At 40.8% G+C, this 72,089-nt stretch overlaps 1 protein-coding gene and 1 pseudogene across 2 annotated transcripts; both read left to right on the forward strand.

Moving 5' to 3' along the window:
• The first annotated feature begins 6,083 nt into the window (after positions 1-6,083).
• On the forward strand, positions 6,084-31,150 carry LOC109071354 (neural cell adhesion molecule L1.1-like). 2 transcript variants are annotated; one of them, XM_042755610.1, is made up of 21 exons: positions 6,093-6,398; positions 10,110-10,241; positions 11,278-11,421; positions 11,677-11,788; positions 12,319-12,479; positions 13,086-13,245; positions 13,549-13,676; positions 13,770-13,871; positions 14,136-14,336; positions 16,824-16,894; positions 17,129-17,354; positions 17,478-17,593; positions 17,677-17,902; positions 21,332-21,454; positions 21,793-21,969; positions 22,056-22,169; positions 22,864-23,004; positions 23,077-23,208; positions 24,260-24,335; positions 28,796-28,807; positions 28,901-31,150. In XM_042755610.1, the coding sequence occupies exons 1-21, from the start codon at positions 6,197-6,199 to the stop codon at positions 29,154-29,156; spliced, it is 3,012 nt and encodes a 1,003-aa protein (XP_042611544.1). In that variant the 5' UTR covers positions 6,093-6,196; the 3' UTR covers positions 29,157-31,150. The 2 variants fall into 2 exon arrangements, with proteins under 2 accessions (XP_042611545.1, XP_042611544.1); XM_042755611.1 differs by lacking the exon at positions 28,796-28,807 and having other exon boundaries at positions 6,084-6,398.
• Positions 31,151-31,434: 284 nt separating this feature from the next.
• On the forward strand, positions 31,435-34,259 carry LOC122144587 (annotated as a pseudogene).
• Positions 34,260-72,089: the final 37,830 nt, after the last annotated feature.

Genomic DNA, 72,089 nt, shown 5'->3' on the forward strand with positions numbered 1-72,089 from the left:
CTTGTGCTAGTGGTTCAAGGCAGTGGTTTTTAAACCAGTCCTGCAAGCACCCCTAGCACCTCACATTTTGTATGTCTCCCTATATCTGACACACCCATTTCAGGTCTTGCAGTCTCTACTTTTTATTTATTTATTTATTTATTTGAAAGGGGACAATGTACATTAATAAACATTAAAACAATGTAAATGTACCCGAGTTAGCTCAAAAGTGCTAATTTTCATCGGTAGTCCCCCAGCCAGATTTAAACAAGGCAACCTTTAAAAATAATCACAAGTACAAAATCACAAAAAAAAAAACAATTGCATACAACACATTATGGTTAATAAATACAATTCATATAAAAATGATATAATATTTAAATACACACATAAAAGCATTAGTGCCCACAAGTTTGACTCTCTACAAGCCATTTTTTTGCATTCTTTTTGAATGAAAAGAATGACAAGGACTCTCTAATGGTTGCCTGCACTGTGTTCCATTGCTGAACTGCTCTTAGGGAGAAGACGGCCTGACCAGGTGTGATAGATGAGCTGATGAGCTGAATCAGGTGTGATAGATGAGGGAGACACAGAAAATGTGCAGTGCTGGGGGTGCTCAGTAATGATGTATTAAGACGCCATCTAGGGGCCTTGATCTTAATGTTGGAAAGATGAACATTACACAACACTTCAGAGTGATCAGACAATAAAATTGGTAATATAGAGATGGATGAGTTAGATGAAGTTATAGATGGGCTGAGAAATATGTAATCTATCCTAGAGAAAGTCTTATGTCTATTAGAAAAAAAAAAGTGAAGTCCTTAGATGTAGCATTCTGGATTGTCCAAAGATCGATTACATTAAGTTCTGCAAAAAATTTATTCAATAACTTAGAGGATGGGTTAGCTGTAGTATCAGGGTGAGATTTACCCAGTGCAGGATTTAAGACAGCATTAAAATCACCACCCATCACTAAATGACAATCAATCTGCTCAAGTTATATATTTAAAATATCATTCGGGCAGTAAATGGAGATCAGTCATTATGTATTTTATAGCATATGAAAACAGATCTACCCTCATCATCATTCCCGGTATGTTCAATAGTTAAATGTAATCTCCTATGGACTAAGATAAGCACCCCCTTAGTGTTATTATGAGCACAAGAGAAGGCTGCCAGTTTGTAATACTTGTTTTGAAAACGTGCCACATCACATTGTTTAAATAGGTTTCTTGTATCAGGGCACAGGAAAATGATTAATGGTGCAAATATTCTAATATACGTATTAGAATTATTAGTTGTATTAGTTGTGGCTGGATTAACGTTGGGGAAAAATAGTAGCGTGACATTGTCCTGCATATATTTCACCGGATAAGCCTGCCGAACACCTTTCAGGATCGCTGACCTGTCCTGCCATCTTAGTACATGGAAGATAATAATAACCTTTATTTAACCAGAAAAGACTCTTTAACCAGAAAAGATGAGGGTACGCGGCCGATCTGAGTTTTTCCTTCTGTCATACACGCGATGTGCCCGGTCAATCTCGATGTCACGGGCTTTCAGTGAGGGGATCCATTTAGAAAGATTAACTCTGAGGGAGCCAGCTGCATCGGAGCCCTCCACCCCTTCATTTTTTCGGTGAGTTGTTCCAGCTGATTTCTTAAGTTTGTGTCTGTCCTCCTATCCTCATGTGCAGCTGCTTGAACGGAATCGACCCAGTCCCGTGTCTGCTTTGCTGCGTTGGCTAGCTTTTCAACTTCTGCTTTTCGTTCTCTTACAGAATTGTTGGTCGTTTGTATATCCAAATGTAGATTGTGGAGTGCTGGAGTCAGTACAGAGTCTATTGCTTCTCTTACAGTCGAAGCCACAACCGAATCGAGAGCACTTTGTTGATCTTTGAGCACTAGCTTGATACTGTTAGCTATAGCAGCATCCAGATCCTCTCTGGAGATGGTGGAATCTTTGAATTTTTTCTTTATTGGTGATTGTTTAGTCTCTCTTTTCCGAACGTCCTTGACTGCTGGGGTACTCATAGTGGGCTAGGTAAAGAGTGGTTCACAATTTACTGACAGGATATATACAATTTCTGACAAAGTGAATCAGAGCGAAGGACTATGCGTGCATTGCTGCCGAAGGGTCACGTGATCTCCCGATTATTAATACATTCTTAAGGTCTATTCTCTTAAATTGTTGACATTTTAAGTCCAGTCAAGTCACCCTTATTTGTGTAGTGCTTTATACAATACTGATTGTGTCAAAGCAGCTTTACAGTGTCAAAAAGGAAAATAGTCAATAACGCAAGAAGACAATAACAAAGAGTCATTTTTCCAGCTAAATTCAGTGATGTCCTCATCCAGTTCAGCTCTCTTCCAACAGTGTCTCCAACTAAGCAGGCCAAAGTTTGACAGTGTCAAGGAACCAAATCTCCATCGGTGACAGAAATGGAGAAAAAACCAGGCTCAAGCAAATTGCCTGACTTGAATTGCATCTTCTGTTTCCCTGTGTCCTCTGAGGGGAATATCCAGCTTAGCACACGACATAATGTCTAAAACAACTTTAACGTGTTGCTGGTTCAGCTCTGATTTAACATGGTCCCACGGCTTTGCACTCCATGGTTTGCCTTGTGTACATCAAACTTAAAAAGCACAATGAAATGCGGTTGGCTAGACTCGTCTTTGTTACAGGCCAGTCAGAAACGTTTCCAATCTTTATATCCATCTTTTTTGAAAGGAACTGTCTGCATACTTTACAAAAAATAGTTGTTTTGCTATATTCGATCCACTTAAACTTGTCACAGCAATTACAATTGAAGGAGCGTGATTTTCCATCAGAGATGTTCAATCCTGTCATTTTTCAGTTTCCTTAGCTTCAGACCAAACTTTGTCTAAAGGTGTTTTTTTAAGTATCATAGATAGCTGTTTACATTTTTAGGCATTTTTAATTAAAATGAGCTGCTAGCGCAAATCCAGACAGACTGCGTTATAGGCGTGAAGAAGTATGTAACTTACTACTAGCATAGTGTACAAACCCAATTCCAAAAAAGTTGGGACACTGTACAAATTGTGTATAAAAACAGAATGCAATGATGTGGAAGTTTCAAATTTCAATATTTTATTCAGAATAAATTGCTCAATAGCGGTGTAAATCGGATGGTTCGTCACGATACGATTCGATATCGATTCTCTTACCCAGCGATACGATATTTTCCAATCCTCAAAAAATTCTACGATACGATTCGATTCGATACATGAGTATATCGATCGATATATTGATATTTTGATATTTTATATCTATTTTAAACAACCATCTACATTTTTATTAACTCACAAATGCAACCAAAATATATAACAAGAACATTTATCTGAAAATTTTACATTCTGTACCTCAATTCACAACAAAAAAATAGGCCTACACTTTTTTTAAATAATAAAGAAAATAAACAATTGGAAATACAATTCTGGCCTCTACTATGGGCTCAGTGATAATCTTTTCTACAGATAACCAAATTACAAGCAATAGCAGAAAATAACTACAATACAACAAAGACACAAGTTCAATAAACAGTGCTTTTCAGGTTTATCAGCTCAGTCAAAAATAAATGTTCAGGTACGCTACAGAAATGTAATAGGCTAATCAAATGTAAAATAACTGCACAGTCTTCACTGTATAAATTAAATATAGATTAATCATTTCTGATGTTATAACGGTTATTTAGTCAGGAGCAGTGAGCACCTGTATTGACAACATTATTTATTATTAGTTTGCTTTCACTTTAAGAATGAAGCACGGATTTAATATACTGATACACATGCCTTTTCTTTCTCAACTGTTTACGTTAAGACATACTGTATGCCTAACTACTGTGTTTACTAGGATATTCGTCAAAATGCGCATTTTGATTTAATTTTGTCTGTATTTATTCATCCATGCACAAAAAAGCGGAAGAGAGCTCGATTTAGTATTCACGCGGTCTAGACACAGCTGTCTGTGTGAGTGCGCGCGCTTCAGATGTGTGCGCTGAAAACTTCTCACACAGCGCTCGACTGTTCCACCAACAATCCTGAGCGTCTTTTATGGCTCACCTTGTGCCTTCGGGCAAGGGCAACTCCTTATATTGAGTCCTGATACGCGAGTTTGAGCGAGAATGCATGCGTTGGCGGTAATGCATAGATGGACATTATGTGAAAATGTGGACAGTGCCAAATAAGGTGCCTATTTATACTACAGATATCGATATTTTACGTGTGGCATCGATGCGTCGTATCGTCAGACATTGTATCGATGTATCGATCCATATCGATGAATCGTTACACCCTTATTGCTCAACTGTCTTAGGTCTTCTTTGTCGCATCTTCCTTGTTATGATGCACCAAATGTTTTCTGTGGGTGAAAGATCTGGACTGCAGGCTGCCCATTTCAGTACCCGGATCCTTCTTCTACACAGCCATGATGTTGTAATCGATGCAGTATGTCTGGATGGGAGCATATGTTGTTCTAGAACTTGGATATATACCTTTCAGCATTGATGGTGCCTTTCCAGATGTGTAAGCTGCCCATGCCACACGCACTCATGCAACCCCATACCATCAGAGATGCAGGCTTCTGAACTGAGCGCTGATAACAACTTGGGTTGTCCTTGTCCTCTTTAGTCCGGATGACATGGTGTCCCAGTTTTCCAAAAAGAACTTCAAATTTTGATTCGTCTGACCACAGAACAGTTTTCCACTTTGACACAGTCCATTTTAAATGAGCCATGGCCCAGAGAAAACGCCTGCGCTTCTGGATCATGTTTAGATATGGCTTCTTTTTTGACCTATAGAGTTTTAGCCGGTAATGGCGAATGGCACGGTGGATTGTGTTCACCAACAATGTTTTCTGGAAGTATTCCTGAGCCCATGTTGTGATTTCCATTACAGTAGCATTCCTGTATATGATGCAGTGCCGTCTAAGGGCCTGAAGATCACGGGCATCCAGTATGGTTTTCAGGCCTTGACCCTTACGCACAGAGATTGTTCCAGATTCTCTGAATCTTTGGATGATATTATGCACTGTAGATGATGATAACAATTTTTTCTCTGAGAAACTCCTTTCTGATATTGCTCCACTATTTTTTGCCACAGCATTGGGGGAACTGGTGATCCTCTGCCCATCTTGACTTCTGAGAGACACTGCCACTCTGAGAGGCTCTTTTTATACCCAATCATGTTGCCAATTGACCTAATAAGTTGCAAATTGGTCCTCCAGCTGTTCCTTATATGTACATTTAACTTTTCTGGCCTCTTATTGCTACCTGTCCCAACTTTTTTTGAATGTGTAGCTCTCATGAAATCCAAAATGAGCCAATATTTGGCATGACATTTCAAAATGTCTCACTTTCATTTGATATGTTATCTATATTCTATTGTGAATAAAATATAAGTTTATGAGATTTGTAAATTATTCCATTCCTTTTTTACTCACAATTTGTAAAGTGTCCCAACTTTTTTGGAATTGGGTTTGTAACTGAAGACACTAATTTGCATATTATTATTATTATTATTATTATTATTATGATTATAGTTGTTATGAAACAAATTACTCAAATCATATAATTAATGCAGAATTTAAACATTTAAAATTGTATTATTAAAAATAAAATATAAAAATATTTCCATGCATCTGACTGGGTGGACAAGCTGGGCCCACCCATAGCTCCGCCCCTGTTATACATATGTAATATAGTATATAACAGCTAGCCACATTACAATAATCCCCAGCTGTAGAACCGCAGAACCCTTAGGTCACAGCAGTCTCGGGACAGCAGCATCAGGACAGCAGCATCAAGCCGGAAGTGGGCGGAGCAAAAGTTATCTTACTAAGCATAGCGCCACGTAATGTTTTGGATCATTTCAAAGTGTTAATCTACGTTGATGTTAAGTCAGCATTTTACTATAACGATTTAATCACACTGCTGATGTCATGGACACAATGGCAAGAATCAAGCTAGAGAAGAGGAGAAACATTTCAAAGTTGCATCAATGCAATGTTTTAACTATTAATGGTTCTCACATTAATTAATGGTTTTATGGTTGTTCATTTTATAATTATGAATGAGTCTCACACATCAGTTCTTTGTCTGACCACTGGAAAGGGATCAGTGGGTTGATGAATGGTGGGTGCTGAATGGGCTGATTTGACTGGACTAGCAAGCAGTCTTTAAGGTTCACTTTGCTAACAAATGCTTCCTCTGATTAAGCCAACTCCAGAAGTGCACTGGGAAAGGATGGACGGCCCTCTCTCTCCCGCCCGAGCCAAGAAGCTGAACTACGACCGCTGGCTTCAGATCGAGAACGTGTCGGAGGTGGATGATGGCGAGTACACGTGCATTGCCCAAAACAGCCAGGGTTCCATTAAACATCACTACGCTGTCACAGTGGAGGGTGAGACACTCCTTACACACGTGACACACTGTAAAAAAGAAAAAGTTAGTTCAACTCAAATTTTCAAGGCAACCGACTGCACAGAATTTTTGCGTTGAAGATCTCAACTTATTTTTTTAGGTTTTGAAGAGCTACAATTATTCAGTTGCATCAGCTAAGTTTTTCAAGTTCTGACAACTAAGTTTTTTTAATTCAAGTTACTGGAACTTTCAAGTCTGTAAAAGCTTACTATTTTGAGTTCAGATTACCAGGTATTTTACTAATAGAAAAATTCTTGTCATAGCAGCTGAAGCAACAATTACTGTCGTTGAGATAATTCATTTTTTTCTGTTTTCTGGAAACAAACAAAAAAAAACAATGTTTAAAAAGTCACCACATTATAAAAATGTATGTTTGTTTTCAAATAACAAAGCTGAAAGGTTATGATAATCCAATAAGCAGACAACATTGTCTTTGTTTGTAAAACAACTTACAAGACTATTATATCCAGAAAATACACATAACCAGTTCAACATACTCTAGGCCTAAATACCAGACACACAAACCTCAAGAACGGTGACAACCAACACATGTTAAAAAGATGAGCTCTTTACATCACAGTACAACAAATAACTAACAATAATGATAAAACAATAATAAAAAAGTTGAAATTAAGTGAGCAAACAGCAAAACATTAATGCTATAACAGTAACTGCATAATTTATTCACGCTGCAATGCATGCTGGGAACTCACAAAGCCTTAACATTTCAACAATATGAAATTCTTCGTTCAGACAACTGTGTTTGACTAGTTGGGGCAACATTTGGGGTAATTTTGTTGGTCTGACAAGGATTTTTGTGTAGTTTCAAGAAAATAGCATTTTTTTTGGTATTTGAGACTCGAGAAGTTTCATTTTTTACAGTGTTGTTGAGACCTTACAAATAATGCAACATTGCCAAAGATGACGATAAACAGTTGTATAGTGCCTAAGTATTAATTCAGAAATGTGTAAATCCCCAGCTGAAAAAGCCAAATTATCTGAACTTTCTGAATTATCTGAACTAGAATTAGAAGGAATGTTTCTCTTCGACAAAGATGTCAGGGAAAGTTACCGCTGGCATCGTGACAAGATGCCCTTTCAAACTTTCGAAGGGAAATCCTTGGAAACCCCGTCGCAGCCAGTTGCCATGACAAATTTCAAATGAGCATGCGCTGAAAAGTTGACTTCACTCAAACTGGGTGTCAACTACAACTTCAAAATAATATCAACTCAATTTATAAAATAAGATGAACTTTTCCTCAGAAACGTCTGAAAGTGAGTTCAAGTGGCTTACAACAGATAGTTCAAGTTCCAACTAGCAATTTTATTGTCAGTGAATGCAAAAATCGTAACAATTTTGAGTTGTCGTTTTTACAGTGCATGGGCTTCATGGAGTAAGAACAGCAAATTATGCACAATTGCAAGCAGCTAACCCTAATCCAAAGCCTAACCCAGCAGATGCGATCTTTTGTAACTTTGGAATGTATGCAAGGCTTCTGGTACAAAAACAGTCAGTTATGATGAAAACTGGTATTTGTTATCGTATTATGTTAACGTATCATTCTAATTAGAGGTCGATCGATGTATCGATTTGTTGTTTGATTGCTGAAACAATCGGTTATCGGCAAAAATCCATGCCGATAGTTTTCTGGGTTGCGTCCGTTGCTGGAGCGGTTGAGAAGGCTCTGTTTTCATTTTACAGTGTGAGAGCGGCCTCTAGTGGTTGAAGTCACTGACAGCACGTGCTGTTTGTTTAGACACATGATGCTGCACGCTGAACAGAGCGAGAAACTTCAGACCCGGATTTAAATGCAGCTGACAGAGAATCCTGCTGCGCCACAGAGCGCCATTCACATAGTTTTCCATTAAATTACATTATATTTGCCCCGTTTTTTAAACACTGAACTTCAAACTTATCTATGCCTCATTGTTCATTCTCGTAAACTTGTGTCCGTTTGGTGAATAATTAAACTGTTTTAGACCGCTGCTCGAGCTGAACGTGACGCGTCCGGAGTGTGTGTGATACCGGTGAGTTCTCCTACACTCAGTGCTGCTCTTTTATTTTGATTAGATAATCATCAAGTGTTCAAGGATAGAAGCAGTTAAAGTGTGACAGTATACATTGTGCTGGTATAATTGTAGTGCCCTGTGATTTCTGTGATGCGGAAAACATGGACGGAATCCAGTCATAAAAACAGAATTCACAGTTTAACGTGGAATGTCACAGAATTTGTCAAATTTTGAATGAATTAATCAAAAGTAGGTCATTACACTTAAATCAAATCGTGATATGGACTAGTATCTGTTACTATTAAGCCCCAAAAGTCGATTTTAATATGAATCCTGCATGTTCTGAGTGTTTCTGTTAATGAAGCAGACGCAAGGTTTCGTTTATTACACATATACTGAAGCATGCGTGACGCTCGCAGTGATTTCAGCTTCTGCCGTCTCACTAAATGAGGACAAAAGCACATAAACAGCATATCCAGAACTGCTCTGAGAGTCACTTCATGAGCATCTGACTGTTTGATTTGAGTAAAACTAGCATCATATTACATACACAGAACTGTAGAGGTATTCACGGAAACCTGTCAAAATAAAAGTCCGGTTTGATTTGAAGTCTATTTTTCAGTAGAATGTACACAGCCTACTACTACTACTAAAATGAAACAAACATAATTTTTTGAAGGAATAAACGCACAACATTTCTTCCATGTTTTAATTTTAATAGTAAATACCCTTTGTTTGCCAAAAAAGGTTTGCTTAATTTTCAGTAACTAAAATATAAATGAAATTAATGTTTCATTCCTTGATTTGATAACAATAAAAATTCATATACACAGAATTTTTTTTTGGGGGGGGGGGGGGATTATAAGGCTTCTTTAAGAAAAAAATTAATTAAGTTGTTTCATGCGTTCAAAGAATAAGTTTTGTTTAAGTTAAATAGTATTGTAAGAGAATAATTTATATTTTAGTTGGGTAGTAATAATGTAATTTTTGTTTTTGTTATATTAAATTGAGGTGAAAATATATAAGTTTCATGATTTTAATTAATTAGACTTGCTTTTTGATTAATAAACTTTAATTTAACTATTAAAAAGGAGTGTAGAAAAATTCACATGGAAAAAACAGAATCCAGAAAAAATTAAATGGAAATAACGGAATTTGGAAAAAAAATTTAATGGAATTTAGGAAAAAATAAAATGGATTTCATAGAGCCCTATTAGAGTGTGGTAATTTCAAGATTTACTATTATTGTTATTATTATTATTATTATTATTATTATTATTGCTACTACTACTACTACCACACACACTGCTCTTGGTCAGACCTGATAAAACATAATAGGTTGCACTCTATTTTACAGTATGTGCACTTACATTGTAAGCACTTACACGTGAGTTCAGGCTAGGTATAGGAGTAGGGTAGGTTCAGGGTTAGTACTCAGTAATCACTATAATAAGTTTTGCTGTAATGAAGTGTGCCCTGTTGGATATTGCTCACTTTGGCAAATGTAGCAGCTAATCTGACACATTTGCCTACACTCATTCATTCAGTTAAAGAGGACGAGTACTCTTTATTTGTAACTTATTGTTACAGATTGTTACTACAGAATAAACAACAAAAACAGCAGCAGTTTTACAGTTTTTCTAGAGACTTGCATGGTGTCCATTGTTTTTATGGATCGCAGCTGCTCCTTACTGGAACAAGTGGCCTGCCGACCACCTGTATGCCCCAGGAGAGACCGTGAGACTGGACTGTCAGGCTGAAGGGATACCCACCCCAAATGTCACGTGGAGCATCAACGGTGTTCCTATCACAGGTACACAATGCATCAATTTCAGTCTGCATGACTGATCAGCTGATCAGCAAATACAATGTAAAGAGCTGTCAGTAAGCTTCCAGAATACATGGGATGACATATCTCTGCATCATTCTCTTACGTACTTGTGTAAAAAACTGAAGTGTTGTTTCTGCAGTTATAGCCACTTGCAGGTTTTTCTCTTTTATAGTGCTATCTAGTGGGCATGTCTCACTAGTTTATGTGTCCAAAAGTGTTTCAAAATTAGTGAAATTATATGATTGTGTTTATTAGTTCTGTCCGTTTATGTAAAACAGCAAACTTGGGGCTGTGACACATACCAGGCTTCACTACAATATGACAGTGCATGCTGGGGTGTTAGCTGACACATCTTTTGGGCAGCTAAAGGCCCTCACTACTTGCCAGCATGGCAGTTTTCAGGGGTATGTACCATAAAATAAATAGCCTCATCAGATTTAAGCAGAATAGAAGAATGAAATAAAAGGAAATAAATAAATAATAATAATAAAACAAGACAGAATGGAGAGAAACTGTTTGTATTTCCGCTGCAAGAAGCAGACAAATGACACGTTTGCAGTCACCATATACTGCATGCTGCAAACTGTCAGAAGCAAAACCAACAAACACAAAGACTAGAAGAGGGAAAAACATGAGAAATAAAAAATACAATAAAAGTCAGAAGTAAAAAATAAAAACAGTTACAATGAAATATGGTTATGCATTAAAATCAAAAAATGAGGGACATAAAAGGAAGAGAGAATTAAAAACAGTGAAGTGTTTGTACATGTATATATTTATATATGACTGTATATGTCAAGAAATTGTCTTGATCAGTGATTCATAATTGTCTCAGTGAAATACAGTAGGTGAGGTTCTAGTTTTAAAAAACAACAACAACAATGAACAGCATTAATGGATTATTTTTTCCTCTGATAATACCACAATAGCTCCCTTCATAACTCTAATCAATCTTGCAATGTTTTGAGACTCTTTAGACCTAAAGATTTCTGTTGTTCCTCATCTCTGTGTGTCGCAGAGACGGATTCGGACCCGAGACGGTATGTGAGTTCTGGTACACTGATCCTGACTAACGTTCAGTACAGCGACACAGCGGTATATCAGTGCGAGGCCACCAATAAACACGGCAATATCCTGGTCAACACACATGTCCATGTAGTTGGTGAGCATCGATAGTGTATCTTTTAATCAAATGCACTTTGATTATTTGCATGTGTTCCCACCACGCTGTAGAGAATGCTGTCACTCCAGAATGGGTCCAAATGAAGTGATTTCTTGTCAGAATATGGATTTGTGCTTAAAAATGAATGTAACAACAGTTTGTACCTGATGCATGCCATTCTGAAAAACCTGCTGTAGGCCTGTTGATTGTTTTTTGTGATGTATTTTAATAAAAAGCTGAGCTTCTGTCTGTCAGAACTGCCTCCTCAGATCCTGACGGCAGATGGGCTTGTGTACAAGGCCACAGAAGGCCAAAGGGTTCTACTGCAGTGCAAAACATTTGGCTCCCCACAACCCAAAATCGACTGGTGAGCATTTCTTTTTTCATTTTCTGAACACATTAACTCTGTACTAAAGGGACTGTGACATGATAAATCAATTTGGCAGATAAGAGGTGATTGTACCATTAAAGCATTCTGCATGTTTCAAAGCATAAAACATCCTCCTCATTATGAACAAAGCCTTTCTATAAGAGGATACTATTTCCTATGCAGTGACGTTAGCCAGTCATTACAAGCCTTAAAAACAGATCACTGCAGACAGCGGCATCATTTCTCGCATATTTATTTTTCTTTTTGTGGGGGGAAAAATGTGCTAACATATTAACTTAAAAAAGAATGACAAATCCATGAACTCTTTAATGAGAAGCGATAATGTGTGTAATCTTTGTAGTCTTTGATGAAAAGGCCATTTTTTTATAATAATATTTTATGTAGTACTTATTTTACAACACATATTCTGAAATTCTAGAAATTCTAGAAAAAAATGATGCACTAATAATACAGTTTTTCTGGAGGATGTTTTGTGTGTATAATCCATTGGCTTTGTATGTATGCAGGGAGATTTTGGACTCTGGTCCAGCTCTGGCCAATGCTAAAATGTCTCAGACAAGTGATGGAAATCTTCAGATCAGTGACGTGAGTGAAGATGACAGCAACATTTACACGTGCTCAGTGAGACACAGCAACATCAGCATCAGTGCTGAGCTGCAGGTCTTGAGTAAGTGATTTCAGAAAGAACTTTATTTTCTTTTGAGCTTTACGTCAACAAGGTCACACTCGCTCTTGGTTAATGTTTGCCAAGTAAATTAAATTAAATTAAATTTATGCATTTAGCAGACGCTTTTATCCAAAGCAACTTACAGTGCATTCAGGGCTATCAATTTTAACCTATCATGTGTTCCCGGGGATCGAACCCCCAACCTTGCGCTTGCTAACGCAATGCTCTACCACTTGAGCTACAGGAACACTAGTAGCTCATTTTTGACATTGTTTAGGCTACTGTTAGAGATACTGTTCATTTTTCTAAATTAATACCAATAGTTTATGCAGTAATTTAATGCTGGTTAACGTTAATGTAAGAAATTGCAGGAACAATAGTAAATAGCAATAGACAAAAAGCTCCCTCAAATGTTGAAGGAGGGAAGTAGTCCAAAAACCTAGTGCAAAATCACATTCAGGTCTGCCTCCGTTCTGCTATACAGAACATCCATTTATATATATATATGTATATATACTTTATAGGTAAAATAGAATCTTTCTTTTGTATTTCACATTGATGGAGTAAAAGTAAAATGGGAATGTGGTTTCATGTTATTGTCTACAGACAGAACTAAGATTGTGGACCCTCCCCAGGATCTACGGGTTTTACGTGGAAATGATGCTGTTTTACACTGCAAATTTACAGTGGACCGCAAGTTAAAACAACCCACGATTCAGTGGAAGAAGGACAAACACAAGATCACATCTTCTGCTAATGATGACAAGTAAACCATTTCAAACCAGCCATATCTCTGCTAATGGCCAGTGGTCAGACTGCTGCCAAAGTTAACTATGCACACTTTCTGTTGATTCTGCTCGTCTTTTGTTTATTTTGAGTAAATATTGTGTAAAAGTTCATTTGCATTTTATCAGCCACTGGTCACTCTCTTTGGAGATACCATATCAAAGCAATCCCATGAGCACCTAAACATCACACAGAGCGATATCTTCAGTGAACTGTTGCCACAACCAGCTGGTCATGTTTTGTAAGAATTGTATTTATTGCAGTGGTGTTTATATGGTTGCAGATACAGTGAATACTCCGACGGCTCTCTGAAGATCACTGACGTTCAGATGGAGGACTCGGGAAGCTACAGCTGTGAGATCAGCACTAAACTGGACTCGGTCAGCGCCACCGGCTCCATCACCGTGCTGGGTGAGTCTGTCACTTCCACATACTGTATGAAATACAGTCTTGCTTTACATTTGATTGGTTCTGAAAGACATCGATGTGGTGGATACTCCTCAGATAAGCCTGCTTCTCCTCACTCTCTGGAGTTGTCTGAAAAGAAGGAGCGTAGTGTCACGCTGTCCTGGATGCCAGGCGCTGAAAACAACAGTCCTGTATCTGGTAATTGAAATCAAATCTGACTGCCTTCAGAATAGCCCACCGCTCACCCTCTTCTGTTTTATGCAGTTTATTCAAGGCTTGACCTCTGTTTTATTATAAATGTCTTATAGTGTCAATAATTTGTTAATGTGTGTGTAATATTAAAAAATCGTACACTTTGTCGTTTGAATGGTGAGTAAAAGATCTGACTTTACACAATTTTTTCCATGAATCAGACATTGCTACAGTTGGATTGTGTGACGTTTCATATCTGTTGTCCACCAGAGTATGTCATTGAGATGAAAGAGGAGCAGAATCCAGAAAAAGGCCCGTGGGAGGAGTACAATAGAGTTCCTCCAGATTTCAGACACCTGGAGATCCACCTGCAGCCGTACGGAACATACCACTTCCGGCTCAGAGCTGTTAATGGCATAGGAAGCAGTGAGCCCAGTCCTCCCTCAGAGTCATATAGCACCTCAGCAGCCAGTAAGACACTTCCAGCTTCTACTAATAATGACACAGACATTTAAAGGTTTCTTCACTGCAGAAGGGATTTTTCATCCTCTGTATTTAATAGTCTTGTATCTTGATTTCTGAATCTTTAGATAACTGGACTAGAAATAATTTCCCTGACATGCAAAATGGCATAAGATTCAGAAAACAAAGTGTTAAAATGAAGTGAGTTTCATGCTTAAAACAAGACTAAATATGAATAATAGACTTCAGTTAATTTCACTCAAATAATAATGAAAGTTCATTGGACTTAATTGAAATAAGTTATGTAAACTCAAAATGCTGTTGTAGTAAGGTGAACTTAAAATTATTGCATTTTGTAGTTCCCAGCATAAAATAAATGTAGAAATTAAGTGTTATTTTTTGTGTTTTTACACAAGATTAACATAGAGAGACATAAGTTAGTACTTAAATGTTGTGTTATGTTAGGATTTACATATGTTTCTGTTATGTTGGTTTTGTAGTGTTACTGTTGTGGTGAAGAGTAGAGCCTGTGGTTAGGTTGAGGATGGAAAGCAAAACTTAAAGGCTATATATACTGCATGATGTTTGAATGTTTATATGCAAGTATTGTGAGTCTTTTTTGATAATTACATTAGTACATACCAGTGTGTTGTTGCTAACTAGCACTGAACTATAAAGATCTGAATGAATATTTTGCACTGGTGTCAAAAGTATTCACATTCAAGTAAAAGTGTAAAAGTACTGGTTTCAAAACTACTTAAAGTATAAAAATAATGTAAGGAAAAAAAAAATGCTATTAAGAACAAAAGCTTAGGGTCGCGCCACAGGGGCCTGTTGTGCACTACCCACCACCTCCTCTCAAAAAACATTTTTCTAAAGGCCATAGTCCATAATGACTATAATGTTATATTAAAATGTTCATGTTGAAAATTTTGGGATGCACTAGGCTACCTGTTTCAGCTGCATATATGCCCATTGAAAATGAACGCACTTTAGTACAATGCAAATACATTAAAGAACGAGAGATATGATGACTAGTTGCCTATAAGTATTGTAATGGTGCAAAAAGTCAAACTTCAGAGGCATGTCATCAATAACCTTTAATGGACTGTAAATGTGCATCCAAGCTTAGCTGCAGGAATCTGCGAGGGCAATGGACAAGAAAATTGGTGTACCCAGGGCAGGCTTAGTAACAATTACCCTTGTACGGTTGTCTATATACAATACACATTAGTGCTGTCAAAATTAATGATTAATCCAAGTGATTAATCAAAAAATAAAAATGAAAAATAACTCATAATCCTAATACCTTCTTGATTGATAGCTTCCTGTATTCGCTACATACGTCTGCTATGTCCAGTGTTGTGTGGGGGGGTTAACGAGTTACAAAGTTGGTATAGCCTACTTATCACAACATTGTCAATCGCATTGTCAATCGCAAACGCTAATTTATTCAAACATCTCGCTACCGAACTACCTACAGTAGCTTAATTTTTTGGAGGAATAAGAGAAAGCACCCATTTGATAAATGAAGCCCAGTAGTGAGAAACAATAACTTTTAAGAAATATATTTGTTGATAAACGAACCCAACACTGGCTATGTCCTTGCTGGAGTGTGATGTGATTTGTGTCATGTGCAGGTGCGATGGATCGCGTACAAACCAATAGGGTGTCGGAATGGTGTATGTTTATACTTCTCATCCAACCACAATCAAATTCACTTCATCCGGATGGCGTTTTATCTGGATAGGTTTTTTTTTTTTTTGAATGATGACAAGCCGGAATGAAAACAAGGTGAAATGAAATAGCAGTACCAAACCTATTTTTAAAATGTAAGGAGTAGAAAGTACAGATAATTGCGTGAAAATGTAAGGAGTAGAAGTAAAAAGTTGGCTGAAAAATAATTACTCCAGTAAAGTATAGATACCCAAAATTTTTACTTAAGTAAGGTAACAAAGTATTTGTACTTCGTTACTTGACACCTCTGATATTTTGTTAATGGTAGTAAGTTGTATATGATTATGATTGTGATGAGTGGGGTGGGATCATGGAAGCGAGGCTTGGCTTGGCTCCCATGGCTCTCAGCCCCGCCCCTCTTTTCATAAAGATTTGAAGCTTTATTAACTTAAAAAAAATATTTTAAGACAATAAGTCTCCACAAATGTTTTGAGTATTCTTAACTTACCAGGTTTTACAGTGTACATCATAGACTCCTAAGAACCTGGGGTCTCCTTTAAGTATGTGGAAAACTGCAATGGAAGTTTCACCCCAATCTCATGAGAAAAACCGAATTATTTTACAAAAGTGGTGATTTCGTATGAATTGGTACGATGCATGACCACCATTTAACCTTTATTTGCTAAAACGTAAAATAGTTAGGAGTTGCCACTTTCTCAGGGACTCGATTTCGGTCCCAAGTATTATCATTTGTGAAAAAATTTGTTCATTTTTTGATTAGAAAAGCCTTATTGTATTAATGATCTCTCTTGCACACAGTACCTGACATTAATCCAGAGAATGTGACGACGGTGTCTACTGATCCAAACAGTATGGTCATTACATGGAAGGTGATTAACAATCTTCCACTAGAGGAAAGTCTCCAGCACTGCTCCCGGTGAGCTTCCCTTCTGCAGATTTCAGCTGAAGCTGTCCAGCGCAGATCATTACAGGCAGTGCTTTTGAACTGAAGTCTGCAGGATGGTAGCTCTCCAGGAGTCTTCTTCAAAAGATAAAGCCATATTACACATTTTGACATAATTGTCATGTTTATTCTCCTTTCTTACACTTTCTTACATTTGGAAGAACTGGAGCAACGCCAGTTTAATGGACCAGGATTTAAGTACAAGATCTACTGGCGTCAAGCTTCAGACAGAGGTCCACACTGGAAGGAAGGCAGCGTCTCGCATCCTCCGTTCATCGTGAACAACACGGGGACCTTCATCCCCTTTGAGATTAAAGTTCAGGCAGTCAATGAACTTGGTGCAGGACCAGAACCAGTTGTTAAGACTGGCTACTCAGGGGAAGATGGTGCGTTTTCCTGCTTCAGTTCCCGGATTTTCCAGAAACAGAATTTTTCAGTAAAGAAAAAAAAAAGTATTTTCTTTAGTAATCTTTGACAGTTTTATAGTAATGCCTCTGAATCTCTCCCAGTACCCCTGGAAGCTCCTTCAGAGGTGGAAGTGACTGAGCTGAACAAAACCGCTGTCCTGGTAAGATGGAGTCCAGTCAGCATGGAATCTGTCCGCGGACACTTACTTGGCTACAAGGTACATGATCTATAAAGCATAATTTATGGCTGCACTTGGCTGCTGATTCTCATAGTTGTGTATTTTCTCTCTCTTTTCTTGAGATCCATCTGCGAAAGAAAGGCCCCAGAACTCACAGCCGAAGAAGCTTGCCAATGCACGTGCCAGCGGCGGACAAGTACAGAGTAATCAAGGTTTTAGAAAATAAAGTGAAGACGGTCGTGAGCGACTTGCAGTTTTACTCGAGCTATACCCTGACAGTTGCACCTTTTAACAGCAGAGGTGAAGGTCCACATTCGAAGGAGTATCACTTCACCACTCCAGAGGCCGGTATGGTCACTTTTAACAGTGCATGTGAAAACCTCTATGGGTAGCACTTGATAATACCTTTTATTAATAAATCATTAACAAACATAATATAATGCTTAACAGATCATTAGTTAATATATATTCATATAGCTAGAAGTGTGAGATAATGTGCTTGTTAATGTTTGCTAAAAAAATAAATAAATAAACTTTATTAGCAGATCATTATTTAATGTAATTTGAAATGCTTACAAATCTCAGTAAACTTTTAATTAATATGATCATGTACTTTATTAAAAATATACAAATGATTTAAACAGGAATTGTACAATAATTACAAGCTTACTTGTTCATGTACTTTTCATATATGACCAAATGGTCTTTTTTACATTCACAAATTCTGTGGGGCAAAATCAATCAATCATCACAGTCTGTAAAGGTCACATATTTGGTTTTCATTTGTTGTGTAGACTTCTACTATTTACGCATCTTAAATATTTAATAATTAGGGTTAGGGTTGTTTATAAACGATTACTAATCATTTAGTATCTGTATGGGCATTGGACTTTTAGCTAATGTAAATGGTGACTGGTTGACTTTAGCTAAATGATTGTATTTTTGGTGAAAAAAAAAGAAAAGCCTCACTCACATTATTATACTACTGTTACGTGTAGGTTTGTAAAGCAAAGCACACAAAGGAGTATAACAAAATCATTCTTTTAATAATCCACAGAAGAGAAAGGGCACAACTAAACACAAATCCAAACATCAATAGCGGACAAAGGAATCAGGGGAGAACACAAGACTTATAAACAGTGAACGTAATCAAGAAGAACAGAAACAGGTCTGGAGCTAATTAATCAAAAACCATGGAAACTAACTAGACAGAATAACGGAAACACAGAAAACTTAACCAAAACAGATCATACAGGTGACAGTTCGCCCCCTCCCGGGTCCTTGCGTCCTTGCACCGACAAAAATAGTGGGAGGGTGGGAGTTCAGGAGGGGGCTTGGAGCAGGCAATGGAATGGGAGTATGGTCCATATGGCCAGGGCGGAGTGGATGGGAGGAGCCAGAGAGGAGCCCGGAGCTGGAGGAGCCAAAATGTAACTCCAGAGGCCAGCCAGGATAGCGGCCCATGGTGGAGTTGATGGCGGGAGGAGCCATGGTGGAGAAGGAGCTGACAACACCAGGGAGCCGACTGATGAAGACTGAGCCAATGGATGAGGAGCCCAAGATGGAACAGAGCAGCTGCAGAGCCAGGGTGACACCGAGGATCCGGAGGGCCAAGGTGGAGCAGAAGGCTCAGGCGGACGAGGCGGCGGCGGGGTTCCGGAAGACCACGGTGGAGCTGGAGCGACTGAGGATGGAGGCGGAGCCAGAGGGAAGGAGGAGCCTGACAGAGCCAGAGGGATGGAGTGACGAGGTGAAGCCAGAGGAGGGGAGTCCCGAGGTGGCGGATGGTCGACGACTGACCAAGGTGGAGCTGGGGGACGAGGGAGCCCGGTGGAGCTTGTGGGATGACGGGCCATGGTGGAGACAAGGGAGCTAGGAGCCAAGGCAGAGCCGATGGGTCAAAGGACCGAGGTGGAGTCCAGGACTCAAAGGCTGGAAGTGGAGACATGGGATCCTTACACCAAGGCAGAGCTGGAGACTGGAAGTCCTGAGGCGGATCAGAGCGCCCAGATGGCACTGAATGAGGGTGAGCTGAGGGACTAACAGGCACCAGTGGAGATGGAGCTGAGGAACTAGCTGGTTTAGGAGGAGGTGGGAGAGGGAGGATGGGATGGAACACAGGAGGACTTGAGCTGGGCAGAACCAGCGGAGAAACAGGAAATTCAGGGCTGGATGGAACCAGCGGAGACGCAGGAGAACTGGGAATTACCTCCCCAAACCAGTCTATTAAGTCCATTTGAATTTAAATGTCCATTAGTTCCTCCATATAATTCCCAGAAACCAGATGCAGCTCACCCTCAGTCGCAGGAGTGTGGGCGGGGCTTTCCTCCAAGCCCTCGATCTCCACCTGTATTCCCATGGCACACGATGTTGTCGGCTCACACACGTGGTCAGTCACGCTCTCGAGTCCTAGCTCCGGGGCGATGATTGGCTCTGTCGCTTTGAATGGCACTGGCTCTTTAATCACACCCGGTTTTGGCTCCGCGGCTGCGTTGAGCTCTGGCATTTGCTTCGTGCAGCGGGATGTCAGCTGGCTGGTCTCTGGTTCGGGAGTGGGGCTGGAGATATCCTGCTCAGCGGGGCAGACGGTGAATGGAGATCCACAATTCACCAGCACCCACTCCACAAAAGTGGTGAAATTCTCCTTAGGACCGTTTGCTGGCATGCATGCCTTACACCGCTCGCTCAGGCTGTTGTAATAAAAAACACAAAGTGAGCGGTCTGGGAAGTGGTTAAGACATGCCAGACTGAGAAAGTCCTAGGTGTGGTCCTAGAGCGAACGGTCCAACTGTTTCAGGCATAGGAGCTGGACAGCTGGCAGGTCTATTCCGGAAGAGGGGAGGAAAATTAAACAAAACAAAAAAGAAAGAAAAATGCAGCTAAATTACTCACTTTAGGTCGGCTATTCTGTTACGTTTGTAAAGCAAAGCGCACGACGAAGGAGTATAACAAAATTTATTCTTTTAATAATCCACAGGAGAGAAAGGTCATAACCAAACACAAATCCAAACGATAAGACATCAGTAGCGGACAAAGGAATCAGGGGAGAACAGAGGACTTATAAACAGTGAGCGTAATCAGGAAGGACAAAAACAGGTGTTGAGTGTGCAGGAAACTAACTAGACAGGATAACAGAAACACAGAAAACTAAACCAAAACAGATCATACATGTGACAACTACTCTTTAGTATATCATTAAACATGATATTCATTGAATCATAAATAAACAGGAGAAAACAAATAATTTTTTAAAGAAAATACAGTTATTAAATATAAACAGATTGAACCGTGTTCATCAAATTAGTAATCAAGTAATCAAATTAAATCAATTAGTAATCAAATTAACCCCTGTACACCGTTGACCCTTTAACCAACCTTTAAACCTACCCATACACCAAACCTGTTCCTAATCTTACCCATATCACACCTAAGTAGCAGCAAAAGTGTTGTGCATTAACACAAGCTTTTAATCATTTTATAACATCTGTTAAAATCATTTGTAGATTTTCAATAAGTGCTTGATTATATGAACTGAAAGTTTAATGACATTTGTAAGCATTTTAGCATGTTAATCATTCGATAATGTTTAATAATTAGTAAACATTAACAGGAGCATTATCTCACATTTCTAGCTATGTGAATATATATTAACTAATGATCTGTTAAGCATCATATATTGTTTGTTAATGGTTTATTAATCAAAAAGTTATTATAAAGTGCTACCCCTCTATGAATGTGGATTTAGATCAGCTGAACTTGTGCTCTTATGGCATCTAGCTCCTGGACCAGTTTCATTTGTGAGCTTCGAGAGCCCTTCAGAGACAGAGATGACCCTGCGATGGGAGGCTCCAGAAAAGCCCAACGGAGAGCTCACAGGCTACCTGCTGCAGTACTACGAAAGTGCGTCAACTCACGCTTATTTATTTCAACTTGATTTGCACTTAGATAGCTTTGAAACAGAATTACGGTAAAAATCAGTATTGATTCCAGCAAATTCTAATTTTGAGAGACAATTATAAAAACAGCTTATTTAAGCAGCAAAGAAAATAATACAGTATCAGTGAATTAAGTGTTTCAATTGTTTCTATAAATAGTACACATTAAAGCTTGTTCGACTTGGAGATATTTTTACTGCATTTAAGAACAGGTTATCAGTTATTAATGAACACCTTTACAAAGAGAAGCTTAATGTGAAGTCTTTTTCATTCTGATGGGTTTCTGTTCTGTCCTCTGTTTAGCTGTGCCTGGAATTTTGAGCCCACAACAAGTGGAATCCATCGATCTGCCCCTTGTTACTGAGTTCACACTGAAGGGTCTGAATCCTCAGATTCTATACCACTTTGAACTTAGAGCACGCACCGCTGCTGGTGACGGGGAACCTATAGTAATGGAGGGCGCCACCTTGCTGGATGGAGGTGAAACTGCACAGCATTCTCATTATTAAGTGTGTTTGCAGGACACAATATACAGTAATCTTTTCTACTACATGTTCCCTCTGCAGAACCACCATCTGCAATCAACATAACTGCTGGACAAACATCGGTTAATGTCAGTTGGGTGCCAGGAGAAAGACAGCGTAACTTTGCCTTTAGCTTCCATTACCTGAAAAAAAGTGGTGAGAGTCTGATCAAGGTTAAGTCTTTTTGATCTACTTTTCCTGAATCCTGAAGGAATGAAACGTCATAGTATCGTCATTGATGTTATTGATCACCATCATCAAACATTAGCGAGGAGAGTGTAATCGGAATTTGTATTTGTAGCTAGAGGATATTTTTGCATGTTCAGATGAACACTAAAATGTATCTTAAATCTATAGCATCTAAAATGTATAGCCATTTATATATGAAGAGATGTATAAATCATTATTCTCTGAGGCAGAGATGCCCAAACCAGGCATGCCATTCAATGTCATAAGACGGGGCAAAAATAGGAAAAAATACATGCCATTGAAGCATCTTCATTTCTAATTTATCCTTTTGCATTGAAATGTAGAGATTTTAAGTAAGTTTAATGTTGATATTATAGTTAGATATAATGCAACATTTACTTTCATCCCCACGACCCTCCGTTTAATTTTCTTTCACTATGCACTCACTTGCACTCATTTGCACTCTTAATGTATGGCTAAATTTATAAGAGAGACAGGTGAAACACTATCAGTGTTACAGTGGAGGTGCACTGATCAGTACTTATTTGTGTGGGTTGGAGGTACAGGTTTTGCCCAGATGTCCCCATATGAGAAAACCTGAAAAAATTTACGCTATTCAAGCTGAACTCATGAATGAGGATGTTTTTTGTGTGTATGGTAGCGGGTGGTGAATGGGAAGAGTCGGAGAAGGTCAACTCCTCGCAGGCGTTCTATCAGCTGCAGGGTCTGACACCGGGTGTTCAATACCACCTGCTGATCCGGCCCGGAAACTATTCCTGGGAATTCAAAACGGCTGGACCAGGTACAGTTTAGTAACAACCACCTCCGCATCACATTATTCGTTCCATGCTCTCATGCTTTGTCTCTTTCTCAGAGCTGCACGAGTTGCCCAGCAGCTTTGTGACTCAGGGCTGGTTCATCGGACTCATCAGCGCCATAGTTTTACTGCTGCTGGTGCTGCTCATTCTGTGCTACATCAAGAAGAGCAAAGGAGGGAAGTATTCAGGTAACACACAAACCACCTCTCCCAGTTTGCTGGAAAAATCATTACATGTCTCTCTGGAATATTTGAACGTTCTTGGTGATAGCAGCCTTCTGTGGTCTGATGTTTTTCAACTTTTGGGGAAGACCAATACTAATGGACCTGCACTTGGAAAGAGTCTGCTTCACTTTAAATTGTTGAGTCCTACTGGCAAGAAATGAATGGAACCATTTGATACTGTCAGGATTGGCAGTCAAACTAAGTTTGGAGAGCACAAGGTGTGAGCCTTAGTGTCCAACCAGATGCACCACAGTCAGGATAGCATCATAAGTGTCCCTGTTGTTCTGAGAGGGATCAAGATGGTCCTTAACCTCTTCTTTAAGGCCTGAAATGGGTGCACAATGTCAGAAGTTTTAAAGTTGTTGTTTTGTTTTTGTTTTTGTTTTTTTCGCTGAGCTTGTTTTTGTGCTGGTTTAGGCTTGTCATGGATAAATAAATATGACACTAAAACCGCCAGTAGGTGGAGGCAAGTGTCCCTAGAACAGGGTGATAATTTCTGAATGATGCCATCTCCCCCGCATCCCCCATCAATTCCAGCCCTGCTTATGAAACATTGGCCCTGTCCCAAATGACACCCTAAACCCTCACAGTCTTCCTCTGACTCCACACTTTCGTGATGTAATGCCGCTTTGACTGTCGGGTAGAGGTCTGTTGCAGAGCTCGCCTCAGTAGAGGGCGCATAACGGCCACAAAGGGGGCGCTCATGAGGACACTTCTGAAAGCCAAAATGATGAATGGGTCACCCTATGGCCTTGTGGACTTAACGGACAGGGCAAGTGAACAACCATGCAACAACGCAGGATCAAATTTCCAATTGAATAGACAGTATTTCTCTTCCTCACTCTTTCTCTTTCTCTTTCTCTTTCTCTTTCTCTTTCTCTTTCTCTTTCTCTGAGTCCGCTCAATCCCCTGCCGAAGGCACCCCTATGCACTCCATTTTTAATAAGAAGTTTTAATAATAGTCTTTTGTCAATTTGTTAGAAAGCAATTTTCTTTTTCTTTTTTTGTGTTTCAGTAAGAAATATAAAAGAGGAAGATCAGGTCAATGCTGGGCCCCACACAATGAAAGATGGAGAATTTAAAGAGTACAGGTAAGTGCATTTAGCCATTTATGTCATAGCTCTGACATTTATAGGAAAGTGATTATAGAATTTTTGGAGATTATATATGTGTATATATATATATATATATATATATATATATATATATATATATATATATATATATATATATATATATGTATGTATGTATGTATACCGATCAGGTATAACATTATGACCACTGACAGATGAAGCGAATAACACTGATTATCTCTTCATTATGGCACCTGTTAGTGGGTGGGATATTTAAGGCAGCAAGTGCACATCTTGCCCTCAATGTTGATGTGTTAGAAGCAGGAAAATTGGGCAAGCGTAAGGATTTGAGTGTTTTCTTTTACATCATGTGGATGTGGATGCGTCACTTACCTGGGGAACACATGGCACGAGGTTGCACTTTGGGAATAAGGCAAGCTGGTGGACTCGCAGCTCGACAATTGAAAGCTGGCTCATACGCACGCTGTCATTCATCTTGTAATCTTATGATTTGAATTGTGTCTTGTAATTGGTGCTGTAGACTTACAGGCTTTTGCTGGCAAAGCAGAAAGTGGCGTTTAGAGGTTTTTGCCAATGAACCAGTATTTTTGAATATACATATATATCTACAAAAATTCTGTAGACACTCTCCAAAACCTTCAACCTCTCTGTTCCTGTATGGCAGGGCCTAAGTTGGGGGCTGTTTTTAGCCCCAGAAATATAAAAAGTCAATAAAATAAAATATCAGACAGTAGTATGGATAATGCTGTTCTATGAAATATTACATCACTGTATAAAACCCTTGTTTTTTGTCTTGCTTTTAAAAAAAAAAAATTATTGACATGGTACATATGCCTATGTGGATTCACTCTTTCTGTGTGTGTGTGTGTGTGTGTGTGTGTGTGTGTGTGTGCCATGCGCAATCTCTCTGTCAGGTGGCACAACACTTTCTAATGCATAGTGTAATGTGCTGCTTTAAATACAAAGTAAAGATATGTGATCAGTTACATTTTAGGTATTAGTCATGCAGTAATGTAACACACATGCCTTTTCTCCGAAGAGAAAACGGGAGAAGCAGAGGACTTATATACAGGATAAGATAATATTTAAAACTGCCGGAATATTATACATTATTAATAGTGGTGTCAAAATTAGCGCGTGAACGCAGGCAATACATTTTTTCAGTTTAACGCATTAAAAATATTTAACACAATTTATGCAGGGTCGGGGCTGGGGTTGGCCATCCCACTCACAATTCTGCATCACGTTCTGCAGTGGCAGCTCTTAAAAGAAATAACAGCCAAAACAACCTAATAACCAGGTACTATGATGTTTATTAATCAAAGGACAAAGAAAAAAAAAGAGGAAAAAATTACTTTTATAGCTTGAAGGATTCATCTATATTTAATTTAGAATTTAGTGTTTGATAAATTCAGTTTCAGTTTCTGTATATTTCTGCTGAAGGGCACAGGTAAATATGACATTTATTATAATTGGTTTATGTGAAGATTGTTTTAAGTTCACTTAAATTAAAATTTATTTTTTAAAGTCTAATAAATGTTCAAATTGATAGCTCTCAAATATACTGTAATTCTTAATGGCTATATTCAATGGTTAAATATTTGGGGGGTGGGGGGGGGCGGCAGTTTTATAGAAAAATCTGTATTGATATCATTGATACCTGCCTTCAGTCATAAGAAAAATATGCCATTAAACAAATATTAAAAATATACTGTGTTTATGTTGTTTGTACATTAATTTGGAGATTTGAATGTGAATTATTGCAATATAAGAGTATACTTAAAAACTTTAATGTTAGGTGGGATTAATCTGGATTAATTTCAGAAAAATGCGCGATTAGTTGTTGTTGTTTTTTTAATCGATTGACAGAACTAATTACTAATATTATTGCACACCGCTTCGCTGCTACCAAAAAAGCCAGTGATTTGCAACTTTCCATGTGCCTCTAATTAAAAATGGACAGGTGCTTTCTGTGTCCTGTGTTTTACTCTCTTTCCTTTTCAGTCAGTCACAGTGACTGACATTATGGGGTCTCACTTGGAAGCCCAATCACCTCTGACTGGTACAAGAAATGGGCAATGAATATTGTCAAGTTGAATTTGCATGCCTAGTCACTCCCTGCAGATATGGGTATATAAAATGGTGGCGTGCATCCTCTTATTCAGAATTTGCTTCAGAGCTGAATGCTTGTGTAAGCAGCTAATCGCCTCCAAGAAGTTACAAGTAAAAGCCTTAGTGGACTTCTGAGGCTGCATTTTAAGGTGCATTTCAGGGTGCTCCAGCTAGAAGAACAAGGGGGTGATTGGCATCTGGTGTCCGTGACTCACAGCCATGTTCCGCTCCTGTGCCTTTCTTTCTGGAGGTGTATGAAGAGCTCACTAAAGTTTGGAAGGTTCACTATACACTCGAGCTTTTCCCTCCTCAATGCCCTTGATGACTTGATAGCCAAGGGGTATGTGGATGTTCCTCAGGGTGAGTGTGCATCTCTGCCAGCAAAATGCTGCCACTTGGAGGAATTGTCATCAACCCCCCCATCCAAAGCCTGTAAGCTGACCTCAGCTCTCGATGCTATGGCTTACAGTGCCAGGCTGCCTCCGCCCTGCAATCCATTAGGATCTTGCAGGTACATCAGTCGTCCCTTTGGTGCTGCATGTGCAGAGTCTGGGATGTTGACACAGAAACACATCCTTTCATGTGTTTGGCCCCAAGATTGACCTGAAGGACACATACTTTCATGTCTCAATCTTACCTCGGCACAGACTATTTCATTGGTTTGCTTTTGAGGGTAAATGATATCAGTATGAGGTCCTCCCATTCGGGCTGTTCTGTTTCCCCACATCTTCACAGAGGGTGCCCTTGAACCACTACACAAAGTGTGCATCCGGATACTCGACGACTGGCTTATATTAGCTCACTCGCAAGATCTGTTGTGTGAGCAGAGGGACTTGGTGCTCAGGTACCTCAGCCATTTGGGGCTTTGGGTCAGCTGGGATAAGAGCAAACTCTACCCTGTACAGAGCATCTCTTTTCTCTGCGTGATGTTGGACTCAATTAATATGACGGCATGTCTCACAATCTAGCATGCCCAGTCATTCATGAACTGCCTGAATTTGTTCAGAGGGCTAAAAGAGGTTCCACTGAAATCATTTCAATACTTATCAGAGCATGTAGCCAAAATTTGCATGATTAGGGACTCCAGCTATGAGCAAAACAACATAAAACCTTGAGTGTGATACAAATGAGACTTTATTTAACTACACTAAACACTTAATCTATTCTAACACACACACACATACCTGCATATATTTATCAATGGAAAGAGAGCTTAAGCAGAGTACAGGAACGCATGAAGTTATAGTATTGTTTGAGATTCAGCAGATCAACAACCCTGAACAAACCATCAGTTTCTGAGTTCTAATACACCCTCCTTTAAAAGTGGGGACACTTAATGGATCAAACAATAAGTTTGATACTTGAACATCTTGCCTATTTGAATAAAAGTGGTCTGAATAAAAACTTAAGGATCATTAGTCATTAGAAGACTTCTAGCTCTACATCCTCATCTTCTCAGAGTCTAAAAGAACCGTCCTGATCTGGTGATCAGTGATCTTTAAAGTGAGACAATGGCTATGTTTACATGCACACTTTTTGGTTCAATTGGACTGAATTCATTACAATTGATGAATCTGATTGTAGTGTTTACATGAACGCTAAATAAAGTGATCGGGTTGATGTATGCATTTATATGTCACAAGCTTTTTCCATAGCATCTTTCCACATACTTCTTATCCGATGGTAGCCGGGTAACTGAGCTCTCTTGGAGTGATAGTTGCACTTGAGGGTGGTCGATGGAACTCACAGAGTGGGTTTTAAAGAATATTTGTTAAATGTAACAAATAATTGTGTGTCTGCTCGGTCCAGTTATTACAGTATACTCTTGTCGCATGTCGCAAGTCATTCGCCATCTCCTCCCCTGGAGTCAGACATGGCTTTAATCACTTAGTGCCATACTTATCCCGGAGGAGCTCAATCGTGCAGCCAATGCACTCTCACATCCTCCCATTCCCTGCTGTTTTATTCCCTGACCGAGGCCCCATTCGGTACAGATGCACTGGCACACAGCTGGCCCCAGGGTCTCCCCCTGGAGATGCCTGATCAGTGTGGTGCTTTTTTTGCTGCAGGAAAGGTTGGAGCAGGGACTGTCCCCTTCCACCTTGAAAATGTTGCTGCCATTGTGGCACATCACAACGCAGTGGATGGCCGGTCTTTGGGAAAGCATGGCCTGATCATCATTTTTTCGAGTTTTTTAGAGTGGTTACATGATAAAGAAAAAAAAGAAAAGAAAAAAAGATGTTGGGTGAAATTTGACCCTGAAATGTTGATTAATGAATTAACCTGCTAACATCTAATGATGATGGTTTGTCTTTGCTTTCATACTCATGCTCACACAACCACAGATCTCTGGAGAGGTAAGAACAGCTTTCGTTTACTAACTGTGTCGTGACTGTGCTCTTATTTCCTGGTCAGCTGTAATCCAAGCATCTGCTCTGTATCTCCTTCAGTGATAACGAGGAGTGCGCCATCGGTCAGCGGTCAGTCTGCGAGAGCGAACGCAACAGCAACGACAGTCTAGCCGACTACGGAGACGGTGTCGACATCCAGTTTAACGAGGACGGCTCCTTCATCGGCCAGTACAGCGGACACAGAGATCCAAACGGTCACGGCAGCTCAGGTGCCACGTCTCCCATCAATCCCACCATGCTTCCACCCAGCATCAGCTTTCCCACATCTGTGACAGGATTCCTGGGGCCAAACTAACACTCGACCACCACACGCACACATCCTTGACCATTTGAATGACGAGGCTCTGATGGTATTAGACAGGATACTGATTTCAGGACAGACAGTCATTATATATGTATAATGACTTATATAATGAATTATATAATATATGACGCAAGAAACATCATTTGCAAACACCACTGGCTTCACTCTCACATAATAATGACTCACATGCATTCGACAGACACGAATAACCTGCAGGACAGTTGCTTCTAACATTCCATCCATGCACTGAAAACTGTTTACAATATGCTCACCTCGCTTGTTTAGACGCTGTAGTCAGTATTTCAGTCAGTACAGGCTAAGATGCATTTCCAGAAAAGTCAGACGAAAGATACAGCAAAACAAAGCGATTTTGCTGCCTCTCTGAACAATGCCTTATGTAGAATACATCAGCTGAAATCAGTGCAGTCAACAGAAGTCAGGTCTGAAAGCCTTTTACTATTCATTATTATTTGTAGGCATTCTTTTCCCATTCACGATTACAAAACGTGAAAATCATTTAAAGTACTGTTTTTGTATTATTCTTATACATTTTCTTACTTTTTTTTTTAAATATATGAAATACATGTATGTACATCTTTTTTTTCTTTTTCCATAAATGCTAATATATATTTTAGATCATGTTTATATTTATTACTATTACTTTTTTTTTTTTTTTGCTTGTAATGCATTTATCTTTATGAATTCATGTTTTATAATACCTTATGTATAAACATTATTTATCTGCCATGTGTGTCTCTCTGTCTTAATAATCAAAGTTCAGGGCTTTTAACTGTAGCATTTGTATTGTTGTGTTATCCAAGCAAGTTTTTAAAATAATGGTGTTTTTAATGCAATTTATTATGTTAAATCCCTTTGAAGTACATACAGCCACATTTTGTGATCTTGTCACTAACATATATTTATAAAAGAAAAAACAACATCGACAAAAGGATTTCCTGCAGCAAATAACAGCATGAGATGTAGTTGATATAGTTGTTCTGCTGTAACGCTGAGGCCAAACCCCGGCCGGCAGAGTCGGAGAACTGCTGTGCTCCAGTGTCTGTGTCATCAGTCTTTCCGCTTGCAAATACTAACGCTCAAACATTGCTAATTATGTACAGTGAATTATTACTAACAATAACAGTCATACAGTATAATCTATCACACATTTGTCTCATGTTATCAGTTGTTCTTTCTAGTGCATGCATTCATTGAAATAAATGAAGTTGGGCTGTTCCTGTCTGAAGACTTTTATGAGCTGATGGCAGCATATGCTGCAGGGCAGGCAAATAGACACAAACTACAAAAGAACAAATTGATGGTTCATATTCTGAAAGCAAGTCATCTTTTACAACAATATTTTTTTATTCTTTTTTTTTCACCTTTGAGATATTTATTACAGTTGCATTTATACCATATTCATGGTCTCATGCTCAGTTAGAGATTTAGTGTTTTAGAGCATTTTCCTCTTATTATTATGATTTATCTGGTCTGGGAGGAGCAGTGATGATGTCATGATGGGCCAACCAACCTGAAGACATTTGTGGGTTGAAACTTCATTTGATTTTATAATAGAAGAAGTAGTAATTAGGACTGTGAGGTAACTGTAACCTCATCTGTCTGATTTCACAGTTGCCACTCATACAGCATCCTGTATTGTACTGATTAAAGTCATGCTGCAAACGCCTGGTTAAAATCAGATTACTGGGAATATTTACAACAAATGTATGTAAGATTATGTAGACTGTGTAAGCCTTAAAATCTATTTTCCTACAAAAAGGACTTGAGTAAAAGGGGTGGAATTGCAGTACATGGCTGTGAAGGAGCTAAAGCGATCCTACATCGTAAAGCACGTCACCATCCCTCCAAGCTCTGTGGGATATCTCCATATTGTATGTAAGCTACTTCTTCCCTCTGCTTTCTTATTTGTAAATCGAAACACTAACATGACAATAAAAATGTAGTGAGAGTGGTATTTCAAATGATCACAGCCTCTGTGAGTGATATCTGAAGTCATGATGGATGAGGTGGGAATGTGACGAGTCGAGCGTGGAGCTTCTTCAGCCTCTAGCCGCAGTGCTACCATCTGCTGTATCCAAATACAACAAAATAAATTGATTATGCAGAAAACAATGTGTGACACTTTTTACTTCGTAATATACATTTCATTTCAATGAATATGTATTTTATAATATGACTTGACTTCACTGAATATGACTTCAAATGCCATATTATTTAACTGCAGGTCCCAAAAAAATAAAAGCCTTAAAATGACTTCTTAATACAGCATTCATTCATGGTCAAACACAATTGTGCAACCTCAAGAGCATCAACCAAGTCATCTAAAAGAACAGCAACAGCTGATAATTAACAGATATGATGCGTTACCAAGCGACCAAGAGGATTGACAGAGGAGCCTGTGGAGATTATTTGCCCTGCAGCCATCCATTAAAAACACACATAAATTGCATTTTCATCATGGAATAATCTTGAATGTGGTGCGTGCGGTTCGGTTCAGTGGTTGAGATGGCAAACAGATATTCGTCATGATTGATTTTGATATTTTGAGCAAAGCCGCCACTATGGGAATCCCAATCAACAGCAATGGGGACAGCAGGACGGCTGAGGATGACAGTCTTGAGCAGGACATGCAGCATTTGATGGTGTCTAGACCAAACCTGAATGAACCAGCTTTGTTTTTGGAGGCTACGGAGGGGCAGCAGAGGGTATCGTACCCGCCATTTCCATCTAAGACATCTGCTCCAAATCCAGGGGCATCACTCCCAGCCATTCAGCCACCAGTCGAATAGCAAACCAGCCAGGACATTACCCAGCTCCCAGCATGCACCACAGCAACAGCAACCCATCCATGATGTCAGAGAAGGCCACAAGAGGAGTAGCTGTAGAGAAATTTGACAGCGTGAAAAAGTGGAGCATTGACACATACAAGTGCACAAAACAGATGTTTTCAAAGCACTTCGGTCGTGACACAAAGACAATGGAGCTTGAGGCTCAGATTGATGTGCTAAGAGAGACTAAGATGAAATACGAGCATATTCTGAGACTAGCATGTGAGCTCACCAACCACTTCTACAACATGATGCAGATTCAGCAGTCTCTTGGAGACAGGATGAGTTTAGCTATAATGTAGAGACACAAAGACTGCTATGCAAGAATGGAGAGATTCTCCTGGGTGCCATCAATTTCTTTGTGTCCAGCATTAATAGATTATTCAACAAAACCATGGAGGACACACTCATGACCCTCAGGATGTATGAGAATGCAAGACTGGAGTTCGCTGCCTATATAACCGACCTGGAGGATTTGAGCGTGGGTCTGCGGGGTGCTGAAGCCTTGGTGCGAATTGAGATAGCTCAACAGCAGTACCAAATCCATGAAGACAAGTATGAACGACTGCACAGTGATGTCAGCATCAAACTCAAGTTTTTGGAGGAGAATAAAGTAAAGGTGATGCACAAGCAGCTCCTACTGTTTTATAATGCTGTAGCTGCATATTTTACTGGAAACCAATGTGACAGATGTGGTCTTTCTTCTCCACTCTACGATGTGACTTGGACGAACACCACCAAGATCCAATAAGATGCCGTTTGTACAACGGACTTAATCTTTGTCCGAACCCCCCTCTAATAAATTCTCGGACACAATGCTGGCTGGTATGAATCTTTCTTTTCCTTACTGCAGGCTGTAAAATTAAATAAATCACCCCTTTAATGGTTGTTTTGCTGCAGGCACAAGTGACCCACAGCGTTCAGTACACATTGCAACTGCTGTGTTGGGTCATAACAGTATTAACAACATTGCAACACGTGACCACACTTTACATAACAATAGTAATAACAAACAAAAACATACAAAAAGACATACCTGTAAAATGAAATAAATCACCCCTTTAGTGGTTGTTTTGCTGCAGGCAAATATATACAACTAAATTTAAACAGAGCATAAGCATACCCACCCACGGTGTGCAGTACACATTGCAACTGCTGTGCTGTGTCATCTCCTGTCTTACCGAACATTTTATCTGCCTGCAGTTCTCACACAAACCACACAAGGGCACCAGTACAACATGAAATTAACTGGTGCTGAATTCATAAGAATTCAAAATAAAACTAAATAAAATCCTAACTCCGTTACACTCACCCCCACTAAATTCTGCTGAATTATGGCAGCGGTTAGTACTCCAAAACAAAACACCCATCAGTACATTTGCATACACAGTACACACATAGAGATACCTACAGGTAACAGGTAAGCCAAACACAAGGTTATCTCAAAAGATGAAGTGGAAAGAGAGGAGCGCCAATCTCTCAGACCAGCTCCTGGCAGTAAGATGCCCATATACATTTCACAAAACTCTATACCAAGGTATATAGTAAGCAAAAATAACTTACACAGAACAATGTGAAAAAAAACAAGAAAAAAAAGCATCCTAATTCATACATCCTACATCTTATTTGTTTACAAACATATTGAACAACAAAACATTTAAACAAAGAAAACCTTCAAACAGTCTGAATTCTGTGATTCTGCATTGACGCAACCTTTTGTCCAGACATAGTGTACAACAGTCTATTCAAAGGCTTGATGAAACGTCCAAAACGAGACCTGCGCACAATAAAGGTCCCAGTGTCAGAAACTGGTACATCATCAGCATTAACCTTGGAAACATCAGCTGAAGGATTTGAAATCACAGAATGTTCAAGACTCGCAGATTCGACCCCAGAATTCAAACTTCCAGTAACACTTGGAATCTATGGGACTGTTCAGATTGTGGACTCACTGACACATTGCTCAAAGACACAACTGATCCCAGCTGTGAACATTTTTTTAGGCAACCCAGAAACCCAGTGAGATGTTCTAGCACAACTGTCAGTTGTAGCACATGAGACATTAGCATCAAGAGAAAAACCATCATCAGGCATAACAGACACTAAATTCTCTGAGTCTGACTTCTCAGACACTGAGTCTCTGCCAACCCACCATCTCTGACACATGGCCTAGATTTCGAAATATCAACACCCAAACAAGCCACAGATGCTGAACTATTGGTTTTGTCAAATGAATCAGTCACAGCCGAAGATGAAACTGTATCGGATACTGCACTCTCTGCTTTATCCAGTGGCAAAAAGTTCACAGGTAGCAAAAGGTTGCGATGCACAACCTTTTCCTGACCAGTGCTCGTATCCCTTATCTTGTCTACATTTCTATCTACCACAACAAAGATGGCAGACATCCACCTGTCAGCTAGCTTCCGCTTGCCTCTTCCAGACTTGTTTGCTAGAAGGACAGGATCACCTATATCAATGTCCTGACCTTTGACTCTTCTGTTGTAGATCACTGCATGCCTGGACTGTTCCTTCAAAGCATGCACCTGAGCTACTGACAAGGCCTCCTCCAGATCTTTCAAAAGAGAAGCCACATATTTGTTATAACAAGTCACAGTGTGATCCTCCAGAACAGAGTGGAAAATGATGTCTTCCAGAAGGCGAGGAACTCTACTGAACATGAGATAAAATGGAGCATAGCCCGTCGTCTCATGAACAGTACAGTTATACAAGAAAGTCAAAGATTGCAGTTTTCTCGGCCAATTATGCTTTACATCTGGAGCCAATGCATGGATCATGTTCCCCAGGGTCCTATTAAATTGCTCCACACTACCATTGCCCATAGGATGGTAGGGAGTCGTATGCAATTTTTGTACTCCAGACACCTGAAGAAGCTCAGTAATCAGCTGGCCTTCGAAGCTCGCCCCCTGATTACTGTGTATGCATTCAGGAAACCCAAACACACAAAAGTATTTGTTTCACAAGACACGTGCCACCTGTTTAGCTGACTGATCTTTGCATTGAAACTCTTGCGCCAACTAAAACTAACTACTGAAACCCTACTTTCCTTCAGACCCACAAGACCACCGAAAAGCTTCCTGAAATGAGCCAGCAGAAACTTCCCAGACAGCAAGCAGTTTCGGCCCAGAACCGGCCCACATCTTGCCCGCATGGATTTCATGCGGGCCAGATGTGGGCCGGATCTGGGCCAACACTATGTTGCTGTCTGGGTTCCTGTACTTCAGACAAAAGTTTGTCATATTTTTCAAGTAACAGTCTAGAGCCGATGTTGGGTTTCACGAATGGAACCCTACTCAAAGCTTCAGCCACAACATTCTGCGAACCTGGTACATACTTGATGTCAAAATTGTACACCGCAAGTTTGGCCATCCAACGCTGCTCACAACATTGGAGCTTAGGTTTGGACAGAATGTGGGTGAGCCGGTTGTTATCGGTCCATACTGTAAATACATGACCTTTCAGCCAATGGCTGAACTTTTCACATACCGCACATTTTAACGCTAAAAACTCTAAGCGATGTGCCGGATATTTTCGCTGAGATGGGGAAAGCGACTTACTGGCAAATGCTATAGGTCTGGCTCTAGTGTCACCTGCCTGAACTTGAGACAAAACAGCTCCAATGCCATCTAAGGAAACATCAGTCGAAAGCACAAAGGGGCAGCTAAAGTCTGGATGAGCTAAGACAACTGCTTCTATCATGGCTGTTTGAAGGTTCTCAAATGCCAGTTGCATCTCAGGTGTCCAATCAGCTACAGTCAATTTCCTTATTGCACAGTTTCCTTTATTTGGAAGACCTCTTTTGGTCCTCTTTTTCTGACCTTTCAATAGCTCAAATAGGGGTTTTGCCATGGTTGAGTAGTTGGGTACAAAATGCTGATAATAGTTAACCATCCCAAGGAAGGATCTTATGTACCTCTGAGACGATGTAACTCCATCAGCCTCCATCAGATCCAAGCTGGTCATTTTGGATATACTCTCAACCTTACTTGGGTCTGTGAATACCCCAGACTCATCAATCACATGTCCAAGAAATCGCACAGAGGAAATTACATTTCTTGGGAGCAAGTTTCAGATTGTGTGTTCTCAACCGACTGAATACCATCTCAAGACGGGTCAATGCTGTCGTTTTGTCAGGTCCAAATACAATTAAGTCATCCAAATGACATAACAGGATTAGGAAGTTTTGGTCCCCAAAAATACTTGTCATCATGCGCATAAAACTCCCCGGACTATTACAAAGCCCTTGAGGAAGCTGATTGTACTCATATAAGCCCATAGGTGTCGTAAAGGTAGAGTATTTTCGGTCATCCTCATATAAAGGCATATTGTAAAAGCCGGAGGTCAAGTCCATCGTACTGAATAGTGAATTCCCACCTAATACAGCCAAACAGTCAGCCTGGAGAGGTAACGGATGTGCATCCTTCAATGTCCTTTTGTTTCACCACCGAAAATCCATACACACGCGTAAATCACCATTCTTTTTCCAAACAAGCACTAAAGGAGATGCAAACTCACTGGTCAATTTGTGAATAATCTTCTTCTCCTCCATTTCATTCAAAACACGATGCAACACCTGATACTGACTGGGCGGCACTCGCCAGTACGAAAGTCGGAAAGGTTTCGTGTCTGTAAGATGAATCCTATGGACAAATCCAGTAGCATTGCCACAATCCAAATGATGACGTGAAAAGACATCATTATACTGCAAGATTGTGTCGACCAATTTTAGTCTACAATACTCAGACACATCACAGGAATCCAAATCAAGCGCCTCTAGACCAACTGACCTTAGCTTCTCAGCAACAGACCTCAAATCAGTGGACCTACTTTACTCTGACTGAGTTTGTTGCGTCTGAGAAAGCAGGTTGCCATCATCCAAATCTTCGAGGGCAATACCTGGAAACAAATCGGCTATCTTAGCATTACGTCTCAGCATAACAGGTTTATCCCAGGTATTAATTAACTTCAATGGAACCCACCTGTCCCCCATAGGTGTGTGACAAGTCTGGCCACAAGAATCCCTTTAGGTGCCGACTGCGAACTTGTAGGCTCTGTCAACACAGCACTTCCATGTGTTTAGGCAACCTACCCCACACAAGGTACTCATGACCAGGCTCCAGACAGATTGCTGAATTACATCTCACAGTGCCAATCTTGTTAGGCAACCCATTGCCCACCAGTGATTCAAGCCTGCAAGCATAGACAGGAAGGCCTCAGACATAGGCTCATTACAAACATGAGGAGTCGAAACTGCCTTCCAAAACAATTCACATTGCTTTGAACATCTTATGATGTGTTTGATGACATTCGTTCCAACAATGAATTCATCATTAAAAAGATTTTGGAAAAAAATCCAAGTCCAGGCACTCAATAGGATGCAAAAGTTAAAAAGCCTTTAATAGTTGGGCTAAAGCATTAAAACACCAACGCGTATCGGCCCATTGGCCTTCATCAGGGTGTTGGTAACAAACAGACAGAATCATGCTGCCCACTAACAACCAAGGTAGGAACCAACATTTTAAATCTAAATCATAAATCTCTAGCTCAAGTTTAAGAGTATTCTTCGGTTTTACTTGGCTGCCCCCACAGCCAATTAGTGTAACATCTGGACTGCCTCTACATTGATCACTGATTATTCCAGCATCTAACAATTTCTGTTCTGTGCTCTCACTCATGGAACATGCCATGGATCCACTGTTGAGCATTCCATCCAGGACCACTTTATCAGCCACCACGACAGGAGCGTAGAACAGACTGTCAATTCTGCAGACGATATTCGTGTTCTGGAACACAACATTCTCACCACAATAAGATTGTTTAGCAGACATGAAGATGTTTTCAGCATTTGCAATATTGACAACATTTTGGGAGTTGCCATCCAAACCTGTACAGCCTCCCAAAATATACAGGTTGGTTAGTTTCCTGACTGAAGCTGTGGGCAGGCAGAATGAGCATGCCCCGCAGAAAAACAACCAAAACACAACCTGTCTTTGAGGCAGTGAGACCTAGTGGAGTGTGCAGTATTACCACAGAACCCACAGCTTCTTGCTCTACCTCCGTACCTGACATTCACATTCCTCTCAGGCTGGACATTGTTACCCTGCTGTACTCTTTCCATCACCTGCTCCAACATACCCATCATCCGGTTCAGGATATTCTCATCCGGCTCTCCCATATGCCGAGCCATAGGAACTGTTTAAGCCGGACAGCAAGCACTGCGTAAACGGTCCTGTAAGCTATCGGGCATAGGAGGAGGATTCACATAGTTTGTAAAGCCAGCACCAGTTTCCTGAAAGTTAGACATCGGCAAACGCTTATCACTATGTGCAACTTCAACATTTTTCACTCCAAGAGAGCTGGCAGAGGCAAGACAAGAGCGTTGTTTTCTCTGATGCTCATCCAGCCTCCCCTGAACTTCTTTCTGTGATGAATAATGAGAGGATGCAAGATGCAAGTAAACAAGTTTAATTATAATGATGGTCAGAGTACAGACACGGGCCGGGGACAAACACTCAGGTGGTGGTGGTGAAGCAGGGACGAGATGGCGATCTGGTGGTGGTGCGGTGAAGAGCGTGAAGAGAACCCCAGGAACCATGGAACATCCAGACGACACAAGGAACTGACGAAATCCAAACGACACGAAGAACTGACAGAATCCAACGGAGAATGGGGCTTGACGAGACACAAGAACAGGACGCACACCAGGGAACAACCACAACGATCTGACAACATGAGAGGGAATTTACTGACATATAAAGGGAGGTGAAATCAACGACAGCTGGTGACACTAATCAACACAATGAGTAACCACACCCACACAATTACACTCACACAGACACCTCAGTGTGAGACAGCCGATTCATGAACCGTGACAGTACCCCTCCCCCTAGGAACGCCTCCTGGCGTTCCCTGACAACCTTACCTGTCGATTGTAATCATCGATAAGGGAGTGATCCAGAATGTCCCTAGCAGGAACCCAACTTCTCTCCTCCGGACCGTAACCCTCCCAGTCCACCAAGTACTGAAATCCGCGTCCCCTCTGTCTCGGGTCCAGAATGCGGTTTACCAAATACGTGGGTTCCCCATCTATGAGTCGCGGCGGGGGGGGAACCGGGGCATGCGGATTAATGGGAGAATAAAACACGGGCTTGATTTTAGACACATGGAAGGCGGGGTGAATTCTCCTGTACGCCGGAGGAAGTTTGAGTCGGACTGCCACCGGACTAATAATTTTGGTGACAGGAAACGGGCCAATGAATTTGGGAGCTAACTTGTTAGACACGGAGCGGAGAGGAATATTCTTAGTAGAAAGCCACACTTTTTGACCCACGACATAAACGGGAGGCTTTGACCGGTGGCGATCGGCCTTGGCCTTCATGCGCCCCCCTGCTTGGAGTAGAGTCTCACGGGCTCTAGTCCAAGTACGGCGGCACCTCTGGACGAATGCGTGAGCGGAGGGGACCGCGACTTCGGATTCCAGACTAGGAAAAATTGGTGGCTGGTAACCTAAACTACACTTAAATGGCGAGAGGCCCGTGTATGACACTGGCAACGAATTGTGGGCGTACTCCACCATAGAGAGCTGTTGACTCCAGGAGGACGGATTCTTGGCAACCAGACATCGCAACATTCTCTCCAGGTCCTGATTGGCTCGCTCAGACTGACCATTGCTCTGGGGATGATAGCCCGAGGACAGACTGACCGTGGTCCCCAGTAATTTACAAAATTCTTGCCAAAATTTGGATACGAATTGGGAACCCCTGTCAGAGACCACGTCAATCGGGAGGCCATGTAACCGAAAGATGTGATTTATGACTGTGACCGCTGTCTCCTTGGCTGAAGGTAATTTGGGCAAGGGGATGAAATGTGCCGCCTTCGAGAACCGGTCCACTACGGTTAAAACAACCGTCATGCCATTAGAGGGCGGGAGGGCGGTGACAAAATCTAGAGCGATATGGGACCAGGGTCTCGAAGGGACAGGCAGCGGTCGAAGTAACCCGTCTAGGAGTTGGTTAGATGTCTTACCAGTGGCACAGACTGAACAAGCCAACACAAAATCGTGAATGTCGCGAGCCATAAGTGGCCACCAGAATCGTTGCTTAACTAGAAAACCAGTGCGAGTCACTCCTGGATGACAAGCCACGTTGGAACAATGACACCATCGAATAACGTTGGACCGTAACCCCTCCGGCACAAACAAACGACTCGGTGGGCAACCAGGCGGAGGTGTTACCCCTTCTAAGGCTGTCTTAACCTTTGATTCGATCTCCCATACCAGAGTGGAGATGACAACTTTCTCAGGTAAAATACACTCGGGAGTGACCGGGCGTTCGGATGGATCAAAAATACGAGATAAATAGTCGGGTTTGATGTTCTTAGACCCGGGGTGGTACGAGAGAGCAAAATCAAAATGTCCAAAAAAAAGAGCCCACCGAGCCTGCCTGGAGTTGAGTCTTTTAGCTGATCTGATGTATTCAAGATTCTTATGGTCGGTCCAAACGATAAAAGGTACCCCAGACCCTTCTAACCAATGATGCCACTCCTCCAACGCTAACTTAACTGCCAACAACTCTCTGTTACCAATGTCATAATTACGTTCGGCAGGCGATAATCGATGAGAAAAGAACGCGCAGGGATGCATCTTATCGTCTGAGGAAGCGCGTTGTGAAAGCACTGCTCCTACTCCCACCTCTGACGCGTCGACCTCCACCACGAACTGACGTGTGGGATCAGGGGTGACGAGAATGGGAGCCGAAACAAAGCGACTCTTGAGGTTGGTGAACACCTCGGCAGTGTTCGACCACCTGAACGTCGTTCGGGGGGAGGTCAAGGCAGTCAGAGGTGCGACTAGTTGGCTGAAGTTGCGAATGAAACGCCGGGTAAAAATTGGCGAACCCCAGAAACCGCTGTAGGGCCTTACGGGAATCTGGACTTGGCCAATCTACCACAGCCTTAACCTTGTCAGGGTCCATGCGCACTCCCTCAGAAGAGATGATGTACCCTAGGAAGGGAACAGACTGTGCATGAAACGAGCATTTCTCCACCTTGACAAAAAGCCCATTCTCTAAGAGTCTCTGGAGCACTCGCCTGACGTGTTGAACGTGTTCCTGGAGAGACGAAGAGAAAATCAATATGTCATCCAGGTAAACATATATGAATTGATCTACCATGGCTCTCAACACGTCATTCACAAGTGCCTGGAAAACTGCTGGGCTGTTGGAAAGCCCGAAGGGCATAACCAAATATTCAAAGTGCCCCCTGGGGGTATTAAAAGCGGTTTTCCATTCATCCCCCTTCCTGATGCGAACCAAATGATATGCATTGCGTAAGTCCAGTTTCGTGAAAATGGATGCTCCCTGCAACCTCTCGAAAGCTGAAGACATCAACGGCAAAGGATAAGAATTCTTTACCGTGATATTGTTCAGCTCTCGGTAGTCAATGCAAGGCCGCAGAGAACCATCCTTCTTTCCAACGAAAAAGAATCCCGCCCCCGCAGGAGAAGAGGAAGACTGGATGAACCCAAAGGCCAGAGAATCAGAAATATATTTCTCCATGGCCTCCCTCTCAGGAACAGAAAGAGAGTAAAGCTTGCCTTTAGGCAGAGTCTTACCTGGCAGTAGATCTATAGCACAGTCATAGGAACGATGCGGAGGGAGAGAAGCAGCACGGGACTTACTGAACACTTCATTCAGGTCGAGGTACTCCGCGGGCACGTTAGACAAATCCGCTGCCTTACTCTGGAAACACAGAACCAGACACAGAAGGACAGGCAGACACTAAACAAGATTCATGACAGTGGTTACTCCATGTGGAAATTGTGTTTGTGCACCAGTCGACCCGGGGGTTGTGTTCAAAGAGCCACGGGTGTCCCAAAACCACTGGTGCAAGTGGTGAGTCCATGAGGAGAAATGAGAGGGTTTCGGTGTGATTGCCAGAAGTGATGAGGGTGATACTCTCGGTGGAATGAGTGATCCGGGGAAGTTCTTGTCCATTGAGTGCGTTGACGGTGATCTGGTACGAGAGGGGAGTGATGGGGATCTGTAGTTGAACAGCCAACTTAAAATCCATGAAATTACCCTCCGCTCTTGAATCCAGTAGTGCATTGGTGCAGTGCGTCGACGTCTGCCATCTCAGTCTTACCGGGAGGAGGGTCGATGATGGTGATGAGGGCTTCTCGGCGGAGATCCCACCCGATAGTAGCCTCATACTTACTACCGGGCCTGCTCTTTTACCGGACAGGAGTGGATGAAGTGGCCCGCCCGGCCGCAGTATAGGCAAAGTCCCTGGGATCTCCGCCTCTCTCTCTCCTCCCGGAAAAGCCGAGCTCTCCCCACCTGCATGGGCTCATGATCGAATGCGGGGCTGACCGCGCTCGCACCATCGGCCTGGTGGTTCTCTGGGCTGGGCTGTGGACGGCTGGGACGCGTCAGCTGGGTTACGCGATTAAGACGCGCGTCCACTCTCAGGGCCAGTTCTATCAGTCCGTTCAGTGTCTCTGGTAAATCCATGGCGTATATCTCCTTATAAACGCGGTCAGCCAGCCCATGCAGGAACATATCCCACTGCGCTTCCTCTTTCCAACGGCACTCTGCGGCCAGGGTGCGGAACCGAATGGAGAAGTCCGCCACCGAGCCTTCTCCCTGTCGCAGTTCGGCGAGTAATCTGGCCGCCTCCTTACCCGCCACTGCCCGATCGAAAACTCTTCGGAGAGTGCCTGGAACGAGGTGCAGCAGTTGTGTCCGTTCTCCCACACTGCCGTTCCCCAAAGCGCTGCTCTTCCTGACAACAGGGTGAGCACAAACGCTACCTTGGTCTGTTCGCTCTGAAAAGTACGTGGTTGTAAAGCAAAATGCATGGAACATCTCGTGAGGAATGCTCTACAAAATTCAGGCTCACCGGAATTTCCTTCTGGTGTGGGTAGGCGTGGCTCTGGTCCTACCGCTGCTGCCGGCGCTGGTGGTGGGGGAACGGGCGGCGTCGTGGGGAGCGCAGTGGGAGTCCGTAGAAGCTGTACCTGTTGGGTGAGCTCGGACACCTGCTTCACGAGTGCTTGTACCGCTCGACCTGTGCCTGAGATGTTCTCTTCCTGCTGGTCCATACGTGAGATACTGTGAGCGATGAAATCCTGGAGTTGAGAAGTGCTTGCTGCATCCATGTTTGGTCAGATCGTTCTGCGATGAATAATGAGAGGATGCAAGATGCAAGTAAACAAGTTTAATTATAATGATGGTCAGAGTACAGACACGGGCTGGGGACAAACACTCAGGTGGTGGTGGTGAAGCAGGGGCGAGATGGCGATCCGGTGGTGGTGCGGTGAAGAGCGTGAAGAGAACCCCAGGAACCGTGGAACATCCAGACGACACAAGGAACTGACGAAATCCAAACGACACGAAGAACTGACGGAATCCAACGGAGAACGGGGCTCGACGAGACACAAGAACAGGACGCACACCAGGGAACAACCACAACGATCTGACAACATGAGAGGGAATTTACTGACATATAAAGGGAGGTGAAATCAACGACAGCTGGTGACACTAATCAACACAATGAGTAACCACACCCACACAATTACACTCACACAGACACCTCAGTGTGAGACAGCCGATTCATGAACCGTGACACTTTCGCAGTCCATTCACTGATCGGCTTGTCCTTAAAGAGACAGAACAGGATCACGGCAATATTTTACAAACATGTGAGCCACCTCTTCACTGATTTTGTCTATGGCCCATCCTTGTCTTATTGAGTCTGATCCAGTAATCTACTGCGGTCTCACAGGGCTTAGGCAGAGTCAAATAAAAGTCAGCCAAGGGAAGGCACTATGGTCCAACACTGAAATATTTCAGGAGAATAGAGTAGATTATGTCAGGGTTATTCTTAACATCAAGAGACGCATCACTTCTAAGACTAATTCTCAGAATACCCCTCGCTCTGCCCATTAATCGTGACATTATTTCGTCTGCTTGATTCCCAATAGCACATCTGTGTTCTGGTCATCTCAATCCATTCGTGTACCGAAAAATTATCACTACTGTCACCTCTGAAAATCACAAATTCCCTGTCAGTAGTGACATGTACTGTTACTTGAGAAACATCTTGTTTGGCGAAATTGTCAGGGTTTAGCTCCATGTTAACTTGAGAATCACAACTTGCGTTCATCACTCCATTTTCCATCAATTTGGCTGCGATGGCATCACTAATTTGTTCGCTCAATCTCCCAAACATATCGGTTATGCAATCCAACATTTGGTTATCACAATTCGTATTATATGAAGGAGATGCGTTCCCAACATGGCGCTCCACAGGCGGGTCCCTAAGCAGACCACGACCAACACCCTGTGCACTATCAAGCACCATCCGCGAATGACCTCCTCCACTGACAACAGATGTAGGTTCTGTGGAAGACTTTTATTAATACGATTTTTACTAATCAAGTATAATCGATGTGAATCTAGCCATTTATATATCCAGATATTATTCCATTATAATCCTATAGTCTATATGTAGGAAGAAAGAGGCCTACGTGGCAAGAATATGCAAGACCCTCAGATGAGAAACATCTGGAAAAACATACAAAAGGGCCTTTCTCTTTACCATAACAAGTCTAGGGGGCCCCTTCTCTCTAGGGAGGAATCGAATTGTAAGCATAAGGAAAATAATGTGAAATATTTGGAATGCCCTGTATATACTGTGTATAAGGAGAAACCACATAACATTGGAGAGATATCCTTGCAAGGCTTTATTCTCCTTGAAATAAAGTATTTTCTTCTGGAAACAAAACCCCAGACTGAGTGTGATTCTTCTGAGCACCGGCAGACGACACTACAGATTTGACACCCCAGATGGGCTGGAAAAGAGTAGCAGAGTGGATGACCACTTTTGAGCTGACCGATGAGCAACACAACCACGGTGGCCACCATAAAATAAGGTATGCATATTTGCTTATATAATTCGATTGTGTTGGTTAACGGTCATTTCTGAGTGGTAAGGTCACTTAAAATCTGCTCTTCCAAATTTAGAAAATATTAATTAGATAAATAAAAAAGGGGGGTTTTATTCTAGAAGAAATAACTGCATGCACATATTTGGCTTATTAACCCTCTGAGGTCTAGGGGGTTTTGTTGGCCTGGAGAAGTTTAGACATCCCCTGACTTTCATGCTTTTTTCAGTTGCTTATAAATAGATACATGTCTAAAGTCTAATAACGCTGTAATTAGTACAAACTGGGCTACAATAATACGTAAATAGCATGTATGTACATGAGTGTGTTTTTGAGAAAACAACGTTTATCCGTGGTTAGTAAAAAACTACAATTTTGAAGTCACTGAAATAAGGTCATAAAACACATACAAAACATTTGTTCACAAGACTGTCAAACCTGGAGCTTGTAGCCTAGAATTTTTGCTTCAAAATGATGTGAAAATCATCTTGTTTACTCACTCATAGAAAACAATCGATTGATTTAAATTTTCTAAGACACTTTTTGTTTGAAAAGGGCATATGTGAGTGTCACGGGATGACGAAGGCCGGAACTATATGCCGTGGTTGTTGTTGTGGCGGGGAACACTTCCGGTGTAACACAAGGCCGGTTCCGGGGATACACGGAAGCAGGAAAAATACGCTGGAATAGAAGATAATGAGGGTAATCGCTGGCAGCTGTGCGGGGGAAAATATGTAAGCAGGCGATTGGACCAAGAGGGAAATAAAAGAAGTTGATGTTGGAGAAAAAGAGGAGGACAGAGGAAGGATTTGTGGGTAATCCTATAAATTATCGTCCAATAGCTTTAACTTCTCATTTATGTAAGGTAATGGAGAGAATGTTAACTGATAGATTGATTTATCCTCTGGAAAAAATGAACTGGTTTTTCTTCTTATCAAAGTGGGTTCAGGTGTGGTAGAGGGACTATGGATTCAGTAGTATTATTAGAAGATGAAATAAGAAAGGCATTTATAAATAAGGAAAGTGTCATTGCTGTTTTCTTTGATATAGAAAAAAAGCCTATGACATGTTGTGGAAAGAGGGATTACTAATAAAGTTACAGAAGATGAGTATAAAAGGAAGAATGTACAATTGGATTAAAGAGTTTTTAATTGGAAGAAGTATTAGAGTAAAGATCGGTGGAGCTATATCTTCAAGTGGAATAATTGATAATGGTACACCTCAGGGCAGTGTAATAAGTCCACTTTTATTTATTATCATGATTAATGATGTTTTTTCAAGGATTGATAGAAGTATGGGGAAATCATTGTTTGCTGATGATGGGGCTATCTGGTTTAGAGGAAAGAATATAGAGTATAACCTAAAGAAAAAATGCAATATGCGCTAAATGAAGTAGAAAAGTGGTCAGGAGAGAAAATGGTTTTAAGTTTTCAGTGGAAAAGACAAAAGTAATAGTTTTTACTAAAATTGAGGAGGAATATGGATGTTAAGTTAAAATTATATATAAAAAGAATTAGAGCGTGTAAGAACAGTAAGATTTCTAGGAGTTTGGTTTGATAATAGATTAAATTGGAGAGCGCATATTGAAAAAATGGTGGGAAGATGTAAGCGAGTTGTGAATGTAATGAGATGTATTTCAGGTCAGGAATGGGGAGCAGATAGATTGGCTTTAAAAACTATATATATATCTATGATAAGATCTATAATGGATTATGGTTGTATGGTATATGGTTCTGCAAATAAATCTCATTTGATTAAAATAGAAAGAATTCAATCTCAAGCACTAAGAATTTGCTGCGGAGCATATTCTACTTCTCCAGTTTCGGCTCTTCAGGTAGAGATGGGTGAAATGCCTTTGCAGATAAGAAGACTGCAATTAATGGCATCTTACTGGGCAAATTTGAAAGGACAGAGAGAGGATCATCCAACAAGAAAAGTATTGAGTCCTAGTTGGGAACATGAGAAGAGAAAGTGTAATAGTTTTGGTTGGAGTGTGGGGAAATTAGTTAGGGATATGAGATTGGAGGAGGTTGGATGTGCTCCAATAATTCCTTTATCTCCAGTACCATTATGGGTTATGCCCCAACCAGAAGTAGATTTAAGTTTATTAGGAAAAAGACAAAAGGAAGGTTCATATGAAACAGAAGTATATAATGTAAGGGAATATATTGGGTCAAGATATGGGAATATATGCACATTTTTACAGATGCATCAAAAGATTCAAAAACTGATCATGTGGGTTCTGCATTCATTATTCCAAAGGTTAAAGTGTATAAAAATAAAAGGATAACAGATTGTTTATCGGTGTATACTGGAGAGATGTATGCAATAATTATGGCAATAAGGTGGATTAGGGAAGTTAAAATAGCCAAGGCAGTAATATGTTCAGATTGTAGTTCAGCTCTAATAAGTTTGAAGGAGATGAAATCAGAAACAAGACAGGATATGTTAATAGAGATAATTCAAGAATTACATTCAATCAAACAAGCTAGTTTAGAGGTACAGTTTTTGTGGGTTCCAGCTCATATTGGGTTGAGAGGTAATGAGGAGGCTGATGCATTAGCAAAAAAGGCAATAGAACGAGAAATAGTAGATATACAGATTTTATATAGTAGGTCAGAAATTAAGTCAATTATTAAAAGGAATATTCTGAAAATATGGCAGCAATATTGGGATAATGAAATAAAAGGTAGACATATGCATCAAATACAGTCAATAGTGGGTAAAGGAAGAATAACAGGTAGGAGTAGATATGAGGAGAATATGATTACAAGATTAAGATTGGGGCATACAAGATTGAATAGTACATTGCATTTAATAGGTAAGAATCCAACAGGTTTATGTGAGGCATGTGAAGTTAGTGAAACAGTTGAGCATGTAGTAATGCACTGCAGGAGATATAAGGTAGAAAGGAAAGAGTTGAAGAAGGAATTAAATAATATAGGAGTTAAGTTTACAATTAAAAATGTATTAAAGTCAGATAGGAGTATAATAAATTTAATGGTAGAATATATGGGAAATACTGGGTTAAATAAGCGTATTTAAATGAGGAAGGGTTTATTTAAGGTATTTTTTTTTCTTTTTCCTATTTTTTTTTTTTTTCCTTCTCTGTCATGGGGGCTGAGAGTGGACGGAGGAGCTGAACACTAAGCGCCGGATGAAACTCTATGAAGCCTCGGTGCGGGTAAATAAGGAGCATTTATGTTGGTTGAAAGGTTATAGAATAGGAAGTGTCTATGGTCCATTTCAAAAAAGGTGGCGGTAATGCACATATTTGTCTGCGATCCGCCGTTAAAAAGCAAGAAGAAGAAGAAGAAGAAGAAGGATTTGTGGGGAGGCAGCAGTGACACAGCGAGCAAGGAATCGGAGGCAAAGAGAGACTGGATTAATTTGAGATAAGTGTCTGGTTATTCTGGTTCATAGTTATTCTATGAAGAAGCACTGCGTTGACATACTGTTGAAGTTCATGACTCTCTGTCTAGTTGCTGAGGATGGATGTTTGGGAATGACACAACAGCGAGAGCCCTGATTTTGTATCAACGCATGGAGAGAACATCAGTTGAGGTTGTTGTGTGGGCTCGTACTCTGCTTTAAGGATTTGAGGTTTGGGCATGCTGTGCTGAGTTCCAATTATCACGTGTGAATTAAGTGTGTTGTAGTGTATTCACGAGTGTGGGATGGTGCAGAGTGTACGGGCGACTAGCCTATAATCCCTCGACAAAGCTGTGTTCATTTGGGCAAGCCTTGCCCTGGGTGATGAAGAAAGGAGAATAAGTGATTAGAACTGTGAATTATACGTACCCTCCACTCTGTCTGAATCCAGTGATGAGCCTGTTAAAGCTGTGAAGTTGAAGAGCTTGTTCAAACTGTTAAAGCTGTGAAGTGTACTTGCCTCTGTCTATCCTCTGTTTGAATCCAGTGACGAGCCTGTTAAAGCCGTGAAGTGTATATACCTCTCTCTATTCTCTGTCGGAATCCAGCGAAGAACCTGCTGAAGCAGTGAAGTATACGTACCCTCCATTCTGTCTGAATTCAGTGAGGAACCTGCTGAAGCGGTGAAGTATAATTACCTATCTTCTCTCTGTCTGAATCCAGTGAAGAGCCTGTTAAAGCTGGGAAGTGTACTTGCCTCTCTCTCTATCCTCTGTCTGAACCCAGTGACGAGCCCGTTAAAGCTGTGAAGTTGAAGAGCTTGTTAAAACTGTGAAATATATATGTAACTCCCTTCTCTCTGTTTGAATTCAGTGAAGAGCCTGTTAAAGCTGTGAAGTGTACATACCTCTCTCCATTCTCTGTCGGAGTCCACCGAAGAACCTGCTGAAGCAGTGAAGTATACGTACCCTCCATTCTGTTTGAACCCAGTGAAGAGCCTGTTAACGGCGTGACCTATATGCACCTTTCTCTCTGTCTGAGTTTAGTGAAAAGCCTGCAGAGTTACTGACATGAGTTATCTGCTGTTGTCGATCTGCCACCATTGTAGGACCCCGTGACATATGGAATTGAGTATCCACTGACTCGACCATTCATATTGAATCTGTGCTGAAGTACTGTAGAGTCACTGAATTGGTGCTGAAACCCCACTGAGCCACAGAACGGAGACCGCCACTGTTGATATCCAGCCTGTGAACTCTAGGAACTGAGTTACCACCAAGCCGTCGCCATCTGGTGCCGTAGCCATTCGGGCTGTATTCACCTTACTGTGTTGGTAGTGGAGGAGGGGAACTAGAGCCACACACACCATCACTCAATCTCTAGGGAGGAAGCTCGTACTGCTTTTAGAGACATTTCTTTTAAATTAATAAATGTGTTAACTTTGAATTCTGGTGGTCTGCCTTTTTCTTTGGTACGGGGTAGCTCCTCAAGAAGGGTGGTAGTGGGGGTGTCGGCTGACAGGGATTGCCTTCACACCCCCAGTCTGGGCGTGACATGAGTAGGCGTCAACTATCATGAATATTAGTGAGATTCACACCTGAGAAGACAAAGACCCACATAATGAGCTGCATAATGAGCCTTTCAGTCAGGTGTGTTACTGAGAGGGAAGAGTTACAAGCAAGAATGTGAGGACAAAATAAATGTATATATTTTTAGGTTTGTAGTTTATTTAGAACATATTTAATTATCCCACAAAATAACTTGAGATTCACTTGCGAGTGCAGTTAAACAGTTTAGGAACAATCAAAGCAGACTTTCAAAGCTGAATTTTTAGCATCATTACTCCAGTCACACGATCCTTCAGAGATCATTCTAATATTATGATTTGTAACTCAAAAAAAAAAAAAACATTTATTATTAATTAATTTTTTATTAATTGAAAGAACAGCATTGTTGGTAACATGATTATTGTATTTATCATCACTTGTGTGCTAAATAAGCTTTATATATATATATATATATATATATATATATATATATATATATATATATATATATATATATACTGACTCCCAGCTTTTAAATGCTATAGTGTATATTGTTATACCTGGAGTAAGAATGGAGTAATGATGCTGAAATTTAGCTTTGATCACAGGAATAAATTAAATTTTAAAACATATTCAAATAGAAAGCAGTTATTTTAAATATTAAAAATATTTCACAATATTACTGCTTTAGCAAATGCAACTTTCTGTATTTTGGATCAAATAAATGTAGGCACATGTGTCATGTTGAAATATATAAATGAACTTCACATACCTAGCATTTTCAAAATGTATATTGTTTATGTGTTCTGAAGGACATACTTTTTTGAAGAGATGTTGAAGAGATGGGAGTGTGTGCCTCGCTTGGTCTTAGCTGTGATCCTGAGTGGGCTGCTTATTTGCATTGGCTCGCTTTGCAACAGGTTATCATTTATCTGAAATAAAAAATCAAGCATGCTGTTTACGCAAATCAACTGCATTATTAACATTATTGTGATGGTCACTGATACTATTAGTAATTTATAGGAAAAAAAGAACACAATTACCACATACACATGTATTGTCAGTGATATTTACAGCTTACTTGAACAGAAGCTTAGTTACATTCTTGGAAACACAAGCATGCTTTGTATGAAGGCCTATACAATATATATATAGTTATAAACATATATGGCTATATTCGTGAACAGAGAATAGCCTATCACAGTAAAGTTTTGTCTAATCATTCTTAGTGACATTAAGCTAGCAACATTATAACTTATATTACTTTTATATCGTATTGATGTCTATGTTATAGAACATAAAAAAAAAAAAAAACATCCTGGCATGGAAACATAAAGATGATGTAAATGAAACTTCATAATGTTTCACCTGATTATACATTTAGTCAGGAATTGTAGTTTGGAAAAAGTCCAACTAGTAAAATGTGTACAAGTTATATCAAAACTAATACAAGTAGGTTAATAATAAAAAAACACTTACTCATGTTTATCTCTGCTGCGTCAAGCCGCTTCGTTCTTCTTTCTGATGTAATCAAAATCTTATTCCTCTCAGCGGTCTTATTGAGGTGAATTATGTCTTATTCCTCTCAGAGTGAAACGAACAGTAACATTTAAAAAATGTGCAGTACAGTCTCGCTGCTTTGTTTGCTCTGATGAGGGTAGTTACCTGCCGCAAGCTTCAAGTGGATGATTATAATCTCAAAAGCGCGCTCGGCGCGTGGGCGTGGTCGCAATTAGATATAATGAAGGGAGACGTAAAAGACGGACATCGCGTTGTTTTCATATGGATTACTTTATCACAGAATATTTGTTTTTGGTAGCACTTGCTTAGTTTAAAAGTAGACATGTCAAGCTTTCTATAGATATATCTCTCATGTCTCTGTGTTGAGTATTACAGTTCATTTTAATGACGCGTTTCTGTATGAAGATCACCGCAGACCAAGGCTGCAGACAGCGCACCTTGTATGTTTTCTTTATTTTATAAGTGCACAAAGTTTTGTTGTTATTATGTGTGGATACAAATAAAAGTAGCCCCTTTACAGATTCGATTGATGTATTGCTCTTATCTGTACGATCAAAACTGAAAGTGTAATTTAAGTTCTTTTCGGGGTTATCAGGAGAAAATGCCTCAACACGCATATACGCGGGCATCGACTTCAGAGGGTTAATAGGAAGGCATTGATAGGTGACCTAAATTAAAACTGGATGGTGTAAGCAGAAATACATTGCATGCAATGGTCTGTGTTTATTGAAGACTGGGCCTAAGAGGGACAGCAATAAACATGAAACAGATGTAGTTAAGAAATCGCACGGAAAAGTCCCACGGATACCGCTTTGAGAAAGAACAAGGTGAAAGGGAGCTCAGAGGTCAGAACGGGTGGGCACTGCAGGTCACTCAAGGAAGAGTGTAATGTTTTGTTGTGTGTGTGAAACTGTGTCTGGATGAATGTCATAGTGAGTAAGTGATGATGAATGTTTGAATAAATCAATTCCGTATTGGGTGGGTAAAAGCTGAGCACCATTCCTGGACCGTCACTTAAGTGTGACCTGGTAGAATTGAACGCAACTAGTGGCGCACCCGAGAAGGATGAATGTGTGATGAGCCTTTCAAATAAAAGGAAAATTAATGACTGATTATCCCTTAGATAAAGGGAAACAGAATGCAAGAATAAACATCCTGTCTGCATAAAGGGTGTAGAAAGAGTGAATGTGTTTAGGAAAATAGTATCAATAAAATTTTAATCAAGATATTTTATAGGCTTTTGCATTTTGGATGTCTGTGTGAAAGAGAAGGAGAAAATTCTCTATAACCAGTGCAGTAGAAGTGAGAGCAAGGCATTAACCCTCTGGAGTCGATCCCCGCGTATACGCGTGTTGAGGCATTTTCTCCTGATAACCCCGAAAAGAACTTAAATTACACTTTCAGGTTTGATCATACAGATAAGAGCAATACAGCAATCGAATCTGTAAAGGGTCTACTTTTATTTGTATCCACATATAATAACAACAAAACTTTGTGCATTTATAAAATAAAGAAAACAAACAAGGTACGCTGTCTGCAGCCTTGGTCTGCGGTGATCTTCATTTAGAAAAGCGTCATTAAAATGAACTGTAACTCAGTGAATACTCAATGAAGAGACATGAGAGATATATCTATACAAAGCTTGACATGTCTACTTTTAAACTAAGCAAGTGACAAATATTCTGTGATAAAGTCCATATGAAAACAATGCGATGTCCGTCTTTCATGTCTCCCTTCATTATATCTAATGCAACCACGCCCACGCGCTGAATGCGGTATTGATATTTTAATGTTCCACGTGAAGCTCGCGGCTTGTAAACGCCCATACAGAAAACAAAGCAGCAAGACTGTTCAAGTTTTTTTATTTATTTTATTTTACTGTTTGCTTCGCTCTGAGAGGAATAAGACATAATTCACCCCAAGAAGATGCTCTGAGGATAACCTTCGAATTTGAGTTTTGGATTTCCTCAGAAAAAAGAATGAAGTGCTTTATCCAACAGAGATCATAAACATGAGTAAGTCTTTTTTAAATTTTTTTATTTATATACTTGTATTAGGTTTCACATAACGTGTACACATTTTAATAGTTAGACTTTTTCCAAACTATAATTACTGACTAAATGTATAATCAAGTGAAACATTATGAAGTTTCATTTACATCATCTAAATGTTCTACTGTACTACTAGTATCAGTGACCATCACAATAATGTTAATAATGCAGTTTATCATTTAGTTTATTTGAGAGCACATAAGCAGTTATGTGATGTTCATTTATATATTTCAACGTTACACAATACCAGTCAATACCAGTTTGCTAAAGCAGTAATATTAGTAACATTAATAATAATAATAATAATAATAACAATAAATGTTTTTTTTTTTTTTTTTGAGTAGCATATCAGAATATTAGAATGATTTCTGACGGATTGTGTGACTGGAGTAATGATGCTAAAAATTCAGCTTTGAAAGTCAGCTTTGATTGTTCCTAATAAACTGTTTAACTGCACTTGCAAGTGAATCTCAAATTATTTTTTGTGGGATAATTAAATATATTCTAAATAAACTACAAACATAAAAATGTATACATTTATTTTGTCCTCACATTCTTTCTTGCAACTCTTCCCTCTCAGTCACACACCTGACTGAAAGGCTCATTATGCAGTTCATTATGCAGGCCTTTGTCTTCTCAAGTGTGAATCACACAAATATTCATGATAGTTTAGGCCTACTCGCATATGCCCTTTACAAGCAAAAAGTGTCTTAGAAAATTTAAATCAATCTATTGTTTTCTGTGAGTGAGTAAACAAGATGATTTTCACATTATTTTGAAGCAAAAATTCTAGGCTACAAGCTCCAGGTTTGACAGTCTTGTGAACAAATGTTGTGTATGTGTTTTATGGCCTTATTTCAGTGACTTCAAAATTTTAGTTTTTCACTGACTACGCATAAACGTTGTTTTCTCAAAAATACAATCTTGTACATACATGCTAATCATATATTACTGTAGCCCAGTTTGTACTGAATACAGTGTTTTCAGACTTTAGCCATGTATATGTTTAGAAGCAACTGAAAAAAAATTCAGGGCATGTCAAAACTTCTCCAGGCCCCCAAAACCACCTAGACCTCAGAGGGTTAAGTTTATACATCAAAAAAATTACATGTGTGGACAAAATAAAAAAGAGAAGTAATAGATAAATAAAGAATTATTGTTAGAAATTGTTATATAAAGAGTGATAGTAAAATAGAGTTGAGACTGTCAAATAATACAAAAAGTGTAAACGCATCAGACAGAATAAAAAACTAAATTCAAAGAGTCAAGTCATGAAATAAAAAATAAAAAATTAGGAGAAATTGGTTAAAATATTTAAATTAAGTAAAAGGAAAAGAAAAAACAGTAATTAATTTACTGTATAAATACATATATACACAGTTGATTGTTGATGGTAATATTATAGGAAAAAGTATGGCAGCCACTCCGGTGGAGATAATAGGATTAAAATATCCACTGTGTAAAGAGCTAATAAACAAGATCTCAAACAAATGTCAGAAATGGCCAACGGAAGGGACATTTAATGTAGGATTGTGTGAGGAAATGGAAACACTGATAAAAAACTATAAAACTAAAAGCATCAGTAAGATAAGAGAAAAAAGAGAAGCAAAGAAGGAAAAAGAGAAAGAAATAATAGCCATGTTTAAAAAGGAGGGTGAGGACATGTTAAAGAGTTTAAAACAGGCCAGGAAAATACTGAAGGGGGTAGTCAAAGACAACAAGAAAAAAGAAAAGTTATTTTCTGAGCCACCCCCATATTTGCCATTAGAGGAGAGTTCCCAATCCTCAAGGGAACAGTGGAAGTAACAGGAGAACTGGAGATGGAATGGCAGATAGAGATGGATGGTAGAGAGGAACCAGCTATGAAAACACAGAGGCAACACAGAAAGAAAAGTGAAGAATATTAACAGATGGATTGTTACAGACAGGCACGTACAGCATTAGAAAAAATGAAAACAAACCAGGAAGATAAGACCAGGTTTGAGGAAGGATTAGAAAAAATGAGGTGAAAAGATAGAGAAATTGAAGCACAAGTACAAGCTATGGAAGAAGAAATAGAAGAGAAAATTAAAGAATCAGGAAAAAAGATACAAGAGGTAAATAAGTTGGAGAGAGGAAAGAGTAAGTTGTTCTACAGTAGTGAGGATGAGAATCAAGCAGATGAGTTATTTGATAACGGAAAATGGGAACGGGGCAGAGAAAAGGGGACACTCAGACCACTGGCTGCACAACTCCCAATTTTAACCCTCTGGAGTCTAAGGGTATTTTTGGGGCCTGGAGAAGTTTTGTCATGCCCTGACATTTGTGCTTTTTTCAGTTTCTTATAAATATCTAAATGGCTAAAGTCTAATCTCACTGTAATCAGCACAAACTAGGCTATAATAATATGTGAGCAGCATGTATGTACATGATTGTGTTTTTGAGAAAAAAAATGTTATGCGTGGTTAGTGAAAAACTAAAAATGTTAAATCACTTGAAAAAGGCAATAAAACACATATAGAAAATTGGTTCCCAGGAATTTTGAGAACTGGAGCTTGTAGCCTAGAATTTTTTTTTTTCTAAATGATGTGAAAATCATCTTGTTTACTCACTTACAGAAAACAATATATTGATTTAAATTTTCTAAGACACTTTTTGTTGGTAAAAGTCATATGCGAGTAGGCGTCAACTATCATGAATTCACACCTGAGAAGACAAAGGCCTGCATAATGAGCTGCATAATGAGCCATTCAGTCAGCTGTGTCACTGAGAGGGATGAGTTACAAGAAAGAATGTGAGGACAAAATAAATCTATATAATTTTATGTTTGTAGTTTATTTAGAATATATTTAATTATCCCACAACATAATTTAATATTCACTTGTGAGTGCAGTTAAACAGTTTATTAGGAAAAATCAAAGCTGACTTTCAAACTGAATTTTTTGCATCATTACTCCAGTCACACAATCCTTCAGAAATCCTTTTAACAATCTTATTTTCTACAAAAAAACATTTATTGTTATTATCATCATCATCATTATTATTATTATTATTATTATTATTAATGTTGAAAAGAGCTGAGAATATTTTTTTTTAGGTTTTTTAGGGGGGATAAATTGAAAGAACAGCAATGATTGTTACATTTGTTACAGTTACATTTATTGTTACATTTATATTATTTACATCAAGCTTTTGAATGGTATAGTAGTGTATATTGTTATTGAAACTTCATAATATTTCACTTGATTATACATTTAGTCAGGGAATTATAGTTTGGAAAAAGTCTTTGGAAAAAGTCTAACTAGTAAAATGTTTACACGTTATGTGAAAACTAGTACAAGTATATAAATAAATAAAAAGAGACTTACTCATGTTTATGAACTCTGCTGAATAAAGTGCTTCATTCTTTTTTCTGAGGAAATCCAAATCTCAAATCCTCAGCCACATCACATCTTTTTGGGGGTGAATTATGTCTTATTCCTCTCATCGCGAAGTAAACAGTAAAATAAAAAAAAACTTGAAGAACAATCTCGCTGCGTTGTCTTCTGTTGTGTGGGCGTATTCAAAAAGCCGCGCGCTTCAGTGAAACATTTGAATCTCAAAAGCGCGCTCGGCGCGCGGGGCGTGGTCGCATTAGAAGATAATGAAGGGAGACGTGAAAAACGGACATCGCGTTGTTTTCATATGGATTACTTTATCAAAGAATATTTGTTTTCAGCAGCACTTGTTTAGTTTAAAAGTAGACATGTCAGGCTTTCTATAGATATCTCTCTCATGTCTCTTCGTTGAGTATTCACTGAGTTACAGTTCATTTTAATGACGCATTTGTATCTGAAGATCAGCGCAGACAAAGGCTGCAGACAGCACTCCTTGTTTGTTATCTTTATTTTATAAGTGCACAAAGTTTTGTTGTTATTATGTCTGTATACAAAAAAAAGTAGACCCTTTACAGATTCGATTGATGTATTGCACTTATCTGTACGATCAAAACTGAAAGTGTAATTTAAGTTCTTTTCGGGGTTATCAGGAGAAAATACCCCAAAACGCGTATACGCGTTAATCGACTCCAGAGGGTTAATCAAGGGTGAGCAGGGACAGTATGTCCCCTGGGCTCCACAGGACCTTGAGGGGCTGGTCACTCGCCTTCCAGATATTCATGAGGGGGCTGGAAAGTGGATCAGGTTGTTTGAGGAAGAAACTATGGGCAAACTTTTGGCTGTGGGAGACATTAAAGCTTTGCTGGCTAAAATTGTAGGAGGGGCAAAGATGGATGAAATTCTTCAAACAACTACTCTAAACAGAGCAGTGAACTCTCATAGTATGGATGGAATTGTTTTTGATGCATTCCATCCAGCAGTATGGCAGGCACTGCATGCAGAGTACCCGATCAGACTGAATCCTAAATCAATGAAGGGTCAAGAGGTGGGAGACGCAGAAAATCCAACCACATATGTTCAGAAACAGCTGAAAAGGTGGAAGCAAGAAACTGAGGGGGATTCAGAAAGAGACCCATTAATGGCAATATTGTTTAGACATGCTGTGATTGATGCTATGCCGCCAGCTGTAAAGAGCAGGCTGGAGGATGTTGTCTTTTTAAATTCTAAAAACACAAAGAGTTTTGTGACCATGTGTCTTATGCAGTGGAACAATACAGAAAAATAAGAAAAAGATTCAAGCTTCAATAAAGAATGCAGAAGCGGAAGAAATGACAAAGATGTCTCCAGTAATTGCTCTGCAACCAACTCTTCAGTCAAGCCCACTAACAGCAGTCCCTCCAAACGCACACCCGAGCCCTGTGCCCATAATTAATGTTTATACTCAACAGCCAGGACCAATGGGATGAAGAAAAAACCCATACAGCGAGGCCAGAGAGGAAGAGGCAAGCCTTATACTGGTCCTCCAGGTGTGTGCTGGGCCTGTGGACAGCCCGGACATAATAAAAATGACTGTCCCACCTATCCATGGCAACAGTACCCTCAGAGTGGAAGGGGGGAGAGCTGGCAACAGCCTAACCGAGGTCCAGTTCAGGGCCCAGTAAACTCTTGGGGAGGTCCCAATTTAGGCTATTAGGGGTGCCCAGAGAATCCTAAAGGGGAGAGTCAGCTTCCTATTTTAACAACTAAAGCCGATCAAGAGCCTATTATGCAAATTAAAATAGAAGGAAAAAACACACCCATGATTTTGGACGCAATGTGCTTTTTATACCTGTTTAAATTTGAGATAAGCCTCACATCTCCCCTTGTCTGGAAAATTTGCAAAGACAATAGGATTCTCGGGAAAAATGTAGTTAATTTCCAATAACAACAGTGTGTCTACAAATAAAAAATCTAAGTATAACAATGCCCATTCTGGTATCAAATCAGACTCCTATCAATTTGTTAGGAAGATATGCATTATGTAAATTAGGGCTACAAATTTGGTGTTCTCCAGAAGGAATATATAGTGATGCAATAGGAACAGAAACACAAATGGTAGTTGCAGAGTCAAAAGCAAATGTCTATTGGATAGGACAGATAGAACAAGATGTGAGACAGACAGTCAATAAGTGGGGAAAGTTTATTGAAGCACAGATTCCTGAAGCACAGCAATCAAAATCAGAATTTCATTGCACAATGATATATGATCAACAGAGGGATGAAAAATAGAACAGAAATGGCAAAAAAAAAAAAGGACAGCAGATTGAGTCTCCCAGTACATCATAATAGGTAAACAGGGAGCAACTTTAAATATACCAGATGGTGAATTTGTTAAAAAAATGGTTCAGTGTAACTAATTCTGTCCCACATATTGCAGTATATGTAGGAAAGAATTGTGAAGCAAACAATTTAGGACCAATGATGATAAAGGCAGAACAAAGCAAATGGGAACCAACAGAACATCCATTATTTTTTCATTTAGCTGACAAAAATTACATCAAAATTTTTTGTGCAACCAGTTTGCTGGGAATTCCTCAGGAAGTAGTTATCAGTCAAAAGAAAGTGACACAGATGACTACAACATCTGAAGTAATAAACACAACTGAGACTGAGATATTTAAGAAAATGGAGTGGCAGGTACCAACTGAACTATGGTCTCGACATGACACAGATATTGGATTCATAAAATCAGCAAATCCAGTAAGAGTTCAACTTAAGCCAGATGCACGTCTGCCTAGAAAAGCACAATATCCTTTACGATCAGATGGTGAAGCAGGAATAAAGAACACTATTGAAGGTTTAGTGAAGGCAGGAGTATTATTAGAAACTACTAGTTACTGTAACACTCTAATTATGCCTGTAATTAAATCAGACAAAAACATGGTGACTTGTTCATGATTTACGAACAATAAATGAAATAGAAGATATGCCAGCTGAAGTACCAAACCCGCACAAGTTACTAACGAATGTCCCTCCTGATGCCAAATACTTAACCGTAATTGATCTTTGCTCTGCCTACTTCAGTGTACCGCTTGCAGAAGAGAGTAGGTATCTGTTTGCCTTTTCATATGCAGGTAAACAGTATACCTACACCAGAATTCCTCAGGGACATATATATTCACCACATTTATTTAATAAAATTCTTAAGGCTGATTTAGAAGATCTTATAATAGATGGTACACTATTACAATATATTGATGATTTAATTATCTGTTCTTCCTTACTAGAACAATGTCACAAAGATTCAATTAAGGTATTGACAAAATTAACGCAAGGAGGACACAAGGTGTCCAAAAACAAATTACAGTATTGCCAGCCTCAAGTTGAATACTTGGGAAGACTGATTGCATTTGGCACGCGAGCTATAGCTCCTGCTCAGTTAGAAGGCATAAATAAAACACCATTGCCTCAGAGAGTAGGAAAAATTATGACTTTCCTAGGAATGACTGGCTTTAGCGCCGACTGGATAGAAGACTATGCTGTAAAGACAGGGCCATTTAGAGAGAGATCATGAAACAAGCAGGATTACAACATTTGAGCAATACATTACAATGGAACACAGATGCATTACTAGCATTTGAAACAATAAAAAAAGAACTACAACAGGCCCCTTTCCTGGGAATGCCAGAATATGATAACATGTTTCATCTATATGTGGCAAATAGAGCTGATGGTTATGCATCAGCTGTACTAATGCAAGAGACTTGTAGTGGGAGGAAAAACAGCCTATAGCATATTACAGCACAAAGTTAGACAATGTAGACCAGGGATACCCACCATGTTACCAACAAGGCTTAGCAGCGGTGTATTATGCTTATGAAAAAGCATCCACAACAAATATGGGGTATCCAGTAACTATGTATACTCATCACAAAATTGTGGAATTAATAGAACAAGGGAAATTTGTCCTGACACAAGCTCAAATTCTAGCCTATTCTTCATTACTCACATATCCAGATGTTACCATTAAATGATGCCATACAGTTAATCCAGCTGAATTAATTCCTTTGGCCTTTGAAGGAAAACCTCATGATTGTGTGAATGAGTCATTAGCATTTACTAGATTACGACCAGAGGTGTAAAATACTTGAGTAATTTTACTTGATTACTTTACTTAAGTATTATGTTGGGGGATTTGTACTTTATTCAAGTACAATTTAAACTGGTTACTTGTACTTTTACTAGATTACATTTCTGGAGAAAAACAGTACTTTTTACTCCTTACAGTTTTATTTCATCTTAAAAAGTAAATTACATTTTTATTTTAACTTTTGCACAATAAATATGGAAAACAGAAGTTCAAATGTGTGTGCTTGATGTGAGAACCAATGATCATTATTTTCACGCATCAAGCACACACATTTCTACTTCAGTTGTGACTTTCATCAAGTAAATGTCTGGCTTCATAAGTTTACTATCAAATCTGAGGAAGCATACTGAGGTAACAAAGTTGTGCCCCCCCCCCCAAAAAAAAAGTTTATTCATTATTCTTTCTGTTTTGGTAGAGCCATTAGTTGTGTAATATATTAGCTAAATGCACAAGATTGACTGCAAATAAATCAGTGATGTTGAATAGACAACACAAAAAAGTGGCCTTTTAAAAATTTTAATGCATGTTTTAATTCTATGACTCTCCTTATTAATGCAACACATTATTGTATTCTGTCTGGAATATGTTTTAGCCTCTGCATCACATCTTGCTATTCAAAGGAATAGTTCACCCAAAAATGAAGATTCTCTCATCATTTACTCACCCTCATGTCGTTCCAGATGTTTATGACTTTCTTTCTTCAGATGAACACAAGAAAAGATTTTTAGTCTGTACAATGCAAGGGGACAGGACCACTTCAGAGACCACACAAAGTGAACATGATGGTCAAAGTTAAAATATTGGTATATATATTTTTTTGTATTTATCCTTTCACTAAAAAATACACTGATTCATTAACAGGGGTCGTATGAATTACTGTCTGTCATATTCATTTTTGGATGGCCCATACACTTCCATTAAACAAAGATAGATGATTTTTTTTTCTAAAACTCTTAGTTTGTGTTCATCTGATAAATTAAAATTATATATATATATATATATATATATATATATATATATATATATATATATATATATATATATATATATATATATATATATATATATATATATATATAATAGACAGCAGCGTGTGACCGTATAGCACTGCCACGAGCACCTCAGGTCACGGATTCACCCGCACCTGGACTCGATTGAGAGCACCTCCTCACGCCAAACCACCGTCATCGCCCCCGTACCTCAGCACTTCTTAATAAAATCCACCCTCCGGGGCTTTCACTTGAGTTTTGCCCCTGTTTCACTTGAGTTTTGCCCCTGCGACCGGCGATCTCCCAACAACTCACTCTTTCTTTTTTTTTTCCTCTGTGTTCTCTCAACCGGCCGCTGCTCCCCGGTTCTTCAGCATGGACGAAATCCTCCAACGGCTAGTGGAGGTCACCATCCGCCAGCAACAAATCACAGAGCATCTTGCCTCTCGAATGGACCAGACTGAGCAGGAGCTCGGCGAGCTGCTGGCGGCACCTGCTCGACGCGTTCCGCTACCCGATCCGTGAGCGAAAGTGACCCAAGTACTGCCCAAGATGATGGCTGACGATGATGTGGAGGCCTTCCTCCAAATGTTTGAGACCACAGCAACCCAAGAGAGCTGGGAGAGCGACGACTGGGCGCGATTGGTGGCACCTCTCCTCACCGGCGAGGCTCACCGAGGCTACTTCGCCCTGCCGACGGAAGTGGCCAATAACTATGGCGAGCTTAAAAGAGAAATCCTGTCCCGGTTGGGGCTTTCCTCAGTCTGCGCCGCCCAGTACTTACATGAATGGGAATACAAACCCCGCCTCCCATCCCGAGCCCAAGCTGCTGAACTGTCCCGCCTCGCGCGGCATCAGTTGCTCGAGGGAGATCCAATGGCTGCCCAAGTTGCGGAGCGCGTCGTCATTGACCAGTTTCTCCAAGCCCTCCCACGGACTTACCGTCAAGCGGTTGGAATGTGGAACCCCGCCACCGTGACCAAGCTCGTTGAGGCGGTGGAGCTGGTGGATGCTGCCCAACATCGGGATGCTGGGGAACAAGTGAGGCCATTTCCCCGGAGGGTGGTCCAGGAGCGCCGAGCGCCGGAGGGCACCCTGCGACCAGTAGCCAGGCCGGCGGCTCCCTTCCCAAAGGACGAACCGATGCCTACAGCGGACCCTGTATCTCCTGCACGGACGTGGCTGGTGGGCTGTATTGTACATAGCAACCTGCCCCAGGGGGCACTGGAGGCCGAGATGGAAGTTAACGGTCGTCCATTCCGAGTGCTTTTAGACTCCGGTAGTGCGGTTAGCTTGGTCCAGTCCCGTATCCTCACGCCACGCGGGGCAACCAAGGCTACCGTCCCCATCACCTGTGTGCACGGAGACACACGGCACGTCCCAACCCGAAGAGTGATGATCTCCGCCTCCCCAGGCGCGTGGCCCCTTGAAGTGGGCGTAGTAAAGGATTTACCGGTCCCCGTTCTCATCGGCAGAGACTGGCCGGGGTTCGACCACCTGCTGGCCGGCGCCGTACAGCCCACCGCCACGAAAGGGCGCTGCCGCAAGAAAAGGCCAGCGAAAGGAGCCCGTTGACGCCCAGCCCTGCTGGCCTCGGACAGCGGGAGGGATGGTGAGTCCCCGCAGCCTAACACTAACCTCTACCATGATCTGTTCCAACAGGTGAATGGAGGCGGCTCGTGTGCCCAAGAACAACGAGAGGACGATCGCCTAAAGCATTGCTGGGCCCAAGTGCGCGTGGTGGAAGGAAAAGAGGTTCAACCGGGGCCCCATCCTCTCCCACATTTCATCATCCGAAATGGCCTGCTCTACTGTGTCGCACAGCGTAGGGGGGAGGAAAAGACTTTATTGGTGGTACCACAGATGAGAACGGAAACGGTGCTTGAGTTGGCACACTCGCACCCCCTGGCTGGCCACCTTGGGGCCGAAAATACCACCCACCGAGTCCGGGACCGCTTCCACTGGCCCGGGCTGGAAGCCGAGGTCAAACGTTTCTGCCAGGCCTGCCCAACCTGCCAAAAGACGTCTCCACGGAAACCTTCCCCCAGCCCGCTGATTCCGCTGCCCATCATTGGGGTGCCCTTCGAGCGCATCGGGATGGATCTCGTAGGGCCGTTGCCTAAGTCTGCCCGCGGCCACGAACACATCTTGGTGATAGTGGATTACGCCATCCGGTACCCCAAAGCAGTGCCCCTCCGAAAGGCCACTGCCAAGTCCATCGCCCGTGAGCTCTTCCGACCAGGGAGGTACTGACCGACCAGGGGACACCCTTTATGTCTCGGCTAATGGCTGACCTGTGTGACCTCCTTAAGGTGAAGCAGCTGAGAACTTCCGTGTACTATCCCCAGACTGATGGCCTCGTAGAACGGTTCAACCAAACCCTCAAACAGATGCTACAGCAGGTCGTGGCCGAAGACAAGTGTGACTGGGATCTCATGCTCCCCTACGTGTTGTTTGGGATTCAGGAAGTTCCTCAGGCGTCAATGGGCTTCACCCCCTTTGAGTTGCTGTTCGGGCGCCAACCCTGAGGGCTGTTGGATGTTGCCAAGGAAGCGTGGGAGCAACAACCTGCGCCCCACCTCTCCATCATCGAGCACGTGAAAGCAATGAGGGAAAGGATCGACCGGGTCATGCCACTTGTTCGGGAGCACCTCGCCAAGGCCCAACAAGCGCAGCAACGGCAGTACAACTGAATCACCCAGCCCCGCAAGTTCCAGCCTGGAGACCGGGTAATGGTCCTTGTCCCCAATTCCGCCTGCAAGTTCCTGGCCAGCTGGCAGGACCCATATACCGTCACCGAAAGGGTTGGGCCAGTCACATATCGTGTCCGCCAGCCGGGGCGGCGAAAACCAGAACAACTGGCACTGGCAATACCGGACCCTCCCCTTCGGCCTACATGGGGATCCAGCCACGTTCCAGCGTATGATGGACATTTTGCTGCGGCCCCACCAGTCATACGCCGCGGCGTACCTGGACGACATGGTCATCCATTCCAAGTGCTGGGAAGACCACCTGGACCATCTGCGGAGGGTGCTGATGGAGCTGCGTAGGGCTGGACTCACTGCCAATCCCCGGAAGTGTCACCTGGGCCTGACCGAGGCAAAGTACCTGGGCTTCCAAGTCGGAAGGGGCCTCATCCAACCACAACAGAAGAAAGTCGAGGCAGTACGATCCGCAATGAATCCCAGCACAAAGTCCCAGGTACGATCCTTTTTGGGGTTGGCAGAGTACTATTGCTGTTTTATCCCTAACTTCTCCTCCTTAGCCGCCCCCCTGACAGACCTGACCAGGAAGGGGCAGCCAGAAAGAGTGTGCTGGACACCTGAAGCGGAGGAGGCATTTAAAAAGGTGAAGATGGTGCTCACCTCGGAGCCGGTCCTGCGAGCCCCGGATTTCAGCTGCCCCTTCCTGCTGCAGACGGATGCTTCCGACGCAGGACTAGGAGCCATCCTGTCTCAAGTTCAGGAAGGTGAGGAGCATCCCGTCCTATACATCAGCAGAAAGTTGACCCCGGCCGAGAAGAACTATGCCACCGTCGAGAAGGAAGCTCTGGCCGTCAAGTGGGCAGTCCTGGAGCTGCGCTATTACCTCCTAGGGCAGAAGTTCACTCTCATCACAGACCATGCGCCCCCCTTCAGTGGATGGCCCACGCTAAGGACACAAATGCCAGAGTGAAACGCTGGTTCCTCGCGCTCCAGGACTTCCACTTAGAAGTGCAACATCGGGCCAGAGCAGCCAACTCCAATGCAGATGGCCTTTCCCGGATCTGGTCAGCTTTTTCAGGTCTGTCAGGGGTCACTCCCCACCCACCCCTTATTTCACCCCTATTAACACCATATTTCTCTGCCAGACCAGGACAGCACTTGGGGGGGGGGGAGGAGTGTGACGAGCATCCCGAATCCACATCAGCGTTGCCCTGGTAACTCACGAGGAGCACCGGCTCAAGGCTCATCACGGGCTGATCGCCCGCACCTGCCCCTCATCAGCCGGGCTCTATTTAAACAGCATGCACACAGACGAAGGGTGAGAAACCTCTCCATGAGCTCACGACCTGACTCTGTGCTCTCTTCTCTTCCCCAGACAGCAGTGTGTGACCGTACAGCACTGCCACGAGCACCCTACGGATTCACCCGCACCTGGACTCGATTGAGAGCACCTCCTCACGCCAAACCACCGTCATCGCCCACGTACCTCAGCACTTCTTAATAAAATCCACCCTCCGGGGCTTTCACTTGAGTTTTGCCCCTGTGTGTTCCTTCCACCCCGTTACAATATATATATATATATATATATATATATATATATATATATATATATATATATATATATATATAGGATGGCATGAGAGTGGAAAGGATAGAGTTTCTATTTAATCCCCTTCCCTGTATTTGTGTGTGTGTGTGTGTGTGTGTGTTCCACTGTGCTGCATTTTAAATGTTGTTGTTGCACTAGATGTATGTGTTTGACCTGTGCATTTTGTTTTGTTTTCTCCCTTTAACAAAACTTCTGTATATCTGTTAGAAAAAAAAGTACTTCTACTTTTTAATACTTGAGTACAATTTAAAGTTGTACTTTTTTACTTTTACTCAAGTATGTTTTTGGCCAGATACTTGTACTTTTAATTGAGTAAAATTTTCACTAAGTATCTGTAGTTTTACTTGAGTAAAATTTTTCAGTACTTTTAACACCTCTGATTACGACCAGATCTTGAATCAACACCTATCCCTAAAGCAGAAGTCACTTACTTATGGTTCTAGCTTTAGAGACCATGAAGGAAATCATACAGGATATTCAGTAGTGAAGAGAAACAAAAAATAATTTGAACCTGTGATATCACAACAATTGTGTACACCCTTGCTCTGCTCAATTAGCAGAATTTAAAGCTCTTACAACTGCATGTCAGTTAGCGAAAGGACAAACTGCTAACATATTCACAGATCCAGCATATGCTCATGGTGTATGTCATCTATTCGGAGCAGTGTGGAAACAAAGAGGTTTCAAAAAAAGTGATGGGACTCCCATCCAACATAGTGAACAAATAGGGCAATTAATTTTGGCTATGATGCTACCAAAAAGACTAGCAATAATCAAATGTCATGCAAGTCAAGTCAAGTCATCTTTATTTATATAGCGCTTTAAACAAAAAAGATTGTGTCAAAGCAACTGAACAACAATAATTAGGAAAACAGTGTCAATAATGCAAAATGAGAGTTAAAGGCAGTTCATCATTGAATTCAGTGATGTCATCATGCAGCTCAGTTCAGTTTACAAGTATCTGTGCAATAATTTGCAATCAAGTCAACGATATCGCTGTAAATGAAGTGTCCCCAACTAAGCAAGCCAGAGGCGACAGCGGCAAGGATCCAAAACTCCATCAGTGACAGAATGGAGAAAAAAACCTTGGGAGAAACCAGGCTCAGTTGGGGGGCCAGTTCTCCTCTGGCCAGACGAAACCAGCAGTTCAATTCCAGGCTGCAGCAAAGTCAGATTGTGCAGAAGAATCATCTGTTTCCTGTGGTCTTGACCCGCTGGTCATCTGAGACAAGGTCTTTACAGGGGATCTGTATCTGGGGCTCTAGTCCTGGTCTCCGCTGTCTTTCAGGGCTGTAGAGGTCCTTTTCTAGGTGCTGATCCACCATCTGGGCTGGATACGTACTGGATCCGGGTGACTGCAGTGACCCTCTGACTTGGATACAGACTGGATCTGGTGGCTACGGTGACCTCGGAATAAGAGAGAAACAGACTAATATGAGTGTAGATGCCATTCTTCTAACGATGTAGCAAGTACATCAGGTGTTATGAAGTGTTCCCGGTTCCGGTTTACCTAATTAGTGCAGCCTAAAAATCCTTTAACGGATTTGGATATTAGAAGTGTATTAGTATGTTATGTGTAAGCCAGGTTAAAGAGATGGGTCTTTAATCTAGATTTAAACTGCAAGAGTGTGTCTGCCTCCCGAACAATGTTAGGTAGGTTATTCCAGAGTTTGGGCGCTAAATAGGAGAAGGATCTGCCGCCCGCAGTTGACTTTGATATTCTAGGTATTATCAAATTGCCAGAGTTTTGAGAACGGAGCGGACGTGGAGGACTATAATGTAACAAGAGCTCATTCAAATACTGAGGTGCTAAACCATTCAGGGCTTTATAAGTAATAAGCAAGATTTTAAAATCTATACGATGTTTGATAGGGAGCCAGTGCAGTGTTGACAGGACAGGGCTAATATGATCATACTTCCTGGTTCCAGTAAGAACTCTAGCTGCTGCATTTTGGACTAACTGGAGTTTGTTTACTAAGCGTGCAGAACAACCACCCAATAGAGCATTACAATAGTCTTACCTTGAGGTCATAAACGCATGGATTAACATTTCTGCATTTGACATTGAGAGCATAGGCCGTAATTTAGATATATTTTTGAGATGGAAAAATGCAGTTTTACAAATGCTAGAAACGTGGCTTTCTAAGGAAAGGTTGCTATCAAATAACACACCTAGGTTCCTAACTGATGAAGAAGAATTGACAGAGCAGCCATCAAGGCTTAGACAACGTTCTAGGTCATTACATGCAGAGATTTTAGGCCCTATAATTAACACCTCTGTTTTTTCAGAATTTAGCAGTAAGAAATTACTTGTCATCCAGTTTTTTATATCGACTATGCATTCCATTAGTTTTTTCAAATTGGTATGTTTCGCCGGGCCGCGAAGAAATATAGAGCTGAGTATCATCAGCATAACAGTGAAAGCTAACACCGTGTTTCCTGATGATATCTCCCATGGGTAACATGTAAAGCGTGAAGAGTAATGGCCCTAGTACTGAGCCTTGAGGTACTCCATACTGCACTTGTGATCGATATGATACCTCTTCATTCACTACTACGAATTGATGGCGGTCATATAAGTACGATTTAAACCATGCTATTGCACTTCCATTAATGCCAACAAAGTGTTCTAGTCTATGCAAAAGAATAGTGTGGTCAATAGTGTCGAACGCAGCACTAAGATCCAATAGCACTAATAGAGAGATACAACCACGGTCAGATGATAAGAGCAGGTCATTTGTAACTCTAAGGAGAGCAGTCTCAGTACTATGATACGGTCTAAATCCTGACTGGAAATCCTCACAGATGCCATTTTTCTCTAAGAAGGAATATAATTGTGAGGATACTACCTTTTCTAGTATATTGGAAAGAAAAGGGAGATTTGAGATCGGTCTATAATTAACTAGTTCTTTGGGGTCAAGTTGTGGTTTTTTGATGAGAGGCTTAATAACAGCCAGTTTGAAGGTTTTGGGGACATACCCTAATAACAATGAGGAATTAATAATGGTCAGAAGAGGATCTATGACTTCTGGAAGCACCTCTTTTAGGAGCTTAGATGGAATAGGGTCTAACATACATGTTGTTGGTTTAGATGATTTAACAAGTTTATACACTTCTTCCTCTCCTATAGTAGAGAATGAGTGGAACTGTTCCTCAGGGGATCTATAGTGCACTGTCTGATGTGATACTGTAGCTGATGGCTGCATGGTTACAATTTTATCTCTAATAGTATCGACTTTAGAAGTAAAGTAGTTCATAAAGTCATTACTGCTGTGATGTTGAGAAATGTCAACACTTGTTGATGCTTTATTTTTCGTTAATTTAGCCACTGTATTGAATAAATACCTGGGGTTATGTTTGTTTTCTTCTAAAAGAGACGAAAAGTAATCAGATTTAGCAGTTTTTAATGCTTTTCTGTAAGATAGGTTACTTTCCCTCCAAGCAATACGAAATACTTCTAGTTTTGTTTTCCTCCAGCTGCGCTCCATTTTCCAGGCTGCTCTCTTTAGGGTGTGAGTGTGCTCATTACACCACGGTGTCAGACTGTTTTCCTTAACCTTCCTGAAGCGTAAAGGAGCAACTTTATTTAAAATGCTAGAAAAGAGAGAGTCCATAGTTTCTGTTACATCATCAAGTTGTTCTGAGGTTTTGGATATGCTAAGGAATTGGGATACATCAGGAAGATTACTTACAAAGCAGTCTTTTGTGGTAGAAGTGATGGTTCTACCATACTTGTAACAAGAAGTGGAATTTACAGTTTTAGCTATATGAAGTTTGCAACAAAACTAAATAATGATCTGAGATATCATCGCTTGGCTGCATAATTTCAACACCATCAACATCAATTCCATGTGACAGTATTAAATCTAGAGTATGATTTCTACAATGAGTAGGTCCTGAGACGTGTTGTCTAACCCCAATAGAGTTCAGAATGTCTATAAATGCTGATCCCAATACATCTTTTTCATTATCAACATGGATATTAAAATCACCAACAACTAAAACTTTATCTGCAGCCAGCACTAACTCGGATGTAAAATCAGCAAACTCTTTAATAAAGTCTGTATGGTGCCCTGGTGGCCTGTATACAGTAGCCAGTACAAACATCACAGGGGATTTATCATTAACATTTGTTTCTCTGGATAATGTTATATTAAGCACCAATACTTCAAACGAGTTATACTTGAAGCCTGCCCTCTGAGAAATCCTGAAAACATTGTTATAAATTGAAGCAACACCTCCCCCTTTACCTTTTGGACGTGGCTCATGTTTATAACAGTAATCTTGGGGTGTAGACTCATTTAGAATAATGTAATCATCAGGTTTTAGCCAGGTTTCTGTCAAACAGAGTGCATCTAGATTATGATCAGTGATCATATTATTTACAAAAAGTGCTTTCGTAGAAAGGGACCTGATATTCAATAAGCCAAGCTTTATCATTTGTTTATCCGTATTGCATCTGTTTTTTATTTGTTGAACCTCAATTAAATTGTTGCTCTTAAATTGGTTTGGACGTTTTTTGTATTTTCTAGCCCGGGGAACAGACACAGTCTCTATAGTGTGATATCTAGGTGAAAGAGTCTCTATGTGCTGAGAATTAACTGACTTCTGTGACTGGAGGCGGCTAGCAGACGGTCGGTTTAGCCAGTCTGTCTGCTTCCTGACCTGGGCCCCAGTTAGTCAAGTACAAACTCTAAGACTATGTGCCATATTTCTAGAGAGAAGAGCAGCACCACCCCAGGAGGGATGAAGACCATCTCTTTTCAACAGGTCAGGTCTGCCCCAAAAGCTTGTCCAATTGTCTATGAAACCTATGTTATTTTGCGGGCACCACGTAGACATCCAGCCATTGAGTGATAACAATCTGCTATGCATCTCATTACCATGGTAAGCAGGGAGGGGACCAGAGCATATTACAGTGTCTGACATCATGCTTGCAAGTTCACACACCTCTTTAATGTTATTTTTAGTGATCTCCGACTGGCGAAGTCGAACATCATTAGCACCGGCATGAATAACAATCTTACTGTATTTACGTTTAGCATTAGCCAGCACTTTTAAATTTGCTAAGATGTCAGGCGCTCTGGCTCCCGGTAAACATTGGACTATGGTGGCTGGTGTCTCTATTTTCACATTCCGTACAATAGAATCACCAATAACTAGAGCACTTTCATCAGGTTTCTCAGTGGATGCATCACTGAGTGGGGAGAACCTGTTTAATGTTTGCACACAAGAAGGGTAATGATTATGTCATTAAGGGAAACAATGCAGCGGATTTAGAAGCTAAAAAAGCTTCAGTATGTCAGATAGCAGTATTAGCACCTGTAGTACTTATCGAACCTCAACCTCAATTGGCTGATATTATTCTAATTCAACAACAAGCAGGCCCCTATAAACAATCAATGTGGCAACAAAGGGGAGCTAAAAAAGACTCACAAGAGATCTGGCGTACACATGAAGGACACATTGTTGCACCTACTTCACTTTTGAATATTCTTATAACAGATGCACATGGTTTTGACCATTGGGCAAGGGGGGAAGTGGTAAGAAAAATTAAATAGCAAGGATATTGGTCTCCTTATTTATATGCAATGGTGGATGAATTTTTGTCCACATGTGAAGTTTGTGCCAAATACAATGTGTGGAAAGGGATAGAGACACCAATAGGCCATATTCCAGTACCTGAAGGACCCTTTAAACATTTAGTAATGGACTATGTGGATATGATAAAGCCAGTACAAGGCAAAAGATACATGCTTGTTATCATAGACCGATTTAGCAGGTGGGTGGAGGCAGTACCATCAGCAGATCTGGGAGCAGGAACTGTAATTAAAT

The sequence above is a fragment of the Cyprinus carpio genome, unplaced genomic scaffold, assembly GCF_018340385.1.
Source record: "Cyprinus carpio isolate SPL01 unplaced genomic scaffold, ASM1834038v1 S000006729, whole genome shotgun sequence".
Taxonomy (NCBI): domain Eukaryota; kingdom Metazoa; phylum Chordata; class Actinopteri; order Cypriniformes; family Cyprinidae; genus Cyprinus; species Cyprinus carpio.

Excerpts from the sequence above, each read along its gene's own strand:
- LOC109071354 (XM_042755610.1), top strand. The coding sequence starts at position 6,197 with ATGCTTCCTCTGATTAAGCCAACTCCAGAAGTGCACTGGGAAAGGATG. Across the intron at positions 22,170-22,863 it reads CCATTACCTGAAAAAAAGTG|CGGGTGGTGAATGGGAAGAG; the intron begins GTGAGAGTCTGA and ends TGTGTATGGTAG. Across the intron at positions 23,005-23,076 it reads ATTCAAAACGGCTGGACCAG|AGCTGCACGAGTTGCCCAGC; the intron begins GTACAGTTTAGT and ends TCTCTTTCTCAG.